The sequence below is a fragment of the Helianthus annuus genome, chromosome 17, assembly GCF_002127325.2.
Source record: "Helianthus annuus cultivar XRQ/B chromosome 17, HanXRQr2.0-SUNRISE, whole genome shotgun sequence".
Lineage (NCBI taxonomy): Eukaryota > Viridiplantae > Streptophyta > Magnoliopsida > Asterales > Asteraceae > Helianthus > Helianthus annuus.
In genome coordinates this window covers 177,349,916-177,413,965 of record NC_035449.2, presented here as the reverse complement: position 1 = coordinate 177,413,965, position 64,050 = coordinate 177,349,916, and the positions used below count along the sequence as shown (strand labels likewise).

Sequence of the window (64,050 nt, the reverse complement as noted above, 5' to 3'; positions counted from 1 at the left end):
CTTTGAAGAACTTTATGGTGACATCACCTTAGAACACCCCAAATCCGTTGATTTCACGGTTAAAAATTGAGATTTGAAAGGTAGAAAGATGAAGGATTGCATTTGGATCAAGAATGTACAAGATTCGGGTTGAAAACTTACAAGAATCGGAAGAAATCGAGAGATTTGAGGGCTGGAGCGTCTTGGTCGGTTAGGAGCAGCAACACAAGTGTTTGGGAGTGAATGGAGGGGTATTTATAGGCAAGGAAGGAGAAAGGAAGGCAAAACAGCAGTTGGATCGGCTGGCCCAGTCGATCGGCTGGCCCAGTCGATCGGCTGGCCCATCCGATCGGCTGGTCCATCCGATAGGCTGGTCCATCCGATCGGACTGGCCTATCTGATTGGGCCGGTCTGACCAATTGGACTAGTCTGATCGAATTGATCCGTTCGGAAGCCTTTTGATCCCGTTTTTGGTGCGATTTCGACGGTTTAAGCCATATTTTTATATATTTATATAATTATTAATTTATTTATTATAATTAATCACAAAAGGGCCGTATATACGTATTTATGTATCCAATTCTCAGTGCGGTGATCGAGTTACGCGTGCCTTCGAGTGCGTTCTTCGATGTGATGTGCCACAATGATTATCGGGGCACCACTTACTCATATTGCCATCATCGTCATGACGGTTAGAGTCATAGTACTCACCCGATAACCCTCGTTAGCGTTGATTACTCACATTTTGACACCTCACGCTCATCGAGAAGGGTAGTTTAGGCCCATATTCGACATCATCGTGAGTGTTATGCAAAATAGGTTTGTAATAGCGATAGAATATGCGTAATTATTCGATTATACTTCGATTTAGCGATAAAATTGGTATGATTACATTATGATCCGAATCTCCGGTGCTAGGCGTAACGAGTGTGTCGAGTAGTAACAACGCACGAAGGTGCGGGTTGTTACACAAAGTGTTTGTTGCATTAAACTGGTTATATTTACGTATCAGTGCGCGTATAACCTTCCAGAAAGCGATTTAAAGCTTGAAATTGGAATCTAATTAAATTGAAAAATCACCAAACACAAATACACACATAACACCAAAACACATATAATAACACCAAAGCACATTGTTTTATTAATAATCAACATTGTTTTATATTGTACAGTGATTATAGAACACAGTTGTCACAGTCTCCCCTACTTCAGGAAATTTCGTCCCGAAATTTTAACTAGAGGAAGCTTGTGAAAACAAATGCGGATATTTTGCCTTCATCTGGTCCTCACGTTCCCAAGTAAACTCTGGGCCACGTTTGGATTCCCAGTGAACTTTGACTAATTTAATCCGTTTGTTCTTCCACAGGTTTCTCGTCAAAGTGCATCATTTCATCGATTTGGATCTCGTCGAGAGGAATGTGTAGATCAGCGTTAGCTAAACACTTTCGCAAATTGGACACATGAAAAGTCAGGTGAATATTCCTAAGCTCTGGAGGTAGCTTTAATCGATAGGCAACCTTCCTAATTCTTTCCACAATTTTGAATGGTCCCACAGTAAGCTGAGCTTCACCGGTCTCGTTCCAACAGACAGGTGAACGACATTTTCGACCGTAGAGAGCTTCGAAAGGTGCCATATTAATACTAGCATGATGACTATTGTTGTAAGAGAACTCGATCAATGGCAGATGAGAATCCCAATTACCACCAAAGTCTATCACGCATGCTCTAAGCATATCCTCCAAAGTTTGAATTGTTCGCTCAGATTGACTATCTGTTTGGGGATGATAAGCAGTGCTTAGATTCAGTTGGGTTTCCATAGCAGATTGCATGGTCTTCCAAAAATGAGATGAAAATCGAGCATCACGATCAGAAATGATATCCAAGGGAACACCATGTCGTGATACAATCTCATCAACATAAATCTTTGCAAGTTTATCGGCAGATATATTCCTCGCGAATCGGGATAAAATGAGCTGATTTCGTTAATCGATCGAAAACAACCTATATAGCATCATGACCTTTAGACGTACGGGGTAACTTAGTGATGAGATCCATCGCAAGGCTCTCCCACTTCCAAACCGGTATCTCTGGTTGCATAAGCAAACCAGAAGGTCGTTGATGTTCAGCCTTGACTTTGAGATAAGTCAGGCATTTTGATACATACAAGGCAATATCCTTCTTCATACCAGGCCACCAGAACTTAGTACGAAGATCCTTGTACATTTTATCAGCACTAGGAAGGATAGAATATCGAGACTTGTGAGATTCGTCCATTACCAGGGTGCGAAGATCGTCTTGTTTTGGAATCCACAAACGATCCTTGAAATAGAGCAACCCAATCATCCTTCGCTTCGAGCTTAAGCTCATGTTGACGTGGCAATGCCTTACCTATCAAATTTTGTGAAACACAAAATTGTTGAGCTTGAAGAACACGAGTTTGAAGATTAGATAGCATTTGGAACGCTTCTTCTTGTTTGGGTCCCCACTCAAAAGGCTTATTCTTCTGAGTCAAAGTAGTGAGTGGAACCACGATCTTTGAGAAGTTTGAAATGAATCGACGATAATAACCAGCAAGACCAAGAAAAGATCGAACTTATGTAGGTGTTGTTGGTGTACTCCAGTCTTTAATAGCAACAATCTTGGATGGATCCACATGAATACCCTGCTCATTGACTATATGACCCAAGAATTGAACTTTTTTAAGCCAGAATTCACACTTGGAGAATTTAGCAAAAAGTTGTTCTTTCTTCAGGAGTTCCAATGTTAAGCGAAGGTGTTGCTCGTGCTCGACTCGAGACTTCGAATAGACAAGAATATCATCGATGAACACAATGATGAACTTGTCTAAATAAGGTTTATAGACCCTATTCATTAAGTCCATAAAGATGGCTGGAGCATTTGTCAAACCAAAGGGCATGACAGTGAACTCATAATGCCCATATCTAGTGCGGAAAGCAGTTTTGGGGATATCTTCTTTGAGGACACGAAGTTGATGATACCCAGAACGCAGATCGATCCTTGGAAAGCTTGAAGCACCTTGCAGCTGGTCAAAGAGATTATCAATTCGAGGTAGGGGATATCGATTCTTGACGGTGAGCTTATTAAGCTCATGATAATCGATACACATTCGAATAGATCCATCTTTCTTTTTCACAAAGAGGACATGAGCTCCCCAGGGTGAAAAGCTCGGTCGGATGAATCCTTTCTCAGATAACTCTTTGAAGCTGTTTCGATAACTCTTACATCTCGGACGGTGCAAGTCGATAAGGCGCTTTTGCAATCGGGTTGGCATTGGGTATAAGGTCAATATGAAACTCGACTTGACAAACTGGAGGCAAACCAGGTAGTTCATCAGGAAAACACCTTTGGATAATTGTTAGGATCTAAGGCTGTCTGTGATTGTGTTTGTTTGCATAAAACGAATAAGTGCAGCGGAAATGAGTAGCAAACTTTGTAAACGCAAACAAAGGAAAGTGTAGATTGATAAACAATTGCTTTTCATTGAGTCAAAAGATTTACATAAAAGCAAAAGATTACAGTGCAGGTTTACAATCTAAACTCCCCATCAGCCTGATACGCCAGAGTTGGTTGCACAAGATGAAAGGATGAATTGAGGAGAAACACTCACTCAAAACGATCAAGTGGAACAGTACAGAGTACTGTCATACTTATAGGCAAACCAAACTACTGATATGCTTCAGCTGACGTCACCATGATAGTGACATCTAACGATCTAACAAACTATAAATACTGTTCTATACAAACTACTGTTATGTAACATCTGATAATCACTAAAGTACAAAACATAAGGAAACTACTGCTTCACGTTCCACTGTTGTAGCCTTAGCACAGATGTTGAGTCTTCAGTGCTTTCTTCAAAGGTGATCAGTCTTTGAGAGGGCAATGCTTGAGTCTTCAGCAGTACTTAGGATACAGCAGTAGATAGAGCAACAGAGTTTGTCTTCAGCAGTTGTTAGATAATCATCAGAGTTTGGTTTATCAGTTGTTGTAGTTGAGCAACACTTAACATCCATCAGCTGTTAGATAACCACTGTCAAGGGGAGAGATTAGAGTAAACTGCTGCTTATTAAGTGTCCACTGATGGGATCCGGTTTTGGCTTTACATTATCTGTTCCTCTGTTAGGGTTCAATCCAACAATCTCCCCCTGGAACAGATAATGCCAAAACCATTCCTTATTCAGGACCTTTATTACTCATCAAGAGTGCCCTAGCTTGTTCCTTAAATTCAGCTTCAAATTCTTTGGCACTCTGGTCATCTACATCCCTGCACAGTGAAAGCTCAAGGAGATCCTGCAAATCTTGAACACTAAGGCCTAGTGCTTCTTTCCTTGATATATGCTTCACCTCACCATTGGATCTGAGCAAAGTCAATACGTGGGTCTTTTGATCAGACTTCCACTTTAGTATTTTTGAATCCAATGGGTTTCTTGGGAGAGATTTATTATCAGATGAGTTGAGGGATGATGGCCTTGAAAACACATGCAGACTCTCAGACATTCTTTTGAAAGCTTCTTCTATGACTTTGTTTGCTGCAGCTATGTCTTCTGCAGTTTCTTGTCCAGTAAGCTCTTGTTTTTCCTTTTCTATCATGCCTGTTGCAGTGTTTAGGGATGCCGGACTGTTCAATACCTTCTTAAAAAGGTTTTGAATTCTTGCTGAGCTATCTTCTTTTAGACCCATTTTCATGATGGTGTCTTTGAGATACTCTGCTTCCTTTTCTTTGACCTCCTTGTCAGACAGCTGTTTACCTTCTTCTTGGTTTGTCACCAGAGTAAGGTTGTCTGCTGATTTTAGCATTGTTTTGAGGCTTTCAATTTGTAGTTCCAGCTTCACCATTTGTTCTCTCTTCTTCCTTTTCTTCAGCCTCTCATAGGCTTCATCAGTTTGCTGCCTAGACCATTTTGATATGGCTTCAGCAGTGTCCACCTTAGCATCCACTAGCTCCTTTTTCTTTCCTTTATATTCAGCAGTGAGGTCATCAATGAGCTTTTTGTATTAACTCTAGTTTGGAGCATTTTTCTTCTTTGAAGGATCATTCTTGATTTTTTGGATCCTTTCAGCCTCATGCTTTAAAGCTACTAAAGGCCATTCTTTAAACTGGGATTCTTCAGCAGGATAGAACTTTTCTTTCATGATGAAGGCTAGAATTTGTTCTCTTAACTTCTTCTTTTGATCAGCCTTTTCCTTTTCTAGCTCTTGTGCAAATTCTTCCATCTGCTTTACCTTTGTAAGGTAGAACTCCAGTCTTTTAGCAATGCCTATTTCGCTTAGACTTTCCTTTTCACTGTCAACCTTGGCTTTTACTTTAGCTTGCCCTGCCTTTATCTTGAGATAATCATTAATATCTTCTGGTGCTATGTAGCCTATGAGTGAAGAGAATTTTCTTTTTGAGGGATCTTCTTCTGTATAAAATTGCCTCATCTCATTTTTAATGGCTTCAAGTTCCAGTGGATACTGTGCAGCATTTGGATCATGTATCCCTTCATTGGCAGTGATTGGCTTTCTTTTTCTGCTAAAGAGCTTAGGTTGAGATATAGGAAAGGATAGAGCAGTGGTGGATGGCTGACTAACAACTGTTGAAACAACTGGTGTCTCAACTCCTGTTGTCATTACAACTGCTGATGTGTCAGCAGATGTCTTCTGCTTTTGAGCAGGGGATGGAGGATGTGATGGTGGTGGTGACTCGTCATCAGGAATGAAAACCCTTCTCCTTTTTAATGGAGGGGAGGCTGGTGAAGTATTGGGTGGATCAGTGGTTTGTGACTGTGACTGACTGACAGTAGTTGAAACAACTGGTGTTTCAACCACTGTTGTCATTACAACAGATGTTGTAACATCTGCTGTCTTCTGCTTTATGGCAGGAGGCAGTGGTGGTGATATGATTGTAGATGATGATAGTGGTGGTTTTTGTGTTATAGACACAGATGATGATGGTGGAACAGTAGTTGTGGTGGTGTGTGATGAAGTGGTGTGTGTTGGAAGTGTGTGTTGATGAGATAGCAGCTGTTTGGCTACTGACAGCAGTTTTTGTAACTACTGTTGTATCAGCTGTTAAAGTTTTTGTGGTTTTGGGTTTTTCTGGTTCAAAGTATATCCCATCTTCTATACCTTTCTTTTTCAGCTTGGTTTTCTCCCCCTTTTTGGCATTATCTGCCAGGGGTGTATCCATGAAGAAAATGGTAGATGGACCTTTCTCACTTTGAGCCTTGATGTCTGCTTGAGTGTCTTTGAACCGAGATTCCACCATGTTGGTCAGCATTTGTACTTGATTTGCGTGCTGTTTAGTAGCCATTTGTTGCTGGTGTTCAAGCAATGGTTGGAGAATATTCCAAAGCTCATTTGCAGCAAATGCTTGTGGAGCAGGTGCTTGAGCAGGAGGAGCAGAAGATTGGGCTATTTGAGCTTCTAACAGCTGCTGCACCATATCTTTTATTTCGGCAACAGAAGATTCTAGATTTTCAACTCTGGCCGTCAATTCGTTGTATCTTGAATCATCACCTGATTTAACAGGATCATCTGAATCCCCACCAGTGGTGGTTGTATCAATGTGTGACTTAGGAGCTGTAGCCCAAAAGTCATCCATTGATGCCCCTTTTTCTTGGTACTGGGGGACTTCTTTCTTCGGCACTCGATAATCCTTTGATGTTACCAGCAGTTTAAAGATAACTCACTGGTGGTTACCGATGTTGCCATGGAAGAAATTGCCTTCAAGGGAGTCTTAGTTATGTAACAACTGTCCAACTGAAGATCTGTTGATCCATCAGTTGTAGTTGCTGCTCCACTTGAACTACCACCGAGAGTTACTTGTAACTCAGGGGGTGTAACCTCCTCAGCTGTTGCTGGGATAGCAGAGGTAAGTGCATCAGACCCAGTCATTTGTGGAGGTATACTCTCAGAAATGGGTGATAGAGAGGAACTGGTTTTTGTCTGTGCCATATCAACTGCATGCAACAGGGGTATTATTGATTGTGGCAATATTATTGGTGAGGGTATGGGTGTTGAAAGAGACATGTCCTTGGGATCAGGACTGTGGAAGATGGATCCGAGTGGATACAGAGCTTCATAATGTGGTGTCCCTGTGCTTACAACTTGATCCTTTTGTGTGGATGCAAGAGGAGTTTGAGGCTGGGGTTGAGATCTTTCTACCAACTGTTGTGAGGAAGTAGCAGCAGTGGTTTCTGGTGACTTTTGTGCTGTCACTGGCAGTTGCTATGGGATCTCATCTTCCAGAGTTGCCTTTGTTTTGGGTTTGGTGGGTTTTCTGGATGGTTTTCTTTTGGTCTTTTTGGTGGTGGCAGGTGTGGGTTTCAGAGCAGTGGGTGTGCTACTCTGATCACCTGGAGCAGTGGGCTCAGCAATGGTTACTTGAGGGTCAGTGGCAGTTTCTAAAACCTGCTCAGCCTCTTTTGTTTTTAATTTTATTGGTGCCATCATTCTAGAAAAAGTTTCTATTGTTAAACTGTTTATTTTGAATGAGACACCTTGTTTGGGCACTTCTGCCTCTTTCTCGACAAATTTTTGTTTCAAAATAGTAACTTAGAAACCTCGGAAAGAGCAGAAATGCCTTATTATCAACGTTCTTTACCAAATCATCAAATATTTCCTGGGAGTAGTTATAGTTTTCATTGTTCAAAATTGCATACCCCAGGCATTGGATTTTTGTTGGTATCTCATTGAAGGACGTTGTTTTATTTGAAACACACATGAGCAGTGTGTGGAATAAAAATTTGGGTGCAGAAGGGAAGTAACCCTTTTGTAGAGTGTCCCTGTTTGGTTGTTCTGCATAGCCCCTTTTCATGAAATCCTTTACCAACTCGTCTTTTGTAAAAGAGGTTTTTCCATTTAAATCATCGAGTTTAAAGGTTTCAGAGATAGATTTTGGTGAGATTTTTACCTTCTTACCCTGTATAGAGGAGTTGATTGCGGCGATGATATCTCCTTGTTTTTCAAGGGTGGCATTTTTCCAGAACTCTCTCTGGGTATCAAGGTAAATGGGAGCATCTGCTGTTATCAAAGTTTTGTACTTTGATGCAGAAAGGATGTCAAGGATGGAGTCGAAGGTGTGGTTATCGGTAGGTTTTGTGAGTATACCTACGTAATTGTGTGGAGCTTTGTAGCGGATCTCCGGTGTTTCAGCGGCCATTTGAGTGGCTTCTGCTGTTTTGGAGGAAGATGATGGTTTTGATTTTGTTTTCGATTTTGGTTTCGTCATTTTTTATGAAGAAGATCGAAAAAGATTTTTTGGAGTTATGAGAGGGAAACTGTTATGAGAAAAGAACTTTTGGAATTCAATTCGACAGTAAAACCCTGTTTTGGTGTTAGGGCAGAGTTTTATTAAGGAAAAAGGTGAATGCTGATGTGTGTGAGCGGTTATAATGATCTGACGGCTAAAAACTGACCACGTGTCAAACATCTGATGAGATGGTAAATGATGGAAGACAGTTGTTTTAACAACTACTGATGGATCAAGTATCAGTAGTTACAACGGTAATAAAATGAAACAGTGGATGTATCAGTGGATGAAACAATGATTTTAAACATCAGTGTTTTTGAAGAGCAGAGGTTGACACTTTAGCAGTGGACAGACTTTAGAGAGCATATGTTAAAGCACAATAGCATTTTAGATACAACAGTGGTAGAATAATGAAGATTTTTGTTTCAACAACTGATAGTGCAACAGTGTTTCAACTCTTGACAAAAATGTTAGCATCTGCTTGTTCAGATGTAGAACTTGATTTTGCTTTGTGAAAGCACAGTATCTTATCTAACATCTGTTTGAGCATTTGAAATGCTATTCTTAACAAAATACATTTTAGATGTAAATTATCAAGATTAAATTGCCAGCAGTTGTTTACAGGAATTTTTGTTCTAGGTTTTGCCAAGTGTCAATTATTTAGACAATGGTTTAGTATCCTAGATGATGAAGACATTTCTACATGAGCTGCTCATTTTGTGTCTAATTACCTGAACTAGAGCATGAGTATCTCAGTAGTCTAAGTCAATTTACAATCAATTTATGATCAGTGAAAACCTAACTTGAGCTCAACCTGACCTTGGTATGTATGTCATTTCCTTTTGACCAGATTTAAGGATAGTAATTTCACACAAAAATAAGGAAATTACATCCTGACCAGAGATGAGCTTTTACAATTAAAAATGAGTAAAAGAACAAAATATATTTCATAAAGGAATGAAATATATCTGGTTTTTATTTTAGAGGAAAACACCTTAACAAAAATCAAAGGAAGTTTTGAAAATAATCAAAAGGATCCGACAATTTTCCAATAAATTCATGATCATATCATTCTCAAGTTATTTTGACCATTGTTTGGGTCAATTTCTTGTCAATTGATTGTAAATTCCTTTTAAGCACCATCACTGAAGATGCTATTGTTACCAGAACAATTCCTATATTGATGAATGCACACAGTTGCACAATGACCATTGATGATCTAATTTGAACCTCAAGAGTGTTTTATGCTTATACTCTTTTGCTTTTGATTTCAAAAGTTTGAGATAGCCACACTTTAAGATTTGTTCATTTTCCTTTTCCCTTTATACCCTGTTTATTCATATGTTCAGAAATACTCACTAGGAGATTATATTTTGAACATACTTTGTCCATAATCATTTTGAAGCAATGTTTTGAGAGATCTGACCATGTATAAGCATGTTTTATTACAGATCTCACATTACTTATGATTAGGACTGTTTTGACATCTTATTTTCTTAATGTGTTTTTGACAAAGTTGATTTGATCCTTTTGAGGGTACTCAACCTGCCTTTGAGCACATGAGAAATTTTGACCAAAGCTTTATTCCCTCTTTTCTTTGTCAGCAGTATTCTAGTGTTTTTAGATGAACACAAGTTTTGCTGAACTGAGGTACATACTTTAGTTGTTTATTGAAAACATCACAAATATCAAAACAACAATTGAAATCAATTTTGAAAGCATCGAACGATCCATAATTTATCAGATATTTTACAGATCTGAAAACTATGAGTGACATATGCATGAAAATACTTGTTGTGTGAGATTTGTGTGTCATATGACATCTTGGTTGATTTTCAGAGTATTTGAATATTCATTTAACCATGATTCACTCGTTACTCTGTTTTTCAACTGAATACAACCAACCTTAGTATCAATGAATTTTGAGCTGAACTGTTATGTCAAATTGATTGTAAGATCGAATTTGACTGTCCAAGCTCTGATACCAATTGTTAGGATCTAAGGCTGTCTGTGATTGTGTTTGTTTGCATAAAACGAATAAGTGCAGCGGAAATGAGTAGCAAACTTTGTAAACGCAAACAAAGGAAAGTGTAGATTGATAAGCAATTGCTTTTCATTGAGTCAAAAGATTTACATAAAAGCAAAAGATTACAGTGCAGGTTTACAATCTAAACTCCCCCTCAGCCTGATACACCAGAGTTGGTTGCACAAGATGAAAGGATGAATTGAGGAGAAACACTCACTCAAAACGATCAAGTGTAACAGTACAGAGTACTGTCATACTTATAGGCAAACCAAAGTACTGATATGCTTCAGCTGACGTCACCATGATAGTGACATCTAACGATCTAACAAACTATAAATACTGTTCTATACAAACTACTGTTATGTAACATCTGATAATCACTAAAGTACAAAACATAAGGAAACTACTACTTCACGTTCCACTGTTGTAGCCTTAGCACAGATGTTGAGTCTTCAGTGCTTTCTTCAAAGGTGATCAGTCTTTGAGAGGGCAGTGCTTGAGTCTTCAGCAGTACTTAGGATACAGCAGTAGATAGAGCAACAGAGTTTGTCTTCAGCAGTTGTTAGATAATCATCAGAGTTTGGTTTATCAGTTGTTGTAGTTGAGCAGCACTTAACATCCATCAGCTGTTAGATAACCACTGTCAAGAGGAGAGATTAGAGTAAACTGCTGCTTATTAAGTGTCCACTGATGGGATCCGGTTTTGGCTTTACATTATCTGTTCCCCTGTTAGGGTTCAATCCCAACAATAATCCCGAACAACCGGAATATCTTGAATACTCTTGCTCTTGTCTTTCTCCTCGGTGACATGTGCTAGAAAAGCAACATATCCTTTCCGTAAATACCTCTGGGCTTCCATACACGACATAAGCTTCAATCCACCTAAAGGTTTCTCACCACGAACTTCCAGAACATCGCCAGAAGACAAAGGAATACGAACAATCTTATCAAAGCAAACCACCTCTACATGATGTTCGGTTAACCAATCCATTCCAACGATAATGTCGAAGCTCCCAAGTTGCACCAGTGTGAGGTTGAAAAGCAAAGGAGGTATTGAAAATACCGTCAAAACACTAGAAAGGCGATTATTTGTTCGTTACCTTGAACAAACAAACGATACGGAGTGACTAATCAAAGTAAATGGGTCAATGTAATGTATCGCCGAAGACATGCTCGCCTATAAGTGAACACTCACCCCAAGAGTTCCCAGGTACGAGTGACTGGTCCGATTTTGTGGATTTGTACGAACACTCTAGCCTTAGACAGAAAACCCAGGGTACAGGCATTTACTCTTCCAGTTTGCACGTGTTCACATTATTTTGGCCCAAACTTTAACGAGACTTTGAAAACTTAAAGGGTTCAAAACCATATAACGGAGGGTTCAAAACCTAGTAATCAATCATCCTAGAATAGATGATTAGTTTTCAAAGTGGATTCGAACTTATTGTGGTTATCACCTAAGGGTAGGTGACGGTATTGTTTTAAAATCTAAACACAAGTAAACTTGTGTTAGGGTCCTAAAGTTATAGTCTAGGTCAAAGCATTACTAATAACCTAATTCCCTATAACCATTGGCTCTGATACCAACTTCTTCTGTCACACCCCGACCACGTAGGACAAAAACCGTGGCGGAAACGTCGGGGAGTGTTGATGTGCACAAAATGCAACATATAAATTACATCAATTGTGGCATAACACTAACCCTTTTTAGTACTAATGTTCGAAAAAGTGTGCTTTTGTCTTCCTTTTGTATTTTCAGGATTAAATGAGCTCAAATGAACAAAAGAAGCAAAAAGGCAGCTAAATCTAACATAAATACAAGAAAAGGAGTAAATGTGGCATGCCCGACCTCCCGACAAGCATCTTCCCAAGCAAAAATAAGAGGACAGAATACTGAACACGCCCCGTGCTCAGTGAGCACGGGGCCGTGCCCAAGTGTCAGCAGAAAAGACAAAGTTGTAGAAGCTTCCATCGCCCACCACGGGGCCGTGCTCAGCAGACACGGGGCCGTGGTCAACTATAAGATTCGCATAATCCAGGCAAATCTTGATAGTACAGATATGCTTCTACACACGGGGTCGTGCTCAGCGGACACGGGGGCGTGGTCAACTAATGCAGACAAACTGCATTTAATGAAGAAAGAAATGAGGATGGACACGGGGCCGTGCCCAATGGACACGGGGCCGTGCCCGAGCTTCTGTTCAGCCTATAAATATTAGTGCTTGGAGCTCTTGCAACTCATCCCTTGGCACACCACCTCTCTCACACTTCACCCACCACCCACCACCATCACAACACCATCAACCACCACCATCATCCATTGTCCATCATAGAGTGTGTGAGTCGTCTCGGGATCCAAGATTGATCGTAAGAGTTCTTGACAATCAAAGGCCATGTTTGCCTAAGTCTCTTACATCGCTTGGTGAAGACAAGTGTTTAGTGTAATACTTTTTATTTTTGATCTTTTGCACTTTTTAATTGGTTTTGTATTAATGACTTTAATTACTAGTTTCTTATGTTGAAGGTGATTCTTCCTTATCGTTTGTCCGTGGTGTCTTGGCATTATTTTACTGTCTATATAAAATAAAAGATTTTCACCATTCATATCTCCACGGTCTATATGAAGGTATGTTGGCTACCTGGTCGGGGGTTAAGGGAACGGTTTGGTAAGAGTCTTGCCATTGTTCAGTGTATAGATCCTGCAAAGGACCTGGGTTAAATTTAGTAGGACCTCCTTCAATGCCCAACGGTATTGGATGGCGGGGGTCCAAACTCTTTGACCCCCTCATAAGTTAAACTACTATTAAAACTTTAACCCGGCTACTTAGGACTGTATCCTTGCTGACTCAGACTACTTAGTCGAGGGTAACGTCGCCTTCAAAAGAGGGGCCTACCACATTATGCATTAATAACTTAATTAATTATCTTTCAATAATCCGACCCTTTAGGATTATATCCTTGCTGACTCAAACTACTGGGTTGAGGGTAACGTCGCCTTCAAAAGAGGGGCCTACTACAATAACTAAGATAATCTCTAAAACAAGTGCAAAAGTGCGAAAATAATCAAAGGTTACATTACACACGAGTCGGATCCAAGTGATTCATCTTGTCTATCTGTTTTTACTTTTATTTTTACTTTTCAGCATTTTAGTTAGTTTTATTTTTAGTTTAAAAAACCTTTTTCTAACATTTTGATTTGATTAGACGTTGACGATAAACCGGTACTAAAAGCTCTTGTGTCCTTGGACGACCTCGGTATCTTACCAACACTATACTACGTCCACGATGGGTGCACTTGCCCATATGTGTGTTTAGTGTTAGTGAATATCGTGTTTATAAATTTAAAACTTGGCTAAAAAGTGTAAAAAGGGCTTAACATATATACCTAAAAATATAACACACTTCACGCACACCAAGTTTTTGGCGCCGTTGCCGGAGACACAAGGATTTTAAGAAAGTTAGGAATCAGCGGCTTAATCATTTTTATTTTATTTTTTTAGGATTTTCTTAAATTTTCCAGCTTCTGCAGAGCTCAGCACGGGCTGTGCCTGGTCAGACACGGGCCGTGCCTGGTCGGACACGGGCCGTGCCCAGTAGTGTCACTGCAGTTTTTATTTTCCGAGTTACAGAGAGCTGAGCACGGGGCCGTGTCGGTGCAATACGGCCCGTGTCCAACTTCCCAGTAACAGGGATCCGGAAAACAATCACTGTATCTCCGACCACGGGCCGTGTTCACTGAGCACGGGGCCGTGGTGAACTTTCTGACCAACATTCTTTTCTGTTTTATTGCAGGACTTGGAACCCAGGCACCACATCTGAACTTTCTACGTACTGTATGAGCTCCAGTTCTAGTAGAGACATAAAAGAACCTCTAGAAGAACCCGAACGCTTTCTCAGAAAAAGACTTAAAGCTAAAAACCAAGAGAAAGTTTCGGGGGACCCACTTCCAATGCTCTGTACCCTCATGGATTACCTACGACCCACCGTCGGTAATCTCGGCGCCGCTATCAACCCCGAATGTCGAAGCTAACAACTTCGAACTTCGGCCACATTTGATACAGATGCTTCAAAACTCCGCAACCTTCCATGGGCTTGCGGACGAGGATCCCCATCTACATATTACTAATTTCTTAGAAATATGTGATACCTTCCGGATCAATGGAGCATCAAACGACGCCATCCGCCTTCGGATGTTTCCATTTTCATTAAAAGACCGAGCAAAGGCTTGGCTCAACGCCCTCCCAGTTGGCTCGGTAAACACCTGGGATGAACTAACCCAAAAGTTTCTATGTAAGTATTTCCCTCCCGCTAAAACGGCTTAATTAATGACTGAAATTAATACATATTCACAAGAGGATGGGGAATCCTTATATGAAACTTGGGAAAGGTTCAAGGAGCTATTGCGAAAGTGTCCTCATCATGGTCTTGTGGTATGGCAACAAGTATCCACTTTCTACAATGGGTTGTTGCCACACACAAGACAAACACTTGACTCTAGCTCCGGGGGACTTTTAGGTAATCGCCGCCCACATGAAATATACAATCAAATTGAGGAAATTGCTCACATCAATTTTCAGCGGCACACTCCCTGAAGCAATAAATCTATTGCCCCGGGCGCCCATAAGGTTGATGAAAGCACTTCTTTACAAGCCCAAATCGAGGCCCTTTCTTCAAAAATCAAAAAGTTAGAAATGACAAAAACGGTCTCGGTTATGGCTTGTGAAGGGTGTGGTGGGCCACATGAAAGTTGGAGTTGTATGAAAGAAACTGATGATCAACCAGAGTCGGTAAACTACATTAATAACAGACCTAGGCCGTCGGGTCCTCCAACGGGTACCTACAACCAAGGATGGCGTAACTACCCTAACCTTGGTTGGAGAGAACCCGGCAATAGTAGTAACCAACAAAACCTAAACCAACGAACAAACTTTCAACAACCAAGAAACGAGTCACAAAATTTCTCTCAACAACAAGGTGGACGAGAAAGGCTTGAAGATACTGTATATCGCCTCATCTCCGATACTGAAAAGAAAAACTCGGATTGATTTCAACAATTGGAATCGAATTTTAGAAATCAACAAGCTAGTATACAAAACATTGAAAAACAAATAAATCAGTTAGCTCAAAATTTCTCCGAGAGACCACAAGGTGCGTTACCAAGTAATACCAAAACAAACCCAAAAGCACAAGTCCATCTCATAACATTGAGAAATCGTACCGTGGGTTCCGAAGAGGCTCCACCACCGCCAACTGAGGGAAGCAAAACACCGCTCCAACAAGAGAAGGCTTCTCCTCCAATTCAAGCGCCTACCAAGGCTCCTCCGGTTCCATACCCCGATAGGCTAATTCGCCAAAAGACCAATGAGCAATTCGCAAAATTCGAAAATTTACTAAAACAATTGCATGTTAATATTCCATTTAACGAAGTCCTAACTCAAATGCCTAAATACTCAAAATTCATGAGGGACTTCCTCACTCATAAAAGGAAAATTGAATCATTGCAATTAGTTAACTTAGGAGAAGAATGCTCCGCCCTTGTACTCAACAAACTCCCACAAAAGAAGATTGATCCTGGAAGCTTCACGATTCCTTGCTCGATCGGGGAATCCCCCGTTCGTAATGCACTAGCCGACCTTGGAGCTAGCATTAACCTCATGCCTGCATCAATGTTCAAACGACTCGGCCTGGGAAAAACAAGCCCTACCAAGATGAGTATACAACTTGCCGACAGATCCGTCAAATACCCGCAAGGTGTCGCTGAAAATCTATTGGTCAAAGTCGACAATTTCGTCTACCCGGCCGACTTTGTCATACTAGATATGCAAGAAGACACTGAAGTCCCCCTCATACTAGGGAGGCCATTTCTAGCCACTGCACAAGCAGTGGTAGACATGAATGACGGGACACTTACTTTGAAGTTTGGGGATAAGGAAGTGAAGTTTAGGGTTGGGAAGAGAGTAGAGGACGATGACCCGGTCAATTACATGAAGGTCATTGATTCGAGTTTGGATGATGCTCTCCGACGGTGCAACATGGGATGCAAAACATCCCGCTCGGACAACATATGACCATGCTTTGGGTCTAGCCAAGGACCCATATAAACGTGGCGCACTATGGAGGCATTCCGTGGAACTATCCTTAGTTTAGTTTAGATTAATTTTTAGTTTAATTTTAATTTTCAGGAATAAAACACACTCGGGATGGTGAAGGAGGACAAGGGAAACTTGCACCAGCACCCCATGCATAAAAACAGGGCCATCCGACAAAATTTCTTCATTACAGCAAGTTCGGCAGGGCCCGTGTCCACCCGACACGGCCCCGTGCTGCACAATCTGCAGAAAACGCCCAGTTCAGGTAACTGGACACGGGCCGTGTTCACTGAACACGTCCCCGTGTCCAGGCTTCTGTTTCTTTTTACAAACTTCTGTTACTGGCACTTGAACACGGGGGCGTGCCCGGTCACCACGGGGCCGTGTCCAGAGTACCAGTAACATAAAATTTTGCTTTTAACACCCTTTTACACATTCAATCAACCTAAAAACTTATTTTTGGGACAGATTGAGGACAATGTGTAATTTAAGTGTGTGTGCGTGGGGGGGGGGATGCTAAAACCTTGAATCTTACAAGTCCTATTTAACAAGCCTTACACAAAACTCTATTGGAACCGCTAATCACCCCAAATTTTTTTCAAAAAAAAATTATTTTCTTTTTACTTCTCTAGGTTTAAGTTGGGAATTTCAAGTTCTAACAAGGTTGTATTTTTACAAATTTACAACCGATAGCATCGTGATAAAAAGAACCAACATAAGAAAATTATGAAACGGCATAACAAGCTTAGTTAAAATTTGATTATATATACTTGATCACATAGAAACCCATTCCCACAAAAGTGAGTTTTGAGCCTTTATTGAGCATACAAATACATATCTTTACACTAAATGCTCATTTTTCGTTTCTTGTGTGAATAGCCGCTTGGTTCTTACGACTCTAGAACTTGCCACGACAATGCATTCCCGGTCCTTACCAACTTAAACCCGAGTAAGTAAATGATGGAGGCATTAGGACTAACCATTTTTCTTTCTACACCATTATTTTTCACTTTTTTTACCACCTACCCGAAATCCCCCTAGTTAACCCCTTTGAGCCTAAACCTTTTCATTTCTTAACCCAAAAACAAACACCCTTTTTACCCACCAAAACCCTTTTTATTTTAACCCTTTCTTTTAGTAATAAAGCTCGGTTTTTCTTATGACAAAAAAAAAATTGATGAAACCAAACAAAGAAACAAGTTCATCAAAAATAACTTTGTTAGAAAGAAATGGTTCATCAAAATAAAATAAATTGTGAAAAATAAAAAGTCTTTCAAAAAACCGATGCTTTTTACGTTTTTCGCCCTTTTACTAACCACTAACCCAACCACCCACCTTTAGCCCAAGCCTAACCCTTCACCCAAAAGTCCTCTTGATATTTACAAAGGTGTATAGTTAAAAAGGAGGAGGATTGATTGCTTGGCAAGCTTATGGTAGGAGTAAGTTCCATGCCGCTCTCGAGTGATTCACTAAAAATACACCTTCGGCCGAGTATTGAGTGATCCCCCGTGAGGTATGTGACCTTGTATATAAATGGAATTTTAAAAAAGGCATGTTATGCCCTAATAAGTAATTTATCTTATGAAACGTTTTTAATAAATCATGACGAATAGGATTGTAAATAAATAAAAATAAAACTTAATAAAGAATCTTGGAAATCCCGACACTCTATGACAAGCCCAAAAACCTTCTCTTCTACCCATTCCATTTGGGAAGTGAAAAAGCCAAATTATAAAGAGTTTTGCTTGAGGACAAGCAAAGATTAAAGTGTGGGGGTATTTGATGTGCACAAAATGCAACATATAAATTACATCAATTGTGGCATAAAACTAACCATTTTTAGTACTAATGTTGGAAAAAGTGTGCTTTTGTCTTCCTTTTGTATTTTCAGGATTAAATGAGCTCAAAAGAAGCAGAAAGGCAGCTAAATCTAACATAAATACAAGAAAAGGAGCAAACGTGGCATGCCCCACCTCCCGACAAGCATCTTCCCAAGCAAAAATAAGGGGACAGAAGATTGAACACGCCCCGTGCTCAGTGAGCACGGGGGCGTGCCCAAGTGTCAGCAGAAAAAACAAAGTTATAGAAGCTTCCATCGCCCACCACGGGGCCGTGCTCAGCAGACACGGGGTCGTGGTCAACTATAAGATTCGCAGAATCCAGGCAAATCTTGATAGTACAGATATGCTTCTGCACACGGGGTCATGCCCAGCGGACACGAGTGCGTGGTCAACTAATGCAGACAAACTGCATTTAATGAAGAAAGAGAGGAGGATGGACACGGGGCCGTGCTCAATGGACACGGGGCCGTGCCCGAGTTTCTGTTCAGCCTATAAATAGGAGTGCTTGGAGCTCTTGCAACTCATCCATTGGCACACCACCTCTCTCACACTTCATTCCCACCCACCACCATCACAACACCATCATCCACCACCATCATCCATTGTCCATCATAGAGTGTGTGAGTCGTCTCGGGATCCAAGATTGATCGTAAGAGTTCTTGACAATCAAAGGCCATGTTTGCCTAAGTCTCTTACATCGCTTGGTGAAGACAAGTGTTTAGTGTAATACTTTTTATTTTTAATCTTTTGCACTTTTTAATTGGTTTTGTATTAATGACTTTAATTACTAGTTTCTTATGTTGAAGGTGATTCTTCCTTATCGTTTGTCCGTGGTGTCTTGGCATTATTTTACTGTCTATATAAAATAAAAGATTTTCACCATTCATATCTCCACGGTCTATATGGAGGTATGTTGGCTACCTGGTCGGGGGTTAAGGGAACGGTTTGGTAAGAGTCTTGCCATTGTTCAGTGTATAGATCCTGCAAAGGACCTGGGTCAAATTTAGTAGGACCTCCTTCAATGCCCAACGGTATTGGATGGCGGGGGTCCAAACTCTTTGACCCCCTCATAAGTTAAACAACTATTAAAACTTTAACCCGGCTACTTAGGACTGTATCCTTGCTGACTCAGACTACTTAGTCGAGGGTAACGTCGCCTTCAAAAGAGGGGCCTACTACATTATGTTTTTACTTTTATTTTTACATTTCAGCATTTTAGTTAGTTTTATTTTTAGTTTAAAAAACCTTTTTCTAACATTTTGATTTGATTAGACGTTGAGGATAAATCGGTACGAAAAGCTCTTGTGTCCTTGGATGACCTCGGTATCTTACCAACACTATACTACGTCCATGATGGGTGCACTTGCCCATATGTGTGTTTAGTGTTAGTGAATTTCGTGTTTATAAATTTAAAACTTGGCTAAAAAGTGTAAAAAGGGCTTAACATATACCTAAAAATATAACACACTTCACGCACATCAAGTGTTGTAACAGAAGCTATTGTTTCACAACCATGGATACAAAAAGTTTCGTTTTATTGATAAAATTAAACATTACACTGTCTTAACACATCACAAACAAACTACATGTCGTTCTATCACTTGTTATTATGTCACTAAGGCCTTGTCCAGATCCTACGTGACGCATGCATCCTAGAGTTCACATCAAGCAACAACACCTGAAACATATGTAAAAACAAAGTCAGCAAAGAAATGCTGGCGAGTACATAGGTTTTATAAGAGTATCGGAATCATGGCTTCGTTTACATGTTGCAGTACTTAATTAGACTACAAGAGTCAAAATACAAACCTTGTTTTGAAAAGTGTATTGCAACATAATTAACCAACTCAAATCAAGATGGTTATAGTTTATAAAATCTCGTAGCCATGATTCTTAACCCCAAAAACATTTGTTTTAGAAAACCAACTTGTAAAACATCTTGTAAAACTCGTTAATAAAACTCGTATGGTTTATATCCTTTAGAAAACATCGTTTGTGTGACATCGTTTCAAACAATATACGCCTAAATCGGACGATCCGATAGAATGAGGTCTCGTAAACCAAATGAGTGTGGGAACTCATGTGATATGGTTTAACAAAGCCTACATCCTAAATTGAAACCTAACCTAAGTGCTTTCGACCCATTGCGACCCATTAAGGTAGCTTACGCTACTTTAACGCGTCGTGCGCGCAATGCGCATTTGAGACGTCTAACTAGTCCTATGACAAGTATTATATGCCAAAACATGTTTAATTATGTTACATAATCAGTTACGTGACAAAATTTTGGGTTACATATGCTTAATTACCAATTATGTATGAAAAGGGTATTTTGGTAATTTACCTAAGGCATATAAACTACTTATCATACAACTACCTAAACTCGGTGACCATAAGGTATAACCTCGGAAGATTATTCCCTATGAAACTATGGTCACTAAACATGTTTGGTCGGATCCTAAAGATCGACCAAACGGGTCGTGTTCGAAAGTCTAAGCGGATGTTTAGTCCGCTTGACTTACGACTCTACACAAGCACTAATCTAAAAAGTGACGAGCTAAACATGCTAGAACATGTTTAGTTAAGTTAGAAAACTGGTTTTGATATCAAAACAAACGGTTTTGATATCAAAACAAACGGTTTTGATATCCTAGAGTAGTTTGGTTACAAAATACGTGAGAATACGCATTTTGGCCGAAACTACGACTCGTCACTGAGCCTAGATAACGTGGTAATCAGTAGGTATAGTCACTAGGGACTATAACCATCGTGATTACGCTCACGTTATGAAGTTCAAACGACCTTCGCATTAACCATAAACTGGTCAAAGCAGAAAGTCAAGCGCAGCTTGACTTTAACGATAAAAACGAATGAAAAGAGCGAAAGAATACTTACAGAAGGTCCCCGCAAGCTCTTGATTTTCCAAGTATTCTCAGGTATGAAGTGGTTAGGACTTCAACTTAGAGAAATCTCAGAAATCAAGTGTGGGTTTAGAGCAAAGGGGTGGGGGTATTTATAGATTTTCTTGAACCGTTAAGATCGTTTGTCGAACAATGAGCTTCAATCTAGGCCATACACCTCGTGCCCACTGATTTGAATACCATGGGAGCCTCCAAATCAGCCCATAGATTCATAAAAACCATGAGCATAAGTGTGTAACAGCTGGAACAAGCTGGAAATCAAATTCTGATGTCTGACACATGCTTACGGACCGTATGGAGTAGGCTTACGGTCCGTATGCTACCTGCAGACCAGCAACTTTGAAATTTGGCAGAACAGGCCCCTGCACCACCAAACTTGGTTTTTGATGCGTTTTGGCACGTTTAAGCCCCGTTAACCCCATTTTAAGGATCTAAAATGAAGTTAAAGTATAGGGAACTTGAAATGTGGTCAAAAATATCACGGATGTCGGCTCGTTTGGTCGTACGATTGCGTTGTTCGGTAAATTACGACGGAAGTCGTAACGAACGCAAAAACGATCCAAATCAAGCGACGAATGGATTTTTATCATGCCAAAAACTAAAACATAATATTTTAATGATTACATGAATTTTTGGATGTCCGGATATATTCAGAACGTAAGTTATGCGCGAAAATACAAACTTGTGCACTTTTTGACGCTTTTAGTCCCTATTGATCAATAAAGTTTATTTTAGCATACCGAACCCCTCAAAGCCTATTTCTAAGCTATGCAAAGGTTATATAGGGTATTTTTAACTTATGATCAAGTTCCAGAATGTTCGTTACTATACAAATCGGTATAGTTTCGCAGTTTGACACAAATAGTCCCTGCGCTCGAACAAAGTTGATTTCAACACACCAAACCATCCAAAACTTATTTCTAAGTTATGTGGAGGTTATTTAAGGTATGTTAAGCCTATTTCACTATTCCAGAGTGTTTGTTGCATTAAACTGGTTATATTTACGCATCAGTGCGCGTATAACCTTCTAGAAAGCGATTTAAAGCTTGAAGTTGGAATCTAATTAAATTGAAAAATCACCAAACATAAATACACATAACACCAAAACACACATAATAACACCAAAGCACATTGTTTTATTAATAATCAACATTGTTTTATATTGTACAATGATTATAGAACACAGTTGTCACATTATAAGCATTCACTAAAGGACCATTTCATATCTATATTCCTACGGAAGATCATAAATTTGTAACTAAATGTAATCATAACAAACTATCACTGTACATGGTCATATGTTAAACAGAACTGAACAAAAAACTTACAGATGTTTGAGAATCATTAGCTAGCCAAACAGTGGTGAACTGGCCCAGCAAAGAGACATAATTATCTGAAATCAAAATCTTAAAACATGTGGATTGATAGCATTCATGATTTTTTAAATTATACAAAGCAGCCATATATCAAATTTTGACTGATATCATGAACCAACAGTAAAAAACCAAAAATATACATACATGTCTTTGCATTTCATTTGTCAACAACTGATCATAGTCAAGCTTAGTTAGACCGCTTTTCAGACCTATTGTTTTGCCTTTTGCCTTTGTATAATATATAAATAAATCAAGTTTAATGAACCTTTGTATAATATATAAGTAAACCAAGTTTAATAAGACCCCCAATAAATCAATAATTAAATAAATATATATGAAGCAATAGTAAGAACATATTAGAACTACACAAACAGAAATAACATTTTTCACAGCTAATGTATTACTTCGTCGCATTGTAAATTATTTTAGAAAATTAAAACAAACCTGCTAGAATTCAAAAAACCAAAGAGGCTTGCTTTGTCTCCATGACCAAGCCTTCATGATTCTCCTCAACCTCAACTAAAACGTCACCTTTACCTGCAACACATGCCAACTAAAATCAGAATCGAGAGACTCATAAGAAATCATAAATATTGTACTACTTAGAAGAAAAACTGTATTTATGTTTTCTAACATGTAGTAGCAATAAAATGATCAGAACCCTCCAAAGGCATCGTAATAGAAACACCATTAAAAAATCCACTTTAATTGTAATGGAATCACCTTTGAACTCCCCCTCTCTCTCCTTCTCTTGGAACTTTTCCCTCCCCCCCTCCCTCCTCATCCCTCTGTTAATTTTCTTCATCCCTATTTGACCTAGATATACGTGGGTGATGAAGTTGGATACGTGTTGTATAAAGCACATAACACCATTACTGGTCGTCGATCTAAAAAGAAACAGAGAGAAAACACTTAAACCTGTTACGAAGTAAAGCGTTGCGGCAGTTTCTTTTACATGTACAGTGGCTTGTACTTCACTTTATATAGACTCGAGAAAAAGCAACTAAATAACAAAGAAACAATGTGATTACCTTCAAAGATAGTGATGAATGTTGAGGGAGATACCAAATTTCAGCTTGAAGTAAATTAAATTAAGCATTAACAAAATCACAATCAGAATTAACACACCTTCTCATATAATTAAAAGCATCAGTTCTCCAATCTCAAACAATCAAACAAACTCAATATATAACAGAAGATTAGTTGATTCACCTGCTATGCCATTCATCCTTGGTATTCAAACCCGGTTGGGGTCGTTTCGGGAGATCTCCCAACAACATTCCTCCTTAATCGCTCTGAATATCAACTGCTCCACAATCGTCGATTGTAAATCAAAATACACCAAATAAATCAAATTACCTCGAATCAGTTGTTGATCGGGGTTTCAGAGCTTTTCAGCGGCGGTACAGACCTTCGCCGGGGTTGCTGGAACCCTTGCCAGACAACCAACCCTTCCAGAAACCCTAGATCAGGTGGCCGGTGTTCATCTCGCTTGTAAACCCTCACTGTTACCTCGAATCCACCATCATCGTCCTCAACAGTACCGACCAGATCTTGTCCGTTCATGGTCTCTCTCCCGTGCCGTATGCTCTGTCTCTCTCCCCGGTGCGGTGGGTTTTTTAACAATGGGGAAGGGGCGGTGGGTTTTAAGCGGGTTGTTGGATGTCTGGCAACAGCTGATTACAAAAGGAAATTACAAAAATATCCTCATTTACTGTTCATTTAGTTTGATTTTTAATATGTATAGTGGGTTTTAAACGGGTTGTTGGATGTCTGGCAACAACTGATTACAAAAGGAAATTACAAAAATATCCTCATTTACTGTTCATTTAGTTTGATTTTTAATATGTATATAATATGTATATAATACCATTGTAAAAGACAAAGTTGTTATACATGTTATAGCTAACCCCCTCAACTTTGATTATATTTTATATTTTCTTCATTTAATCCAAAACATTAACATATATATCCTTCCACATAGCTTTTCGTCATCTTGGGTTTTACTTACACATTATTTCATTGAGATTTAATATACTAATTTTATTATTATTTAAGTTGAATTTTTATTTTAGTTTTAGGCTTTTATTTTGTTTTTTCTTATGATTTAACTAATGTTTTTAAATATTTTTATTTGCAAGTTTTTGAACTTACGTCTCTTTTGTGGTGAACCAATACCATACAACTATACCACTAGATTATAGGTGTTTTTTTAATTACTTAACTAAATATTTATAATTGATGAATATAATGTTCCTTAATACAATTACTATAGCAACCGAAATTTTATATGGACACGTTAAAATTAATTACAAATGATGTCTAATTTTACTGTGAGCCAATACGATACCACATTAATGTCTTACTTTTACGACTTTATACCACTGTCTAAATTACTTTTACGATTTTACACCGTAAACATCTGAGACATACTCTTTTTTTTATCTATGTTTAATAATGTTAATGTCATCAACGTAACATGTGCAACAAAGTAAACAACGTGTAATGTCACGTGCGCGCACCACACGTTAATGTCATCATCGTAACGCAAGTAACAAAGTCACAAACGCGATGTTGCCGCCACAACGCACGACATGGGTCAAAATTCTAGTTATTATAAAAAAATACGTCGTTTTTCACATACAACTGTATTAAAAAAAGAGTTAACTTCCATTTTGCTCCCTGTGATTTGGTCATTTTAACGGTTTTGCCCCAATAGTTTAAAAATAGCCATTTTCCTCCCTGATTTTTCTAACTTATCGTCATTTTGCTCCCCGCCCCTAACCCCATTCAAAAAATCCATTAACTAGAAGGGTATTTTGGTAATTTTATAGATAAAATCAAGGGCATGTAAGTCTTTTCACCTAAATAAACTTATAACTTGTTTATTTACATGTATATAAGTAATTCTTTTCTGATCCCCCATCTTTCCAACCACTCTTTCTACCGGCCACCACCATCCACCACCACCTGCAACTACCACCTACCGACCACGACTACGGCGACTTTTAACTAAACGTTTTAATTGAGTTAGAGCTAGGGAGTAAACTACTGAAATACCTCTACTTTTAATTGAACGTTTTAACTAAGTTAGAGACAGGGAGCAAATTGGCGACAAACTCGAAAGATCAGGGAGGAAAATGGCTATTTTTAAACTATTGGAGCAAAACCGTTAAAATGACCAAACCCCAGGGAGCAAAACGAAAGTTAACTCTAAAAAAATACACGAAACAAAATATACATACACCTCAAAACATTTAAAAAGACTTTTGAGTTTGGATATGAATTAATTAACACGACTTTTTAATTCATATCGCAACCTCATGTGGAGATAGATAAGGAAGCGGATGTGTAACATCTCGATATTTTAGATCGAATCCTAGTGTGACCCGTGTGTAGAAACCTTCCACATAATTCACAATGTTGAAAGAAAGGGTTAAAAATCATAAAAATAATATAAATTATAAGTTGAGGGGCTAAATCTGCATTAAAGACAAAATTCTGGTTTTCAAGAAGTCCTTACGGACCGTAACCATAACCACTTGCGGTCCGCAAGGGGTATTCAAATTATTTTGCGCGCTAGGTCTCTTACGGACCACAAGGCATCACCCTTACAGTCCGTAAGGGGTACGCTGACAGCATAATTGGAGCTGGCAGCAGCCAGCTGCATATCTTGCCACCTTGATCCTTCCCTGCCACCATTTATTCTTGTTATGACACATGTTGGAAACTAATCACTCACATAACACCTCATAAGACACTTGTCACAATCTCACCACTTGAAGATTAGTATAAATAGCCTCCCATATGATCCATATTCTTTGCACCATTATTTTCTTCACTTCTAAATCTTCTTTGGCACGTAGTTTATGAGAGAATTTTTTATAATAAATGTTAATAAATAAACTTACAGTTACTGTTTGTTTACCTTTAACTGTTAAATCTGCAACGCATATAATCATTAAGTTTTGGCGTTTTGTATTAAAGTCGTTTTAGATAAATATGGCGTTTCATCTGGAAGTGACGTTATGGCCCCTTCTCCCCGTGATATATATGTGTCTGGAAGTGGCGTTATGGCCCCTTCTCCCAGTGATATAAAGCCCCATTACACAAGTACTTAAAAGAGTAAAACTGAAAAGTGTAATAAGTACTCATATTTAATGCCGATTAAATCTACTTGAAGGGAGAAAAACAACTATACAATTGGACCATGTGTTTTGGTGTGCTAAGGAGTATGGATGGGTTTGTCTTTCTCAAATGCCCGTATGAGTACCTATATCGTACTTGTATCCGTACCAATTTTAGGTATTTATTATATGGGGGCAGGATTTAGAGAAATCGTCTAAAACATGGTGTAGAGGATTAACTCCTGATGTTTCCCCCACTCACACACACACACATATACATATATACATACATATGTATGTATAATTGAAGGGTTATATAACCCTTTTACCACTCTCTTGTGATATAAAGCCCATTTGTTACACATTTCGTCACTTATCGCATAACGCCGCAAAAAAGCTTTATGGCTTGGCTGCACATTTCCTAAAATGGTTTTTTTATTGATAACACATAATACTTGTAAATTTTAACACCATAACAAAACCTATTTAGTCGTTAAAAAACTAATTCGTGTCTCTCGTGTTGGTGGCACTGTGCACCTCTTCTACTCGGGTTTATTTTGCTGTTTGCACCATCGGCACACCTACTACCACTCGCCGGCTTTCCGATCGATCCGATTTTCCGGTAATCTCCTCAATTTTCTTCTTTAAACATACTTCACCGTCACAAAATGCATAAAAGACATTAAAATTTCATACAATTCGTGTACATTTCATCAACTATCCGGCTGTAATCTGTTAGAACTAAAGGAATCACAAATTGCAATGAGATATGTCAATTTTGTAACCCTAATTTCTAATTAAGATCGATAGCAACATAATTACCGTTACTTGTTCAAATTTAGGGTTTCAAAGGTTACGTGTTGTGCAAGATACATGAAACTGTAGTGATCTGTGTAAATTGTTTGATTATAACTGATTAGGACGTTATACTATGGGTTTATCATCTGCTGCTACTACTACTACAACTCCCGGTGAGCCACTGAAGTTTTGCATATTTGATTTAAGAAGGGGGCAACATGAGGGAGAGGAATTGGAGAAGATTTTGTTCTTTTTTCCAGCTGATTTGCCTTTTCCGGCTCAGCTTTCAGTCGTTGGCCTCAGCGAAGGACTCATTACTTTCACAAGGTCAACGTTCGGTGATTCGTTTTAAACTTGTGATTGAAATGGTTTGGATTTTTGGCAGAAATATGTAAATTTGGTTTGGATGTGTTTTTGCAGAATTTTTTCGCCTGAAGCGGCTTGTGAGGTTATAGAAGCAGAAATGCATTCGCATGTGTTCTTTGAGGCAGAGCCTGATATTTGGATGGTAATGGTAAGTGTGTTTTTTTATGTAAAACAAGATGATTAATGGTTGTAATTTATCTTGATGATTTTAGTTTTAAAGATACAAACATTTGGTTGTTCGTATGCTCTTGGTGAGCATTTGTTATTTGCTGAATAAGATGGTTTATCATAATCTAATTCAGATATTGTTGATATATATATTCACTGTGGTCTTTATGAAAGTTTCTAAAAAAACGTATACATTGTTGTCACGTGTTTCCATTACTCCGTCACTTGTCACACATTTTATACGTATTCATTTATTATGACTTCGCTCAAAATGGTAAAAGGCGTCTGCGTCTTTATATCCTCATCCCTTTATATTCCTAAATTTCTATACCCTTTTACGTCCTAAGTCCTATCATCTTGCTTTTCTTGCTACATATTCCTTGATGGCATTTCCAATCACATATATTATCATGTTATGAAGTTTTGTACATTGCGTAACGGGAAAGACGTAACTGCCATATATACTCCTCAAACACTGGCAAAGTCATTTTCTAAAGGGGATAAAAATAAATTCTATGTTTTCTGTCAAGTTAAAAACAGTCTATGTTGTAGGTGGTTGCAAAAAGCAAAGAGACAGAAGCCATATGGAGAATTGAAGCACTACGCAGTGTTCTTAAGGAAATCCACTCTCTTTTTGTGATGTTTCATGGTTCTATAAGAATGTTGCTTGATAAAGAACCTGGTGGAGGTCTAACTCGTAGTCATTTGTATACTTTCATCATGGATTACCTTAGTGGTAAGCCCTTTTCGTAATCATGTCCTACATGGGTCATATAAAATCCGTTTCCATTTTTCTTTTCTTTGTTTATTCAAGGTTCCTAATTGTCAGCATATATCAGCTGTGGTAATTCTGAAATTTTTGTTTATGGTTTTCAAATGGAATTATACCTGTTTCTTATATATGCATGTTTTCTTTGAGGCAGATTTTCTCGTGGGCAACAAATTTTTGCTACCTAATTTTCGTGACTCCTTAAAGGAACGTGGGACTGTACAGATGCTGACAGTTGGACGCGAGGCTGCTATTGAAGTACAGGTCAGATTTACATCATGCATCTTCTCATAATTCTAACAAGCACGTTATGTAAAAGGCTGTTTTTGCATAGACCTGCAAAAGCAATTTGTTCGATCTTATGGAGGAATTGTTACTCAAAAATATTTTTGAATATTTAATTAGGATAGTTGGAATAAATTGGAGGAAAAAACAGTGTGGAACGATATCTGTTTTCTTAATAGCAACATTTTATTTAATTTTGTGGGCCATGTAGAAAATAATTTCACTTTCTTCTGTAATTTCGTTAAATTACTTCTTGTTTGTGCAGTCTCTTGTTGGCACGTTAGATTCATGCATGGGAAACGCCTTAGGCTACTCAGTTATCTTGTTTCAGGACCTCCTTGTCTCTACAACTCTATCCCCCGTATGTTGCATCTTTCATGCCTAAGCTACCCCCCCCCCCCCCCCCCCACCCCAAAAAACCCACTCACACACCAACACTCATTTTTGCATTTATTAATAATCTTTTTGATGTATTTCAGGATGACACGGTGAATCTATTTTCATACAGTACCCTAAGGCTGACCCCACGTATACTTTCTTCGGGAGGAAGTACATGGTCTTACTTACGAAAAGGTAGTTCTTCTCATGCTGAGTCAGCACTGGATCGCCTACATGGCTTCCAGGACAGCTCTTCCGCAAGAGGTGATAATTATCAAGTTCTGAGGCCCTTACAGTACGGCAAGTGGTCCAAAGGGAAAGACGGGTTTCTAGTAACCGATATTTGGGGTGTAGAAGTCGGTAATTTGGTTCCCACCACCCCGACAATATGGCTTCAGCAAATAGAGCACAAGATGTATCTTTGTGCGTATCAGTATAAAAGCGTTACGATACTTCTTCTTATACCTGTTACGTCTATGCTTAACGGCGAGGAAGGGATCTCCATGTTGAAGCAACAACTTCTTGAAAATGTTAGTTTTCTATCTTTGATCTATACACTTATCTGAATGTGTTTTGAAAGTGATTTTGTGATTTTAAATCATTAGAAGAGTAAAGTACACGGATGGTCCCTGTGGTTTACCAAAATTTTGGGTTTGGTCCCTAGCTTTCCAAAATTACACGGATGGTCCCTGTGGTTTGCAATTTGTAATGCATTTAGTCCCCAGCCAACAAATCTAAAGGTTTCAGCATGTCCAAGTTAGAGACGAAATGCGTTACAAAGTGCAAACCCCAGGGACCATCCATGTGACTTTGGGTAAAGTTGGGGACTAAATTCGTTACGCAATCCACACTGACCATCCATGTATTTTTGAAAATCTAGGGACCAAATCCATGATTTTGGTAAACCACAGGGACCATCTGTGTACTTTACTCTTATTAGAATAAGATAATCAAATATTAATGAATGCTATAGAAGATGGTGTTTGGATTTTTTTTCCTTTGTATTAAGTTGCAATAACTAGTTGACAGTTTGTGATTGTTAGGGAATTAACACACACATGTGGGTGTGTAATAAACGAAACATACATCTTCATGGAAGAAAGAAGAGATGTTTTGAGAAATGAGGGCAAAAGCTTCTCACACTAAGTTAAAATAAATGGTAAATAGATTGATAGCTAAATATAAATTTTAAACACGTTTTTATCTTTATGACTATGAAATACGCTAACAAATTGCATGTATCTACTTTATTATTGCGTATCGTCAGATTCACTTTAGAATTACAATATCTGATTCATTATTCCTTTTTTTTTATTTCCATGTATCGACTTTTTCACGTGTGTACTTTCTTCGAGTATCTAATTTTTGTGTATATGCTTTATTTTCTTAAATATAGGGTCACTTTCGTAAAATTAATTTCGTGTATATCAGTATTGTAGAGGTATAAACTTGTGTGATGTGCATGTCTGTAAGTAACCCAAACATGTATCTACTCATGTTGGCAGTTGGCTCACCAATAATATCTTTTCTGAGTCTTGTGACTGAATCTATCTGTTTGGTTGTTTCCAACACATGCATAGATCTTTGTTCATTATCATTGATTTACGTGTGTACTTATCAAGTCTCCTACAAATGCTATTTAACCAACTTTGACTAATTTTGACCCAGAACTACATGAGGCCCTCACGCATCAGGCGCACCTTTTATACCAATTGTTCTAGTTTGATTTTTTTTTTTTGGAAATATGAACACTCGTCGACTTTTCGTTAATAATATTATCAATTTTAAATATTTTTTTTTTGTTTTTCTTATTCCCGGCAGGCATCTTCAAAGATACATAAAGTCGAGGAGAAGCTTGCAAAGGGATGGGGTGGTGAGAACGCTTATCATGTCAAAGGGTACCGTTATTTGCTAGTGGACGGTGACAACAACATATCCCGGGCTTCCCCCTCTGGAAAAGTAACTACCCTAGCAAAGGTCAGAATCGTTTTTTATTAGTTTAGAGTAAAATGCCATTTTTGTCCCTAAGGTTTGGCCAGTTTTTCGACTTTCGTCTAAAGGTTTGTTTTACAGCATCTAGATCCAAAAGGTTTGAAATCTTGCCATTTTCATCCGTTTCGTTAACTTCATCCATTTTTTCTGGTTAAGTCAAGGGTATTTTCATCTTTTTTGTTAACTTAAAGGGCAATTCGGTCTTTTCAAGGGTATTCGGTCTTTTTACATAAAGTGAAAAAAGACCGAATTGCCATTTAAGTTAACAAAAAAGATGGAAGTACCCCTGACTTAACGGAGAAAAATGGATGGAGTTAACGAGCCGGATGAAAATGGCAAGATTTCAAACCTTTTGGATCCAGAAGCTGAAAAACAAACCTTTGGATGAAAGTCGCAAAACTAGCCAAACCTAAGGGACGAAAATGGCATTTTACTCATTTTTTTGTTTGATATAGTTATTTTCATGCATACACAACTTACCATTCATGTCAATGTTTTTCCAATTTCTATTATTATACAGGAATCATTACTAGCGTTGAATAAGGTTCGGGAAGATGTTGATTTGGAAAGAAGCCGAACAAAAGGGGACGATTTAGAAATATGCATTAGAGCGAAAAACAACTCGTGGGTGATCGCTCGGGCTGCGAGAGGGAAACAGCTTTATATAGTTCTTGAAAAGGCCAATGAGACTCTTCTTTACGCCTCAGAAGCCGTTGAGAAGTTCAGTGACAGGTAACACTGTTGACTATTTTCAGTCGAGACTCGTTTTAAGATTAAAATTACTATTTTATTATTACATAAAATCCTTGAGCTCTTGTTGATTAGTTTTTCTAATATCATGTAGGTACTGCGATGGAGCATTTTCATTGGATTAAAAATCATCCGAGCTATTACAGTTTATGTTCCTGGAAGTTGGCTCCATAAAGTATGGTTTATTACCCTAGAGTACAACTAGACATGTATGCACATATTGTTTTGATGGGCCGATGGGGCAAGGATGTGAAAAACGGGAGGAAAAGGGCGGACGTAGTATGGTGATAGATCATAGATTTCTGGAACGATGATGATAATATAATACAGTAAAATATCGGGTAGTGAGTTTAAGTTTGAAATTGATACAACTCATAATGAACATGGAATGTGTTATGGTGATGAACATGAAATTTTGTTTGATTTAGTTAGTTAATAAGTTTTACATTCTTGTGTAGGAAAGAATTTTTGTAGGAAAATTAATGAAGATGCTTTTGACAAATATAAAGATAAAATATAAGGGGGTCTGGGCGCCCCGTGATTCCCACAATATCACGCATCAAACAACGTGATACACCGCTGCCACCATCGAGCTTCACGTGTGGACTTTAAGACCTATAAAAAAACCTTCTGTTCGATGCTATATATATACATCACTAGTGATGGCCACCCCTAGTAAAATCCATCACTAGTGATGGAATCAAGCTCAATGACGTGGTGGACAATGATTGGGTGTGGTGAGTGATGGAAAGTGGAGCACCCCTACCCCCTAAGGGGAGGGGGGTGGTTCACTAGTGATAGAATTCTATCACTCACAAGCACCAATCAAGTTCCGCCATGTCATCGACCATTTTTCCATCACTGACAACCTTTTTTAGTCGGGGTGGTCATCACTCACCACCACACCCAACAATTTCCCCCCAACCAACAATTACACTCACAAAACAAAAACAATAACGCGTTAAAAATATCACGAAAATGGAATTGCGTTATAGAATAACGCGTTATAGCAAGTCCACGGGGTGGGGGAGATGAAAGTTCCACGCGTTGAACTTCTCTTCCGTGATAGAATAACGGACGAGCCCGGGTTCTCTAATGGGTGGTCAAAAAGATGTCCTGTTGTTAGTAACGAAAACTACAGTTTGGTGACGATGTTTGTAAATTGGTGATTAAGTTGTGTTAGAAATAGAGATGATGAGTGCTGAAACCTTTCTAGCTAGGGGTGAGCAATGGGTCGAACCCGGCTCGAACCAGCCCAGCACCGAGACCTATTTTGTGGAGATGTCAGGACCGAGGACCGGATCAAATGGTGGTGGGTTGGGTTGGTTTTTATAAGTCCACATAATGCAAACTCTGTGTGTATTGTTATTGAAAAAATATTTTTTAAAGAATCACTATTGCTTCGCCATCATCATTGATACATACACATTATATACATACATACAGATTGTTAAAGCCTTTCAATCCAAAATCTTCAACTGTTAAAACCTTTCATGCATAATCTGCCTGCTGCGATGTCATGTCTTGTCATGCATACACATCAATATATACATACAAAATCCTTTCTGTCATGTTCATACGTAAATTGTCATGTTCTTTATGTACGTATATGATACAATCTTCAACCAATATACACATACAAATCGGAATTAGAAACAAAAAAAAAAAAATATTGAACAGTGATTTCAAGCAAAAAAATAGTAGTCTTGAATCGAATAATAAACTTACGATGATTACAACTCCAACCGTGATGAACACACGAACCAAAAAGGTGATGAAAACACCTAACTTTATGAACACACGAGCCGATAAATTATAATTATGAATTTAATTGATAGTTATTAACATAAACTTACAATGAACGTAAAATCAAAGTTACAAAGAATAACGTGATGATTATCAACTCCAACCTGGATAAACACACACAAAAAATCTAGATCTCAACTTGTTCGTATGATCATTGATCCTCAAGGGATATGCCATCTATATGGACTTCAACCATGTATCCAGGACTGCACGAAAATACAAAACATTATCTTAGTCATCCACGGAGATAAAGCTCTAGCTGATACTGTTGCTAAATTGACCTGGTTAGAAGCTCGTTTAAAAGAACTTGGTGTAGAGATAGACGTGAAAAGTCATATATTTTTACATCATTTATCCTTATGATCTTGTCGGTTTTTTCATTGTATATTCACAGGATTTTGGTACTTATTTAATTATTTGGTGAACTTGCAGTGTTTCCCTCTAGGTGGTCCACTTGTACTCCTGTAGTCTTTTGATACAGGTCGTTGACAACGGGCCACATAGAAGGGCTAAGCGGTTTGTGCTCACCTTCTTCAGGCACTAGTTCAGAGAGGCCTTTAGTAGTTAGTTAATAAAAAATCGTTCCTTTTAAAGTAGACTAGAAGTAGAAGTCGATAGATGTTTATTATCTAATATTTGTAGTATAGTGTCCACGGTTTAATATCTGGACTTGCTACATTGCAACCTGTATTCGATTTGATATACATATTTTCACACATCATCTTTCATCTTTCTATGTAGGAGATGAAACATACCAATTAAAGTTTATGATTATCTACTTATCTGTATACATGTTTTCATAGATGTGGATATGCAACAATTTGCATAACAATTAGAGGACATGGGTCATTACTTACGCAATAGTTTTTCTTGAGCCTCCAACGTTTTTATTATTATTACTAGGTTAAAACCCTGTATATTACACGGGTTTCATCAATAAATTACTAAATAGGTATTGATAAGCCGGAAAAATATACAACATATATTAAAAATAATAATTACATAAATGAAATATTCATAAATAGTTGAAAAAATAAGAATTTTTAACTATTTGACCCCCTAGAGATCAAACATAACTCAAATAGATATGTCTATAAAAAATGGTTGAAGTTGTCAAATGAGGCATACTTAGTCGACCCATACGAGCCATGAATGTAGAGAAGATTAGGAGAACGATGTATGCGTGTATGATATTACACAACATGATTCTTAAGGACGTCGGGCATACATTCTCACCAGTCCACATAAGGGATCCTTTAGTTCAACCCGTTTTGGATAATGATGCCCTTGGTGAGATTATGGATCCACATACACATTTCCGACTTCGCATGATCTTGTGGCACATATTTCAATTCAAGATCTATCGTATCTTGAAGATTTAGACGAGGAATAGCTTATTTTTATTTTGTATTATGTTCTATAATTTTTTTAGTTGGATTTTTTTATTTTCTAATCTATTTTATTTATCTGAATTTGATTTATGTTTATTTGGTATTTAATTGTTTAATTTATTTGATGTTAAAAAAAATTCGAGGATACTTTAGGGTATGTTTCACCAGTGTTTGTGGTTTTAAGGTGTATCTTCCCCCAACTATAACAGGAAAAAAATATAATAAAATATGTTAGAAACATATGATAAAAACTATGCTATTAATTAACCTATCATTTTAATATCATTGGAGATAAAGTTAAAAATTATTATTTGTTATTTAATAAAGAGGTTTTTTTTAAATAATGGCAAGGGGCATGAGAAAGTGACATGTGTCTCAAAAGATTTTTGTTTATTAGTATAGGAAGATTATTATTATTATTATTATTATTATTATTATTATTATTATTATTATTATTATTATTATTATTATTTTTATTATTTAATAATAATTAAGCCCAAATTAACAATTCTATAATTTAAAGTAGGCCCAATTGGTAAATGCCAAAGCAAAGCCCAAGACCCAAAACATTAAAATAAGCCTTTTCATTATGGGCGGCAATTGGAAAATCAAACGTCGACAGTCGAGATATATCCGGATGATTTACTACACAAGAAATAGAGACTCTTTTGGGTGATGTTGAGGCATTTCGTCACACTATAAGCGATAATTGTAGATTTGCAAACTTAAATGAAATAAGTGATTTGCTCGTCTTATGGTGGAAAACGGAACGCATAGTTCTTGTCCTTTGGTTTATTAGGTAGTGAAGTTAGCTTTAGTTTTACCGGTTGCAACCAAAACTGTGGAAAGATTTTTTTTTTTCTAAACTGAAACTTGTCAAGACGGATTTACACAGTCGAATTGGCCCGGAATATTTGAACAATGCCATGGTTTGTGCGGTGGAAAAAAGATCTTTTGATAAAATAAAAGATGACGATGTGATGGAACAATTTCAAACTATGAAAAAGAAAAGAACAAATCTAGAGTTAAATGCTTGGTTGGTCCTTGTGGTTTTCAAAAATTGCATACTTGGTCCTAATGGTTTACTAATTACACGCTTGGTCCCAAAACTTGTCAAAAATGCACTCGGCTGGTCCCTAGCCCTAACATCAGTTAAATTTTCAGTTAAGTCCATGTTAAATGACCAAAATACCCTTGCTTATTAACTCTCTTTATAATCCCTCGTTACTAATTACAAGCTGCCATTGTTATTCCTCCAAGATCTCTCTCACATCATTCACATCGATTTATTTATTATTGACAATTGTTTTAGCTTCATATACCTGATTTCTGATTGACGAGATCTTGTTTAAGCTTTTTCTCACTAAAAATCCTCAAAACACTTACGGAATCTTCAACGCTGCTGAATTGTTGGATAATGATGACAGTTTTGGGGGATGTATAACTACTGAAGAATGGATTGTTGAACATGATGCAGGGTTTGATTGTAGCGGTGAGATTGTGGTGGTCTGTTGGACCGAACCAGGATCCGATCTTGAGCGACTTTTTACTACTCCCCTTAGCTTGTGTTGCCACTTCATCCATGGCCGAATCAAATGTTCTATAGGAGACGTCGTGATTGAGGGATGTCGTGGTTCCATTTTGAACCAGCTGAGCTGACTACTCAAGCCCAAAATCGGTGTTGGATGTAGTGACCGAAGGTGCAGCGGTGTTTCGAGGGCTGAGATTGTGAGCTGCCACATCCAATTTTGGGTTACGTTTGAAGTCAAACTCCCGTAAATCAAGTTGAAGTCTGGAGCATCGGATTTCGATTCTGTACAAATGCTAATTTGTAACACCCAAAAAATGGGTTTGGTAATTAAACCACGTTACTAGTGACGACGGGTAAAATACCGTTAGTGGTAAAAATTAACCCGGTTAATATTAGGATTTAAATAAATAAATTTGATGTTAATTAAAAGAGGATAAATACTTTGAGGAAAACAAAGTATATAGAAGGCCCGAGCTAACGGGACTTAAAATAAAACGGGTTATGACTACCCCGAACTCACTAAGTTAAACTAGCAAAGTTTAACCTAGTTAACAAAACAAAGTATTGTTGAAAATAAGTAGGTTGTAGCCTACTTACTAGTTAACAAAACTTGAGGGACCAAAATTGTCAAAAAGGGAACAAGTTCTATTAATAAAAAAAACACACACCACACACACTTTGTGTGTGTGGATCGATCATCAGGAGCGACCAAGAGAGCTCAAACCCTAAAATCAACAAATTCACCAAATTGGAGCACGAAACAAGCCCCAAATCAATGCATGAACGCGTATAAATGATCACCAAGTCAAAGGGATCGTAAGGTATGTTAAATTTTGTAATTTGGTGATGTCTTGAAGCTATGATGAACACTCAAAATCACAATTTGGGAATGGATGATGAATCCATGAGTGTAGTTGTGAAGAAATCTATGTGTAGGAACAACCCTAGTTAACAATTTGATGAACTAGTGTTGAAAACTAGGGAATTGATGATTTCCCTTGTATGTGCTAAGTGGGTTATGGCTAGATAATGAAGATGGTGATATAATTGTGCTAGAAATCATCATAGTTGATAGTAGAAACAAAGTACTTGAGCAAATTTACATGATTGAGTACTTGTTCATACATGATAGAGATGGGTTTTTATGATATGATGATGTTAGTGTCTAAATTGTGATTAGAATCCTCGTATTAGATAATAAAAGTATGCTACTTGAACCATTTAGGTGTTTGAGTACATGAATCATAATTACCATGAATTGGGTTTGGTGTAAAAAGAATGGAAATGATGATAAATTCATATTAAAAATGAAGCTTGATATCATCATGTGTTAAGAAAGATTAATGTAGTGTTAATTCGATGAATTATGGTTATAAAACTGGGTAAACGAAGTGAATAAACGGTAGCCTAAGTATGATGCTACCGTGTATTTGACCAAGTAGTTAAATGAGTAGTAAAGCTACATCATGTAATCACTTATGATTAATAGGCCGTTGACTTTAAACAGTCAAACCGACCTATAATACGATGAATGATAATTCTTGAATATAAAATGCGTAGGGTGGAATGATCGTATTAAGTTATGACTAAACTAACCACCTTGTGAAATGATGCATAATAGTTGGCGCTTAAACAAGCTAGGTGAAGCTTGGAGTGAAGGCGGGTCAAACGAATCAAGAATGAAGGAAAAAGCATAATTCGGATGCAAGGTAAGTATAACTTACACTAGTCTTATATTTTAGAATATTCTCTTATCGTATTAGTTACGAATAAGATAAATACATAATTGAGGTAAGATGTTCCGGCGTGTAAACGTACGGAACAAGATAGTCGAGTATGACAAGAAACCATGTTGATGATTTAAAAGGAGTTAAATCTATAATTTGACCATTTTATGACAATGGAAAATGAACTTTTGAATGGTTACCTTATAGCGTAAACCAAAACAAACAATAAGGGTAAAACGGTAAATTGGTCATGCATCGACCATAACTATTGGCTTTAAAAGACACTTATGAAGTAAGCCTTAATAGGCCGAAAAGTGTTAAGAAATGAATTATAAGTAAAGCGACCGCACGATGTAAATCGGAGCGAGTCATATAGTCGAGATGAAAATACATGTCATCTCGCCAATATAATCGGTCATTTAGACCAAACGGGTCAAAGGGTGAAGATACCACCTTTTGATAATAGCGACTAATGATTCTTGTCGAGTTATATGATTTCAGGAATAAATGTAGAAATGATATTTGCATCGCTACTATTTAGCGAATATTATAGCAAGGCATTAAATCAGGTCAATACATTGACCCGAGCCAGGTATGTGTAATAGAGTAATGATTCATTGAGAACGTAAGGTTCAATGAGTATTTAATGAAGTCTTAGATAGACAATGGGATACTTAAATGGGTAAACCGAATGTTTTAAAAGAGGGTAGTGGCGTTTTGAAAAGCATATTGACTTTTCGAGCAAGATCATAATTCAAAAGAAGAATCATGGGTCAAACATGCTCTCAAAAGACCTTGTCGTAATTGAAAGACTAAAAAGGACCAAAACGCCCTTGTTAGCTAATTTGAACAAACAACCTTTAAAGGTTGTTTGGAAACGAGTTTTATAATTAGATAAATACTTAGAATAAGTATAGAAGCTGAAAGAGGTATTATATTAGTCAAATGCCACTATTTGTGTTTTTGCCGTAAAATAATGATCCGAGAGGTAAAAATTGGTTTTTATAGATCACCACATTAAACCCACCATAAATTCAGTTGTGGTGGGAGATTATATGATAAGAAATGTGGTGACGGATTGCTAGAAGTAATCAAAAGCGAAATTAGGCTCGAAAGTGCTTAAATACCCTTAACGGGTCAAAATAAGCATACAAGTGAAAATGGGTTTAAATTGTGTAATAAACCTGTGGTTAGAACCTAATATGGTAAATAACCTTAAGTTGAAGTAGTGTATGTGATATAAAGGTCAAACAAATATGTTTGTGTGATAAATGCGTAAACGGGTCAAAATTTTGTAAAAAGATAATAAGCCGAAGGCATGAAAGTCTCAAAATTTATTAAGCCAGATGTCAGATTTTAACTCCATGTGATGGAGAATCAAATCACAATCACGTAGGAAGAAACGGTAGGTTAAACGGACAAGCGGTTTGAAAGATACGAAAGATTTCGTGTCAATTACGACAAAAAGGAAACTGGGCTGTTACAGAGTCCACCGTAACTTACGGTGCCACCGTAAGTTACGGTGGAGATGAAAATGCTACGGTGGTTGCCTACTGTTGTACGGTAGGGAAATAACATTACAGGGGCCACCGTAACTTACGGTGCCACCGTAAGTTACGGTGGAGGTCATTTCCAAATTCTTGTTTTTAGAATCAAGTGTTTCCCGGACTCGTTTAATCACGTTTTAATCCCAGTATCACTAAAGCATTTCATGTTTATGAAATGTAGGTACATTTTGGATGCCGAGAGACGATCAAGCTCAACGAAGAACCAAACACGATGTAGTTACATGCTTCCGCACCTTGCCACGTTGTATATTTTAGACAACGAATTCGATCACGTTATGTAGAATAACTTATAATTTGTAAAAGTTTTAATAAACCCGTATTTTTTTATAGTATGTGTAGTCTTAGCTACACATCTAATTGTTGGTATTTGCATATAAAACCGTTAAATAGAAAATATGGTGTTACAAGTTGGTATCAGAGCCCTAGTTTAAGAGATTCAAGTATGGTGGGGAAAACCATGCTTGGACTTAAACCTTACGCTCTTGGTAAAGAATAGTGTTCGGTTCGAGGCTTGATCGCAGATCCGGTAAGTACATGTATGTTAATAGTTTAGCATGCTAAAGTGTTGTAAACAACACATAGGGCTATCGTGTGATACATGTTACCCCAATTGAAATGATTGATATAGTTGGCGAAAATACGCGCGTTGACGCGTATAGTAGAAAAAGCCTTGTATTATAATATGAACGATTATTGAAGTTGATATTACTAACTTTTGAGAATGTTTTAATTGAAGGACACTCGCGTTTGAAGACGACGAGAGTCAAACGAATTGTGGATATGATGATGGAACGGTCCGAGATATGACAAGAAGAGCATGCTCATCAAGGACCTAAATCGCGTAATGGTCGCGAAAAAGACTAATGGCAAGAAGAACCCGTTAGGGCAAGCATTTACCAGGTGCACGTTAAAATTATTGCATGAATATAAACATGCAACCAATACGTAGAAACTGATAGTTGCAGATTTAGATTGAAAACTTGGACAAACCTGAATAGAATACCTATCCAGGATATTGTTTCCAAGAGAAATAAACAGAGGTATTACTTACATAGGGCGTGATGTGAAAACTATAAAAAGGTCATGCGTGTCATGTGTTAATCGCTTACTCTAGCCAAGTAAGTAGTGGCATATGATACCATGAACTTCTTATAGCCGACACATTTACATCCGATGTAGTACGGATAGGGTAAATTGGACAAATTAAAAGTACCCAAATGAATCAAATGAGTAAAATATTTGATAATAATGTAAACGCACAGCCGAGTGACGGAAGCGTGTTACATTAGGATAATGAGCCCGAAAGAAGGGACAGAGAAACATGTAAAATAGTTAAGGTACGCATTGGGAGGGGTTGTACTTACACTCGAACCCGGAAAATGCGAATATGTCCCTAAACGAGTAGTTTTTGTAAAACGTCAAACTCGAGGACAAAGTCGGAATATAGAAATGAAGCGAGGTCTTAATGCATACCGGGAGGGTTGCAATAATAACGACTTTGGTAAAACACCCGGTTGATGGGTAAGAATTGAACGCATGCACAGACTGAGAAACGGAAACTCGGATGGAAAGTTAAAGGACTCGGGTTTTGGGTCATAACTAAAAGATGACAAAATAATGTAAATAAAAATCGTGAATAAATTATGTTCAACTATTTTAAAGTTGAACGGGTCGATTACAATATCACGCCGGACGGCATGAGTAAATACAAACGGGATAGTGGTACCGTTAAAAGCAAAAGAATAATGAGCCCGGTAATGGGACATAATCGAGTACGGATATATGAAAACTGGAGAATGGTGAGCATAAGATGAATCGACGCATAAATGATATGAGAAGTCATAAAGTCGGAAAATTTCGTCCGAAAATAAACAAATGAAGCCTTGGACTACGGTCAAGGTCAACTAAAGTTCAAAAGCGGAAATATACGATTCCAAACATAACAAGACATGCTTTGAAGCTATATATGCATATATACATATATGCATTTGAATGTAGATACAAATAAAAGATGAATCTGTGGGATCATCGTAACCTACGGGAATGCGATTAGTGTTAAGGACTACGGGACCAGAATGACCCTCGGGTCACGAAAAGAAAGGGAAATAAACCTTAGGGTTCCCATTAAAAGGGGGTGAAGACCTAAGGAAATAGCCTACGAGGCCACGTGAGAGAACCTACGAGTTACTTAAACAAAGCGAGAGAACCAGTGAGAATCCTCGCGTAAAACAAAGACTGTAAAAGAGTAAATGCCAAGTCGTCAAAATTGCTTGACATAAATTAAAGATAAAACATTAAAATGAAATTCCGTTTTAGTCTAAAACAACGTTTTATCAAACACATATAGTATGAGATGATTGGGAAATAAACCTAAAACACGACGTGACGCGATCACAGTCAGGAAAGTTATGTGAAATAAAATCACATAGTAGCCCGAGAGATGGGTATAAAGTAACTGGACTAATAAGACTAGTCAGTGAGGCCGGTTAAGGTCAATATTTAAATTAAGAAAGTGTTCAACACGCTATCTATATTAGGATTAGCGTGAAATAATCATAGTTGATAAGCGTGTATGACCAAGTGGCCAAATGGCTACTCAGTCAAGCCAAATAATAAAGGTAAGTGAGTACAAAACGGCAGTGATGGTCCATGAGGTCATAATAACGAAAAGTATTGATCGCCTATACTGAGCGATCACAAGGCAACACAAGCAAAGTGTTGGGAAGTCAAATCGAGTAAAGGCACGATAAAAAGGATAAAGCCAGAAGGTATGTGGTAATATGCCTTGTAGTATTCTGTTAATAGCACATCTAGATAGTGCTAAATAAATAAGATAAAATCAGGAAATTCATTTTAGTGGCGAATGCTGTACGAATGAACCAAATGAATAAGTTCGTAAAGAAAAAGGGTCTGTTTGTAAACAGTGAAAGATCTCACTAGAAACATCCAAATGGGTGAAAATAACGGATTCACAAAGAATCCGAAAGTATAAAGGTGATGGATTTCGCTAAGTTAATCAAACAAGTCGAAATGAAAAGATGGTGTTATTCTGAGTTGCGTAAATTCGCATAAAAGATACAGATGTTGTGTAATTAAAAGATGTTACCATATTTGTCTAATGACACTAACAAATGGTCAAAGTGTGAGTAATGCTTAGAAGGTTACTCAGTTTATGTACATTGGGTTGAAACCCAATAAATTATGTAAGAAAAGGTTTCGAGGACGAAACCTCTTTAAGGGGGGTAGACTTGTAACACCCCAAAAATGGGTTTGGTAATTAAACCACGTTACTAGTGACGACGGGTAAAATACCGTTAGTGGTAAAAATTAACCCGGTTAATATTAGGATTTAAATAAATAAATTTGATGTTAATTAAAAGAGGATAAATACTTTGAGGAAAAAAAGTATATAGAAGGCCCGAGCTAACGGGACTTAAAATAAAACGGGTTATGACTACCCCGAACTCACTAAGTTAAACTAGCAAAGTTTAACCTAGTTAACAAAACAAAGTATTGTTGAAAATAAGTAGGTTGTAGCCTACTTACTAGTTAACAAAACTTGAGGGACCAAAATTGTCAAAAAGGGAACAAGTTCTATTAATAAAAAAACACACACACCACACACACTTTGTGTATGTGGATCGATCATCAGGAGCGACCAAGAGAGCTCAAACCCTAAAATCAACAAATTCACCAAATTGGAGCACGAAACAAGCCCCAAATCAATGCATGAACGCGTATAAATGATCACCAAGTCAAAGGGATCGTAAGGTATGTTAAATTTTGTAATTTGGTGATGTCTTGAAGTTATGATGAACACTCAAAATCACAATTTGGGAATGGATGATGAATCCATGAGTGTAGTTGTGAAGAAATCTATGTGTAGGAACAACCCTAGTTAACAATTTGATGAACTAGTGTTGAAAACTAGGGAATTGATGATTTCCCTTGTATGTGCTAAGTGGGTTATGGCTAGATAATGAAGATGGTGATATAATTGTGCTAGAAATCATCATAGTTGATAGTAGAAACAAAGTACTTGAGCAAATTTACATGATTGAGTACTTGTTCATACATGATAGAGATGGGTTTTTATGATATGATGATGTTAGTGTCTAAATTGTGATTAGAATCCTCGTATTAGATAATAAAAGTATGCTACTTGAACCATTTAGGTGTTTGAGTACATGAATCATAATTACCATGAATTGGGTTTGGTGTAAAAAGAATGGAAATGATGATAAATTCATGTTAAAAATGAAGCTTGATATCATCATGTGTTAAGAAAGATTAATGTAGTGTTAATTCGATGAATTATGGTTATAAAACTGGGTAAACGAAGTGAATAAACGGTAGCCTAAGTATGATGCTACCGTGTATTTGACCAAGTAGTTAAATGAGTAGTAAAGCTACATCATGTAATCACTTATGATTAATAGGCCGTTGACTTTAAACAGTCAAACCGACCTATAATACGATGAATGATAATTCTTGAATATAAAATGCGTAGGGTGGAATGATCGTATTAAGTTATGACTAAACTAACCACCTTGTGAAATGATGAATAATAGTTGGCGCTTAAACAAGCTAGGTGGAGCTTGGAGTGAAGGCGGGTCAAACGAATCAAGAATGAAGGAAAAAGCATAATTCGGATGCAAGGTAAGTATAACTTACACTAGTCTTATATTTTAGAATATTCTCTTATCGTATTAGTTACGAATAAGATAAATACATAATTGAGGTAAGATGTTCCGGCGTGTAAACGTACGGAACAAGATAGTCGAGTATGACAAGAAACCATGTTGATGATTTAAAAGGAGTTAAATCTATAATTTGACCATTTTATGACAATGGAAAATGAACTTTTGAATGGTTACCTTATAGCGTAAACCAAAACAAACAATAAGGGTAAAACGGTAAATTGGTCATGCATCGACCATAACTATTGGCTTTAAAAGACACTTATGAAGTAAGCCTTAATAGGCCGAAAAGTGTTAAGAAATGAATTATAAGTAAAGCGACCGCACGATGTAAATCGGAGCGAGTCATATAGTCGAGATGAAAATACATGTCATCTCGCCAATATAATCGGTCATTTAGACCAAACGGGTCAAAGGGTGAAGATACCACCTTTTGATAATAGCGACTAATGATTCTTGTTGATGTGTGTAAAATGCAACATATAAAACACATCATTTAAGGCATAAAACTAACCCTTTTTAAGTACTAATGTTGGAAAAAGAGTGTTTTTGTCTTCCTTTTGTATTTTCAGGATGAAATGAGCTCAAAATCACAAAAGAAACAAAAAGACCACTAATTCTACCATAAATACAAGAAAAGGGACAAAAGTAAACTGCCCGGACCCTCAACGGCACCTCCCAAGACAAAGAGAAGAGAACAGAGCCTGAACACGCCCCGTGTCCAGTGAACACGGGGGCGTGCCCAGGAAGCAGCAGAAAAGACAAACCAGTAGAAGCTTCCATTGCTCACCACGGGGCCGTGCCCAGCGGACACGGGGGCGTGTTGAAAGTACAGCAGGCGCATTAATTGTAATTCGCAATTACAATTAATGAAGAGAGAGAATGTCAGACGGGCACGGGGCCGTGTTCAGCGAACACGGGGCCGTGTCCAGCGTTCTGTTCAGCCTATAAATAGAGGAGCTTGGCTTCATTCTCTCTCATCCCTTGGCACACCACCTCTCTCACACTTCATCCACCACCCACCACCACCATAACACCATCATCCACCACCATCATCCATTGTCCATCATAGAGTGTGTGAGTCGTCTCGGGATCCAAGATTGATCGTAAGAGTTCTTGACAATCAAGGCCATGTTTGCCTAAGTCTCTTACATCACTTGGTGAAGACAAGTGTTTAGTATAATACTTTTTATTTTTAATCTTTTGCACTTTTTATTTGGTTTTGTATTAATGACTTTAATAACTAGTTACTTATGTTGAAGGTGATCTTTCCTTATCGTTTGTCCGTGGTGTCTTGGCATTATTTTACTGTCTATATAAAATAAAAGATTTTCACCATTCATATCTCCACGGTCTATATGGAGGTATGTTGGCTACCTGGTCGGGGGTTAAGGGAACGGTTTGGTAAAGGTCTTGCCCTTGTTCAGCGTTTAGAGGTCCTGCTTGGGACCTGGGTCAAATTTAGTAGGATCTCCTTCAATGCCCATAGGTATTGGATGGCGGGGATCCAAACTCTTTGACCCCCTCATAAGCTAACTACTATTAATACTATAACCCGGCTATTTAGGACTGTATCCCTGCTGACTCAGACTACTTAGCCGAGGGTAACGTCACCGCCAAAAGCGGGGCCTACCATAATTTGCATTAATAACTTAATTCATTATCTTTCAATAATCCGACCCTTTAGGATTGTATCCTTGCTGACTCAAACTACTGGGTTGAGGGTAACGTCGCCTTCAAAAGAGGGGCCTACTACAATAACTAAGATAATCTCTTAAACAAGTGCAAAAGTGCGAAAATAATCAAAGGTTATACTAATACACGTGTCGGATCCAAGTGATTCATCTTGTCTATCTGTTTTTATTTTATTTTCTTTTTCAGCATTTAGTTAGTTTTTATTTTTCTTAGTTTAAAACATTTTTCTAACTTTTTGATTTGATTAGACGTTGAGGATAAACCGGTATTAAAAGCTCTTGTGTCCTTGGACGACCTCGGTATCTTACCAACACTATACTACGTCCACGATGGGTGCACTTGCCCATATGTGTGTTTAGTGTTAGTAAATATCGTGTTTTATAAATTTAAAACTTGGCTAAAAGTGTAAAAAGGGCTTAAATATATATCTAAAAATATAACACACTTCACGCACATCAAGTTTTTGGCGCCGCTGCCGGGGACACAAGGATTTTAAGAAAGCTTAAAATCGACGGCCTAATCAGTTTTTCAAAACATTTTTAAAACGCGCGCATTTTTCTGCATTTTAGTTTAGTTTTTGCATTTACAGTAGCCTGAACACGGGGTCGTGCTCGCTGAACACGCCCCCGTGCTGCATATTTTAGAGTAGATACCCAGATACAGAGTCTGAACACGGGGCCGTGCTCGCTGAACACGCCCCCGTGCTCAAAGTGACCAGTAAATTTAATTAAAACGCCCAGATACAGTCCCTGAACACGGGGCCGTGTTCACTCAACACGGGGCCGTGTTCAGCTTCTGTTTCCGTCTTATTTTTGTTTTCTGGTCCCGAGACTCAGTTGTAGTCTGTTGAGTGATTCCTATGGATCAATACTCAAGAGATTACAACTACACCTATGATGAGGATGATTATAGAGGTAATTATTGCACTAATTGTCGTAATGCACACTCGGTTCAATATAATACTTCATATCAACCATCCAATTCATACAACCATTATGAGGAGCCCAGGTACGAGCCATCAACTTCATACACATCCTATGAAGACCAAAGGTATGAACCTCCTCCCTCATACTCGTATTTTGATGAACCAAGGTATGAGCCTTCATACTCATACTTTGAAGATTCAACATATGAGCCACCACCTTCATACTCTTATTATGAGGAACCATGGCGTGAACAACCCACCTCATATGAGTACTATGAAGAACAAAGTTTCGACCCTTATCCATCATATACTTACAATGAAGAACAATGGTGTGAACCATCTACTTCATATGAGTACTATGAGGAACCAAGGATCGAACAACCGGATTCAAGCTTAGAGGATCCAAATTCTTTCAATCTCACCGAAGTGACCAATAGGATATTAGAACACATTAAAACTATCGAACGTTGCATGAAAGAATCTCGCGCAAGGGAAGAGGAATCCCGCGCGAGAGAAGAGTTAAAAAGTAATAATAACGTAGAGGTAGTTGAAAATGTAAAAATGGAAGAACAAGAAAGTGAAAAACAGACACATGAGTTAAACAACGAAAATGGTGAGTCCGATAATGTTAAAATTCAAGAAGAGTCTAATTTAGAGGAAATTATTCTCTTATCACCTACTTTCGAAAACCATTGTTTAATAACCCCTCATGCCAAGTTTTTAAAAGAGTTAAACACTAGTGCTAAAATCAAAGAAATGGTAAGTGTTAAGTTAACTAATGATCAAACCTCGCTAATAAAAGAAGATCCTTTTGAAATTAACATCACACCGGTTCCATGTTTCTTTCAAAATTCGTTTATTAGTAATGTCACTATTGATAAAGATCTTTGTGTTAACATAATGCCCAACTACATTTTTGAAAAGTTAAGTATTAGTGATTTTACTCCACTTCAAATACCCATTTTTCTATCCGACCGAAAAGTAATGAAATCAATCGGTGTAGTCGAAGATATTTTGGTTCAAACAAATCAAATGGTAATCCCAACCGACTTCGTCATCTTAGACGATGCCCCCCTAGTCTTGGGAAAACCTTTTGTACAAACTCACAAAGCTTTGAAAAACCGGAAATTCAACAATCTAACTCTTCAATTAGGGGCATTCAAAAGGAGCATAGATCTTGAGCGCTCAATGAAATATCCTTTTGGCAACAATGACCCCCTAATTGAAGATGAAGCTGAACCACCTGATACAGACCACGAGGAAGACCACTTTGTCGACGAAGAGGTAGCCATAGAACAAACTTTTAAGGTTCTTGATCTAAATGAGCCACAAAATAAGGTGTCTCCTAAAGACCCACCCATCGAGCTCAAAGAACTCCCTAAGGGTTTGGAATATGCTTTTCTAGGCAAAGATGGTAGTTTACCTGTAATTATTTCGTCTAAATTAACTAGCATAGAAAAAGAAAAATTAGTTAACCTACTTAAAAAACACAAAAATGCGATCGCTTGGAAGCTTGTAGATATTAAGGGAATAAGTCCTTCCATGTGCACGCACAAAATTTTAATGAATGATGACTACAAAACGGTGATTCAACCACAACGAAGAGTGAACCCCAATGTTCAAGAAGTGGTTAAAAATGAAGTCATCAAACTGCTTGACGCCGGACTAATCTACCCTATCTCCGATAGCCCGTGGGTAAGTCCCGTCCAAGTAGTCCCGAAAAAAGGAGGTATGACGGTAATAACTAACGAGAAAAATGAATTAATACCCACAAGAACCGTCACAGGATGGAGAGTCTGTATAGACTACAGGAGATTAAATGAAGCAACAAGGAAAGACCACTTTCCTTTGCCCTTCATTGATCAAATGTTAGAAAGATTATCCGGTCATAAATTTTATTGTTTCTTAGATGGTTTTTCAGGTTACTTTCAAATACCGATAGCACCAGAAGACCAAGAGAAAACAACTTTCACATGCCCCTACGGAACTTTTGCATATCGACGCATGCCATTCGGTCTATGTAATGCGCCTGCAACATTCCAGCGTTGTATGGTCGCCATTTTCCATGATATGATTGAAAAAACCATGGAAGTCTTCATGGATGACTTTTCCATCTTTGGAGACTCATATGATCAATGCCTCGATAATCTTGAACGAATGCTATCCCGATGTGAGGAAACTAACCTCGCCCTTAACTGGGAAAAATGCCATTTCATGGTAACAGAGGGAATAGTACTCGGACATAAAATCTCAAGCAAAGGAATGGAAGTTGATCGAGCAAAAATCGAGACCATATCTCGATTACCTCCTCCATCCTCCGTGCGAGCAATCAGAAGTTTCCTAGGGCATGCCGGATTCTATAGAAGGTTTATCAAAGACTTTTCGAAAATTTCAAGACCTCTAACAAAATTGCTTGAAAAAGATGCACCCTTCATCTTTGACAAGGAATGCAATCAAGCGTTTCTGACCCTCAAGGAAATGCTAGTCAATGCACCTATCATGATAGCACCAGATTGGAATTTTCCTTTCGAAATCATGTGCGATGCAAGCGACTTTGCTGTTGGAGCAGTATTGGGACAAAGAAAAGAAAAACATTTCCACCCAATCTATTATGCTAGTAAAACTCTAAATGATGCACAAGAAAATTATACAACTACAGAGAAAGAGTTACTAGCGGTGGTGTTTGCTTTTGATAAATTTCGTTCTTATCTCGTTCTTTCTAAAACAATAGTTTATACAGACCATGCAGCCATCAGGTACCTCTTCAAGAAGCAAGACGCAAAACCCCGTTTGATAAGGTGGATTCTACTCCTCCAAGAATTCGACATCGAAATCAAGGACAAAAGAGGAGCAGAAAACACTGCTGCAGATCACCTCTCACGCTTAGAAGACCCAGCTTTGGAGACAACCAGGGACGAGCAAATCAACGAAAAATTTCCCACGGAGTCCCTGGAAATGATGGAAAGCAGACAAGAACCATGGTATGCCGACTACGCTAATTTCTTAGCCAGCGGTATAGTCACCAAAGGATGGCCACATCATCAAAGAAAGAAATTCTTTGCTGATGTAAAGCATTACTTTTGGGAAGACCCCTATCTTTTCAAAATGTGTGCTGATCAACTCATCCGAAGGTGTGTCCATGGTAATGAAGCACGAAGAATACTCCGTCATTGTCATGAAGGTCCATACGGAGGACATCATGGTGCCTCAAGTACCGCAAGAAAGGTATTTGATTCTGGATTTTACTGGCCAACCATTTACAAGGATGCACAAAACCTTGTAAAGACATGTGATGCCTGCCAAAGATCGGGTAATATTTCTTCCAAAAACGAAATGCCTCAAAATGGCATTCTCGTTTGTGAAATCTTTGATGTGTGGGGACTCGATTTCATGGGACCTTTCCCACCTTCAAAAGGAAACAAATATATACTTGTGGCGGTCGATTACTTGTCTAAATGGGCAGAGGCCGAAGCTCTTCCAACAAATGATGGAAGAGTAGTGGTAAAATTCCTAAAAAAATTGTTCTCACGTTTCGGCACACCAAAGGCATTAATAAGTGATAGAGGTACCCATTTTTGTAATCATCAACTCGAAAAGATTTTAACAAGATATGGGGTCTATCACCGGGTCTCAACAGCATATCATCCTCAAACAAATGGGCAAGCCGAAGTGACTAATCGAGGTTTAAAACGAATACTTGAAAAAACCGTAGGAATAAATAAAAAAGAATGGGCTGACAAACTAGATGACGCTTTATGGGCTTTTCGAACCGCTTATAAAACCACTATAGGCACAACCCCATATAAACTAGTCTATGGAAAAAGTTGTCACTTGCCAGTAGAAATCGCTCACAAAGCCTACTGGGCAATAAAAAAACGTAAACTTAGATTTAGAAGTTGCCGGTAAGAATCGATTTTGTCAAATAAATGAATTAGAAGAACTTAGGAATTATGCATATTCTAACTCCGAAATTTATAAGGAAAGAATGAAAAATTTGCATGATAAATATATTAAATCCAATGAATTTCGGGTTGGAGACCAAGTTCTATTATTCAATTCGCGACTTCGATTGTTTCTTGGTAAGTTAAAATCTAGGTGGTCGGGACCTTTTTCAGTCACCCATGTTTTTCCACACGGTGCAGTAGAAATTAAAACTCGAAATGGGACACCATTTAAAGTCAATGGCCAACGGCTTAAACTCTACAGAGGATCCATTGAGGATGAGGAAGAGGAAATCGCACTTCAAACGGCCAACGAATAAACTCATACCCGACATGTTACAGGTAAGTATACAGTCGAAACCGGTAAAATCATCTAACCATTATTCGGAAATGAAGGGGCATGCACACGAGCACACAAAAAAAAAAAAAAAAAAAATTTCAAAAAATTCCACCCGGCACGGGGCCGTGTTCGCTGAACACGGGGCCGTGTCAAGGCGACTGTCGGGATAAAACCCTCTTTTTCTATCAGTTACACCATTCCACACGCCCCGTTTCGCCGAGAACTCTCTGGTTTAGAGCGATTTTCTGCCGATTTCGAACGTTACCACCAAGCCTAACAACGTCAAGGTATGATTCTATCCTTCTTAGTAGTTAGATTAGTTACTTGCATGTAGTTAAAACATCAAAAATTGGGGGAAATCTAGGGTTCTTCATGTTCATCCGGATCGAACTCAAAATTTTTGATGAAAATTGTTAGTAGTAGTTTAGAGTAGAGTAATAGGAAGTAAATAGCCATGTATTGTTGATAGATTTGTCCGATTTCCAACTAAAAACACAAACCCTTGTTCTTGAACCGAAAAACTCAAAATTGAAAGGGTAAATGGTTTGATTTTGGAAAAATGACACTTAGGGTTTCATTTTCGGGGGAAACCGCTGCTATTAGGCTAAAAATTTTCAGGTTTTCGAAACCGGGACGAAAAAATGAAAATTAGGTGTTACAGACGCCTGAACACGGGGCCGTGTTCGCTGAACACGGGGCCGTGTCCAGCCCACTGTTTGCAGTTTTCAACCCGAATTTCCATGTTTCGCACTAACTTTTGTTGTATTCTTTTCAGATGTCCAAATTCACACGGTTCAATGCCAGCGAACTTGACGCCAGGGCTCGCTATGAGGTCCTACAAACAAGGCCCGAAGAGTATCCAAGGCGGGCATGTACCGATCTTCTGACAATGGTGAACCAACTGGACCGCTTCAACAACATAGTGACGGGTCCACTGCACGTTGCATTGACTACCCGACTTCGGTCGGTCCACCAATGCACATTGGAGTTCTATAGCACGTTCATCTTCAACTCGAGACGCGACCCGTTTGATCACGAGGCGGTCGAGTTTCGATGTGGGGGTACGACCTATAGAACCTCCATGGCGCAGTTCGGATCAATCATTGGGCTGTACAAAGACGAAGAAGCGGGGAACGAAGAGAATACCGGGGGATTGCGAGATTTGGACGCAACAGAACGCCAAGCCGCATGGGCTCAAATCGGTGAGGGGATCTACAACTCCAGCAGCACAAAGAGTACCAAACTGAGAGACCCGTTATATCGCTACATCCACAGGCTCCTCACGTACTCGCTGAACCAACGCCATGACAGTAGTGGCGTTGTTGGGGTTAGAGATTTGGTTGTCCTTCACTGCATCCACAACCGGAAGCCTCTCGATGTTCCTTACCTCCTACTGCGGAACATGCACTTGAACCGCCTTGCCTCTGCTCCTACACCAATCTTCTTCGGGGGATGGGTGTACCGTCTTTTCAAGCACTTCGCGAACATCCCGAAGTCCTTCGAAAGGAGCCCATGGTCGGGACGGGTTGATTACCATATCTGCCGGGCCATGAACTTGCTCTATGAAGCGGAGGACGGGACGGTGAGCTTTCAGAGGACGCAAGGCTACGCATGGAACCCGCAAGAGGCTCTAGTTCTTCATGCACCACCTCCACAGTACCAATACCCTCCCCAAGGCGAACAGGGTCAATCCTCCTCTCAAGGAGGCGGTTTTCCTAATTTCCAAAGTTTGCATGATCTTTTGCAGGAAAACCTCATGTGCACCCGGAACACCTACAACCTCGCCAACAACACACACCTCCGGGTAGGAGCTATCGAACGCAGCGTCAACGATATACAAGATGATATCGGTAGCATCCGGGAGTACATGGCGAGGCAGGGAGGCGGAGGTGAAGACAGTGATGAAGATATGGAGTAGGAGGCCGGGAGGAGCAAAGGGCTAGCTGGTTATGAGCCCACAGGTTTGATTACCCTTCCTATCGAACAATTCATGGCCTGCGTGCCATTTGTCAAGACAATTTACTTTCCTTAACTCTTTTCTTTTTATTTTTACTTTGTTTTTACTTTGTGTTGGATAATGTTTAACTATGGTAAGATTAGGATGTTTGGTGCTTGGTTGGATGGTATTGAATGCTTGAACAGGTGCAATGCAAGGGTTAGAATGCTAAACATTAGCACTCGCAGCCCTAGGAGGAAGAAACCGGGAGAAAACCATATTTTTCTGGCTAACAGACTGTCCACACGGGGACGTGTTCAGCCGACACGCCCCCGTGTCCATCTCCCAGTTCTGCTGTTTGGCTACTGACCTGCAGATTTTTGTCGGACACGTGGCCGTGTTCACCCAACACGCCCCCGTGTTCACCCTCTGTAAGTTTTTCGTTACTGGCAGTTCAACACGGGGCCGTGTTCAATGAACACGGGGCCGTGTCCAGATTGCCAGTAACACAAATCTTTGTTTTTAAACACACTTTTACATATTCTAATCAACCAAAAACTCTATTTTTGGACACATTGAGGACAATGTGTAATTTAAGTGTGGGGGGGGATGCTAAAACCTTGGAATTTTGCAAAATCCTAAAACAAGCCTTACACAAAACTCTATTGGAACCGCTAAACACCCCAAATTTTTTTTCAAAAACTTTTTCATTTTTTTTATTTATTTACTTGTCTTAGTTTAAGTTGGGAATAACAAGTTATAAAAGGGTTATATTTTTACAAACTTACAACCGATAGCGTCGTGATAAAAAGAACTAACATAAGAAAATTATGAAACGGTATAACAAGTCTAGCTAAAATTCGATTATATATGCTTGGTCACATTAAAAACCCATTCCCACAAAAAGTGAGTTTTGAGCCTATATTGAGCATAAAAATACACATATTTAGATTAAATGCTCATTTTTCGTTTCTTGTGTGAATAGCCGCTCGGTCTTTACAAATCTAGAACTTGCCACGACGATACATTCCCGGTCCTTACCAACTTAAACCCAAGTAAGTAAATGATGGAGGCATTAGGACTAACTATTTTTCTTTCAAAACCATTATTTTTCATTTTTTTTACCTACCCAAAATCCCCCTAGAAAACCCCTTTGAGCCAAAACCTTTCATTTCATTACCCCCAAAACAATTTTCTACCCACCAAAAACCTTTTTCATTTTTTCACCTTTATTTTAGTGACAAACTCGGTTTTTCATAAACATACCTTTATGTGATCAAAAAAAAAAAATATATATATATATATATATATATATATATATATGAAGTCAAAAACAAACATAAGCTACAAAAAGCTTGTTTGGAGAAATACTTCAAAAATAAATGTCACCAAAAATAAGGTATTTCACGAAAAACCGACACTTGTTACAATTTTCGCCCTTTTTACTAACCACTAACCAACCACCCACCTTTAAACCCAAGCCTTCACCCCAAAAGACCTCTTGATATTTACAAAGGTAAAAAGTTAAAAAGGAGGAGGATTGATCGCTTGGCAAGCATATGGAAAATGTAAATCCGTGCCGCTCTCGAGCGATTCACTTAAATATACACCTTCGGCCGAGTGATTGAGTGATCTCCCGTGAGGTATGTGAACTTGTATATAAATGGAATTTTAATAAGGCATGCTATGCCAAATTAAGTAGTTTATCTTATGAAAAGTTCAAAATAAACCATGACGAATAAGATTGTAAATAAAATAAAAATAGAACCTATCTAAACCTTGGATTCCCGACACTCTAGGACAAGTTGAAAAACTTCTCTTCTACCTATTCCATTTGGGAGTGTAAGCCACATTAAAAGAGTTTTGCTTGAGGACAAGCAAAAGTTCAAGTGTGGGGGTATTTGATGTGTGTAAAATGCAACATATAAAACACATCATTTAAGGCATAAAACTAACCCTTTTTAAGTACTAATGTTGGAAAAAGAGTGTTTTTGTCTTCCTTTTGTATTTTCAGGATGAAATGAGCTCAAAATCACAAAAGAAACAAAAAGACCACTAATTCTACCATAAATACAAGAAAAGGGACAAAAGTAAACTGCCCGGACCCTCAACGGCACCTCCCAAGACAAAGAGAAGAGAACAGAGCCTGAACACGCCCCGTGTCCAGTGAACACGGGGGCGTGCCCAGGAAGCAGCAGAAAAGACAAACCAGTAGAAGCTTCCATTGCTCACCACGGGGCCGTGCCCAGCGGACACGGGGGCGTGTTGAAAGTACAGCAGGCGCATTAATTGTAATTCGCAATTACAATTAATGAAGAGAGAGAATGTCAGACGGGCACGGGGCCGTGTTCAGCGAACACGGGGCCGTGTCCAGCGTTCTGTTCAGCCTATAAATAGAGGAGCTTGGCTTCATTCTCTCTCATCCCTTGGCACACCACCTCTCTCACACTTCATCCACCACCCACCACCACCATAACACCATCATCCACCACCATCATCCATTGTCCATCATAGAGTGTGTGAGTCGTCTCGGGATCCAAGATTGATCGTAAGAGTTCTTGACAATCAAGGCCATGTTTGCCTAAGTCTCTTACATCACTTGGTGAAGACAAGTGTTTAGTATAATACTTTTTATTTTTAATCTTTTGCACTTTTTATTTGGTTTTGTATTAATGACTTTAATAACTAGTTACTTATGTTGAAGGTGATCTTTCCTTATCGTTTGTCCGTGGTGTCTTGGCATTATTTTACTGTCTATATAAAATAAAAGATTTTCACCATTCATATCTCCACGGTCTATATGGAGGTATGTTGGCTACCTGGTCGGGGGTTAAGGGAACGGTTTGGTAAAGGTCTTGCCCTTGTTCAGCGTTTAGAGGTCCTGCTTGGGACCTGGGTCAAATTTAGTAGGATCTCCTTCAATGCCCATAGGTATTGGATGGCGGGGATCCAAACTCTTTGACCCCCTCATAAGCTAACTACTATTAATACTATAACCCGGCTATTTAGGACTGTATCCCTGCTGACTCAGACTACTTAGCCGAGGGTAACGTCACCGCCAAAAGCGGGGCCTACCATAATTTGCATTAATAACTTAATTCATTATCTTTCAATAATCCGACCCTTTAGGATTGTATCCTTGCTGACTCAAACTACTGGGTTGAGGGTAACGTCGCCTTCAAAAGAGGGGCCTACTACAATAACTAAGATAATCTCTTAAACAAGTGCAAAAGTGCGAAAATAATCAAAGGTTATACTAATACACGTGTCGGATCCAAGTGATTCATCTTGTCTATCTGTTTTTATTTTATTTTCTTTTTCAGCATTTAGTTAGTTTTTATTTTTCTTAGTTTAAAACATTTTTCTAACTTTTTGATTTGATTAGACGTTGAGGATAAACCGGTATTAAAAGCTCTTGTGTCCTTGGACGACCTCGGTATCTTACCAACACTATACTACGTCCACGATGGGTGCACTTGCCCATATGTGTGTTTAGTGTTAGTAAATATCGTGTTTTATAAATTTAAAACTTGGCTAAAAGTGTAAAAAGGGCTTAAATATATATCTAAAAATATAACACACTTCACGCACATCACTTGTCGAGTTATATGATTTCAGGAATAAATGTAGAAATGATATTTGCATCGCTACTATTTAGCGAATATTATAGCAAGGCATTAAATCAGGTCAATACATTGACCCGAGCCAGGTATGTGTAATAGAGTAATGATTCATTGAGAACGTAAGGTTCAATGAGTATTTAATGAAGTCTTAGATAGACAATGGGATACTTAAATGGGTAAACCGAATGTTTTAAAAGAGGGTAGTGGCGTTTTGAAAAGCATATTGACTTTTCGAGCAAGATCATAATTCAAAAGAAGAATCATGGGTCAAACATGCTCTCAAAAGACCTTGTCGTAATTGAAAGACTAAAAAGGACCAAAACGCCCTTGTTAGCTAATTTGAACAAACAACCTTTAAAGGTTGTTTGGAAACGAGTTTTATAATTAGATAAATACTTAGAATAAGTATAGAAGCTGAAAGAGGTATTATATTAGTCAAATGGCACTATTTGTGTTTTTGCCGTAAAATAATGATCCGAGAGGTAAAAATTGGTTTTTATAGATCACCACATTAAACCCACCATAAATTCAGTTGTGGTGGGAGATTATATGATAAGAAATGTGGTGATGGATTGCTAGAAGTAATCAAAAGCGAAATTAGGCTCGAAAGTGCTTAAATACCCTTAACGGGTCAAAATAAGCATACAAGTGAAAATGGGTTTAAATTGTGTAATAAACCTGTGGTTAGAACCTAATATGGTAAATAACCTTAAGTTGAAGTAGTGTATGTGATATAAAGGTCAAACAAATATGTTTGTGTGATAAATGCGTAAACGGGTCAAAATTTTGTAAAAAGATAATAAGCCGAAGGCATGAAAGTCTCAAAATTTATTAAGCCAAATGTCAGATTTTAACTCCATGTGATGGAGAATCAAATCACAATCATGTAGGAAGAAACGGTAGGTTAAACGGACAAGCGGTTTGAAAGATACGAAAGATTTCGTGTCAATTACGGCAAAAAGGAAACTGGGCTGTTACAGAGTCCACCGTAACTTACGGTGCCACCGTAAGTTACGGTGGAGATGAAAATGCTACGGTGGTTGCCTACTGTTGTACGGTAGGGAAATAACATTACAGGGGCCACCGTAACTTACGGTGCCACCGTAAGTTACGGTGGAGGTCATTTCCAAATTCTTGTTTTTAGAATCAAGTGTTTCCCGGACTCGTTTAATCACGTTTTAATCCCAGTATGACTAAAGCATTTCATGTTTATGAAATGTAGGTACATTTTGGATGCCGAGAGACGATCAAGCTCAACGAAGAACCAAACACGATGTAGTTACATGCTTCCGCACCTTGCCACGTTGTATATTTTAGACAACGAATTCGATCACGTTATGTAGAATAACTTATAATTTGTAAAAGTTTTAATAAACCCGTATTTTTTTATAGTATGTGTAGTCTTAGCTACACATCTAATTGTTGGTATTTGCATATAAAACCGTTAAATAGAAAATAGGGTGTTACATAATTGAGGTGGGTTTTAATTAGGATTGAAATTAGGGATTTTTGATATGGGTTTTGAAACTGGGGAGAGGTTGTGGGCTGTGTTGTGCTAGTCGGCTGATGGTGGTGAACCAGTGGTGGCGGTGGTTAGGTGGTGGTGGTGTCACTAGATGGTGGCAGGTGGAGTGGTGGTTGATAGGGAAAGGAAGAGATGAGAAAGAGGTTGAAGAAGATGAGTTCTTTATATATTTTTTTATTTCTTTTAATTATTCAGGGGTAATATAGTCATTTCACACATAGTTAACTGAGAAATTTAACTGATGTTAGGGCTGGGGACCAACCGAGTGCATTTTTGACAAGTTTTGGGAACAAACGTGTAATTAGTAAACCACTAGGACCAAGTATGCAATTTTTTAAAACCATAGAGACCAACCAAGCATTTAACTCACAAATCTATTAGGTATTTGTTTAACTTTATTTATTATCAATTTTATATTATTGTATGATTGCATGGTATTTTTTTTTGATACCCCTAGATCTGTGGGTTAGCTCCACCACTGGGTAGTTCGATCCTTGAATTTTGCGGGTTTTATTTCACCGCATTGTCGTACCTGCGGCTGCAGGCGAATGTTCACAAAAAAAAAAAAAAAAAAATTAAAAGGACCTTTCGTGCAACTTACCAAACTTAAAGGATCATTAATATACCTTTCCCCTTGCCAACTTTTCCGAATTGTATGGACCGCTTAACACAAAGATTTTCGTCTTCCTCCCAATCAATACAACCTTTATATTCCACTACAACCTCCACTCACACACACTCAATTTCACACAGTATATTCACTGTGATTTCGAATTTTCGATCACCACAGGATCAACAATGGCCAGCGTCGGTGAATCAGACAAATATCTACTCAACCGCCACAAGGAGAGCCACTTTACAGCCGGTGAAATCGTCCGTGACGTCATCATCGGCGTTTCTGACGGTCTTACGGTGCCGTTTGCTCTTGCAGCAGGACTTTCCGGTGCTAACGCTTCATCTTCTATCATTCTTACTGCCGGTATAGCGGAGGTTGCTGCCGGTGCGATTTCGATGGGACTCGGCGGGTAAATTCAACTGAATTTGTTGTAGTTTGGTGATTTTAGGGTTAAATGTTTGATTGATTGGTTGTGTGAGCGTATTCGTATTGTTGTTTAGTCATGCTGTTTGAACATATGTAAACAAACCGAACGTCTGCGAACTGTTTGGTGAAAAGTTTGTTTATGTTCGTTTATTAAATGAATGAATGAGGAATTTCGTTTGATTAATTAAATGAACTGAACAAACACGAAAATAAGTTGTGTTCGTAAACGTTCGATATTATGTTCATTACATCAGTTCATGGTCGTTTGTTTTGTTTAGTTTATGTTCAGTCATGAGAAACTTAGATCTTTGAAACATTATTTTGCGATCATTTGCCTTAGTTTTGGGATATAATTACGTTTTTGATTATAATATCTAAGTGCTTAACAAGGTGATTTTGTTTAATGTTCGGGAATAAGAATGTTCTCTTTGTTTTTTTAAAATGGTGTATGTCCATTTGTGTTTGTGAACGATTTCAATGCTAAACGAATGAACATGAACAAGGCTCCGTTCGGTTCGTTTACAACCCTATGTTGGATAGAATCGAAATTTTGATAGTTAAACCGAATTTCTTCTAGTTTAATGATTTTAAGTTTAATTGATTGATTTTGAATGTATGAGCATTTTGTTTGAATGTTCAGGAAGTAGGATAGAATAGAATCTGAATTTTGATAAATACAATTCACAATACGCCATTTCAATTGCATGCAGTTCTTGTTTGGATACAGAATTCAGAATTTGTGGTCAGTAACTTTTTACTTTTTGTTTTTGGATTGTGAATTGATTGACTAATCAAACTCTAACTGATAATTCGAATAATTCCAAGAGTCAAAAGAGTTTACCCTTTTTAACTTGATGTTCTCTCTAGTGTGTCTAACAAAAGGGCTTTTAACTGTTGGTATTATTAGAGATAAAGATCTAATATATTATCTTTAATAGGTATTTGGCTGCAAAAAGTGAAGCTGATCATTACACTAGAGAGCTACAAAGAGAACAAGAAGAAATTGATACCATACCTGATACAGGTTAATTCTAAATTTCACTCATAATTTATGCATACTTGGTAGAACATATTGGTAATTGGTGATTTTGTTCTATATACAAACTGTAGAGGCGGCTGAAGTGGCGGAGATACTGGCGGAGTATGGGGTGGAGCCGCATGAGTACGGGCCGGTGGTGAATGCTCTCAGGAAGAACCCGAAAGCATGGCTTGATTTCATGATGAAGTAAGTGTTACTACTTTTGCTTTGATTAATCATTGAATCTTAGTAGATTTCCCACCAATATTCTGATATTAGACAAATGGAATCTTAATTGGACATGGTTATGAAACTTTGGTTGTTTATATATATATAATTATATGTATATTAGGCATGGATATGCTAAACATTTGTCTTTTCCTATGTCTTTCGTAAGAATGTTTGTCTTCTATTTTATCAAGAGTTTATGCATGTGCTATCCTTCAAACCAGAAGCACTCTGCCATTTTATAAGTGTTTTAGGTATTCAAAATTGATCAAAAGTTGGCTCTTTTTTCTGCACAAGTTTGGCTGTTTTAACACGTTAGTCACACTTTATTTAGTTAAAAAAAAACAATTACGTTTATCCGAGACATAAGTTGTCATCATGGTATGTTTTTAGTCAAAGAATATACGTTTAAAAAAGGAAAAATTACAAGTTTTGTCCTTTATCTTAACACCACTTATCAGGCGGTGTTCTTTTTAACGAATTTTGACAAGTTTTGCCCTTTACACGGAATTTTGTTGCACGTTTTGTCCTTTAGGCTTAACCCAGTTAGATTTTCTTGTTAATCACCCAAGGGTACTTTAGTGTTTTTACCCATTTATTAACAAGAAAATCTAACAAGAAAATACCCTAAAGGACAAAACAAGAAAATCTAACTTGGTTAAGCCTAAAGGACAAAACGTGCAACAAAATTCCTTGTAAAGGGCAAACTTGTCAAAATTCGTTAAAAAAGACACCGCCTGATAAGTGGTGTTAAGATAAAGGACAAAACTTGTAACTTTTACTTTAAAAAACGAGCAACATTGGAAACTTTGTGAAATCTTGTAAAAAACCATTATACTTGAGACCTTTTGTTTGAAATGTTCATGCTTACAAACTATAGTGTGTTTTTGCATTTTCACATGATTGATGTGTATTATAGGAGTAGTGTTTTTGATCCATTTACATATAAAAAGGGCTGAAAAGGGTATTTCTTTTTATCTCCAATGGGTCAAACGAATAAAATACTCTCTCTTTGTTATCCAGATTTGAACTTGGGCTCGAAAAGCCTGATCCAAAAAGAGCACTTCAAAGCGCGTTCACCATAGCAGTTGCATACATATTGGGTGGGTTGGTTCCACTTTTCCCTTACATGATCATCCCAGTGGCTCAAAAAGCCGTGGTTGCCTCGGTTATTGTCACCATTTTAGCGTTGTTGATCTTCGGATACGCCAAAGGCTACTTCACTGGTAGCAAACCAGTGTGGAGTGCCTTGCAAACAGCCCTAATTGGAGCCATAGCGTCCGCAGCTGCTTTTGGCATGGCTAAGGCTGTACAAGGGTAGCTAACCGTTTTCTTGATATTGTTTCTGTTTTGATTCGACTTTAAAAGTAAAATTGTTGTTTCTTGGACTTTGGATATTAAAATTTGGGCTCTTTGGAAAATGGCTTGTTATGTTATCCTATACTTTAGGCTACATGGTGTGGGATAAAGCCCTTAGGGGCCTTATCATGTAAGCGAAGGGCTATATTGTTAACTTATACGGTGTGGAATAAAGCCCTCCTTTAACTATATTAAAAAAAAGAAAAAGAAATCTGACTGGTAAAGATCAAGTGGGCCCCTAAATCATCCCTTTTGGCACCCGTTATCTGCTTGGCGAAGCCCCTATAGCACCATCCATAACGTCCCCACAACAGTGTTTGGGGCGCTATAGAGGTGAGGTGGCAAGGGGCGTGAACCCACACCGGGTAGCCTTTCAAAACAAGTTCCTAACCATTCTAAATAGGGTTGTGCACTTTTTAAAAACATACCGAGTAATACAACTTGGGCTGGTCACGAGCCGGTCTTGGTATCGGCAACTCGGCAACATAGGTCTTGGTATTGACAAATTCAATTAATTTGTGAATGTACATTGAACTTAGAAATTTAAAGGTCATACGTAAAACCATGCTAAATTAATAAATTATTAATATTAATTTATCGTTATAATAATATTTCACTAAATTAATAAAATATCTTGGTTCCAACATTATTAATTTATATAGAGGTTTTACTGTATATGTATATCGGAACGAGGCTCTAGTGAAGTATGTTTTTGAATTTTAACATGAATAATAATTGATAACAAGTATAGCTAAAAGAGTAAAAGGTGGTTTTGATGAACGTCAATATATGGATGCTGATTCTTGTGGGCCTGAGCTGCGCGTGTGTAGCGGAACTTTTGCCTTTTTATCTTGTTTTGGACTATCCAAAAAGTCTGAAAGAGACGCTGGATTTTGGGTTATAAAATACTAAAATACTTAAACAAGTATGTAGAGTTGATGAATAATTCAAATATCATTAGTATGTTTATATTTCATGTTTGCTTTATTTTAAAATTTTACAGATATGATCTTTATCAAACTACAAAACATGTGTAATCTATTAAATTTATATGAAATATCAATCATGCCATTTTACTTGAGAAAAAAAATGAAAATTTAGAACACCAAACCCTCCTTTCTTATGTTCCCGAGTTTAATAAACGAAAGAAAAGTTTCTTATGTTCCTGAGTTTAATAAACGAAAGAAAAGAAGAGAGGATATTAAGGAGTGAAAAGAAAGGGAGTGGAAAATAAATATTTAATTAACTATCATTTTCCCAAGTTCAAAGGAAATAAAAATTAAAAATAAAGATTTTATATGTTAACAATCTTTCCCTTCCAAATCTTTTCAATTTGGAAAGATTTAAAATGAAAGAAACAAACATAAATTTTCATTCCATTTCTCTTACTTCTTAAAAAAACTCTAGAACATGATTTTTTCTTTTCTGACATCATTCCAAGTTCTTTTATTTTCCTTCGTTAATTGAAACTCGGGAACGCAGCCGATACACTCAAAGACATCATCGCATTCCTTGCTTCCCAGCCTAGTGACATCTCTCCGACGACACCTAGATTTACCAGCTCCTTATGTACCAT

At 38.0% G+C, this 64,050-nt stretch overlaps 2 protein-coding genes and 1 non-coding gene across 4 annotated transcripts; 2 read left to right on the top strand and 1 right to left on the bottom strand.

Moving 5' to 3' along the window:
• Nucleotides 1-14,578: 14,578 nt before the first annotated feature.
• LOC118489439 lies at nt 14,579-14,685 on the bottom strand. The gene has a single exon (XR_004887459.1). It is a non-coding gene; the product is annotated as a small nucleolar RNA R71 (small nucleolar RNA).
• A 12,392-nt stretch (nt 14,686-27,077) lies between these two features.
• Nucleotides 27,078-32,566, top strand: LOC110920720 (vacuolar fusion protein CCZ1 homolog B). 2 transcript variants are annotated; one of them, XM_022164919.2, is made up of 10 exons: nt 27,078-27,235; nt 27,534-27,738; nt 27,832-27,925; nt 28,498-28,681; nt 28,869-28,978; nt 29,265-29,360; nt 29,479-29,907; nt 31,199-31,354; nt 31,890-32,101; nt 32,214-32,566. In XM_022164919.2, the coding sequence occupies exons 2-10, from the start codon at nt 27,545-27,547 to the stop codon at nt 32,242-32,244; spliced, it is 1,506 nt and encodes a 501-aa protein (XP_022020611.1). In that variant the 5' UTR covers nt 27,078-27,235; nt 27,534-27,544; the 3' UTR covers nt 32,245-32,566. The 2 variants fall into 2 exon arrangements, with proteins under 2 accessions (XP_022020611.1, XP_035842760.1); XM_035986867.1 differs by having other exon boundaries at nt 27,111-27,235; nt 27,456-27,738.
• Nucleotides 32,567-59,481: 26,915 nt separating this feature from the next.
• On the top strand, nt 59,482-62,558 carry LOC118489191 (vacuolar iron transporter 1). The gene is made up of 4 exons (XM_035986866.1): nt 59,482-59,852; nt 60,808-60,893; nt 60,980-61,094; nt 62,139-62,558. The coding sequence occupies exons 1-4, from the start codon at nt 59,626-59,628 to the stop codon at nt 62,434-62,436; spliced, it is 726 nt and encodes a 241-aa protein (XP_035842759.1). The 5' UTR covers nt 59,482-59,625; the 3' UTR covers nt 62,437-62,558.
• Nucleotides 62,559-64,050: the final 1,492 nt, after the last annotated feature.

Coding starts and splice junctions, on each gene's coding strand:
- LOC110920720 (XM_022164919.2), top strand. CDS start 27,545: ATGGGTTTATCATCTGCTGCTACTACTACTACAACTCCCGGTGAGCCA. Junction 28,682..28,868: donor CATCATGGATTACCTTAGTG/GTAAGCCCTTTT, acceptor TCTTTGAGGCAG/ATTTTCTCGTGGGCAACAAA. Junction 29,908..31,198: donor AGCAACAACTTCTTGAAAAT/GTTAGTTTTCTA, acceptor TATTCCCGGCAG/GCATCTTCAAAGATACATAA.
- LOC118489191 (XM_035986866.1), top strand. CDS start 59,626: ATGGCCAGCGTCGGTGAATCAGACAAATATCTACTCAACCGCCACAAG. Junction 60,894..60,979: donor TGATACCATACCTGATACAG/GTTAATTCTAAA, acceptor TACAAACTGTAG/AGGCGGCTGAAGTGGCGGAG. Junction 61,095..62,138: donor TGGCTTGATTTCATGATGAA/GTAAGTGTTACT, acceptor TTTGTTATCCAG/ATTTGAACTTGGGCTCGAAA.